This window comes from Mesocricetus auratus, unplaced genomic scaffold (genome assembly GCF_017639785.1).
Source record: "Mesocricetus auratus isolate SY011 unplaced genomic scaffold, BCM_Maur_2.0 Super-Scaffold_100025, whole genome shotgun sequence".
NCBI classification, from domain to species: Eukaryota; Metazoa; Chordata; class Mammalia; order Rodentia; family Cricetidae; genus Mesocricetus; species Mesocricetus auratus.
In genome coordinates, this window is record NW_024429206.1 from 1,374,879 (window position 1) to 1,435,826 (window position 60,948).

General features: G+C 40.6%; 1 protein-coding gene and 1 long non-coding RNA gene across 2 annotated transcripts; one reads left to right on the top strand and one right to left on the bottom strand.

Annotated features, from left to right (window-relative positions):
• Positions 1–12,977: 12,977 nt before the first annotated feature.
• LOC121134021 lies at positions 12,978–45,806 on the bottom strand. The gene is made up of 15 exons (XM_040731586.1): positions 45,424–45,806; positions 42,290–42,404; positions 41,384–41,557; positions 39,946–40,052; positions 35,256–35,317; positions 32,966–33,002; positions 31,590–31,651; positions 28,738–28,771; positions 27,045–27,106; positions 24,614–24,656; positions 20,891–20,957; positions 19,409–19,534; positions 14,104–14,284; positions 13,658–13,803; positions 12,978–13,096 (listed from the first exon to the last, which is right to left on the bottom strand). The coding sequence occupies exons 1-15, from the start codon at positions 45,675–45,677 to the stop codon at positions 13,058–13,060; spliced, it is 1,509 nt and encodes a 502-aa protein (XP_040587520.1). The 5' UTR covers positions 45,678–45,806; the 3' UTR covers positions 12,978–13,057.
• Positions 45,807–45,961: 155 nt separating this feature from the next.
• On the top strand, positions 45,962–58,589 carry LOC121133923. Its single transcript, XR_005870934.1, has 6 exons — positions 45,962–46,063; positions 49,342–49,394; positions 55,119–55,161; positions 56,939–57,005; positions 57,575–57,607; positions 58,344–58,589. It is a non-coding gene; the product is annotated as an uncharacterized LOC121133923 (long non-coding RNA).
• The last annotated feature ends 2,359 nt before the right edge of the window (positions 58,590–60,948 follow it).

Below are 60,948 nucleotides of genomic sequence, written 5' to 3' on the forward strand. Positions count from 1 at the left end.
ATCCCACTGTGCTGGACTAGAAAAAAAACAGCATATTTCTACAACAGTCCAAAAACATAATTTTGGAGAAATATTATTATAGCAACACCTGAGTCACAGCTCAGGATAGATACCCATGGCCTTGCTTAGATACCAGGTAAATGTGAGTAACCTGGGGAACTCTATGCCTGCCCTCTAGATGAGGCTATGCAACACTTCATGGGAGTAATTTGTCAACCCCTAATCTGCTTATAACCAGAGAAATCTTCTCACAGGAAACTGATGAGCACCACAGAAAACTGTAATCATCATGTGCTGCATGATGATCTGCTGAACGGTGGGAACTTATCTCTAAAGCTGATGTTCCTGAAGGGAAGTAAAGTGGTGGAGGACACACTGTCCTTCACAATTGACCTCCCCCTTAGAGTTTGGGGATACCATGGGAATATTTGTGGGGAGAGTATCCTAAGACCATGCTAGAGATCTTAGAATGGAAGAAGGGGACATGATCCCCATAGGAGTAAGTATCAAGCAAGAGAGAACTTCCTGTTGACTTAGCCAGCGTGATGCTCCGAGGTATTATTTCTGTGGCTGTGACTAGGAACCTTGCCAAATGAACAGAAACCCAAAGAGGACAGAGATCCAGGTACATGGGACCCTCTTGGCTCCACCTACTTCTGCAAGCATGGTTTACTACCTCATCTGGGACACAGTGAAGTGATGTTGCACCTTTACTGCCAAGTCCTTTTGCTGGATAACCAGTTCGTTCTGCTTCAGCAGGGACTGAAGATTTTCCTCCAGTCTTTAAGGTTCCTGTTCATTACAAGATTGTGTTCTTAGGACAGGGTTGTCTGCACCCATTTACCCATGTGTGCATGCATGTGCATGCACATTTACATACGCACACACTCCTGAATGTTGGGTCCCAGCCCCCTTCGGGTCTCTAGGATTCACTGGTCAGCCAACAAGTGCATCCTGTTTTCCACTCTAAGTGCATCCTGTTTTCTAGTCCTGAGTTAGGTAACCCAGATACAAAGAGTCAAACATGGTATGTACTCACTCATATATGGATTTTAGACATGGATCAGGGTAGTGTCAACCTACAGTCCAAGTGCCAATGAGTCTGGGAAACAGGGAGGTTCCCAAGATAGATGCATTATACCCCAGAGAAGTGGAATGAGGCAAGATCTCCTGAGCAGACTTGGAACATCAGGGGAGGGGAGAGGGAACCAGGAAAAAGAGAGGGGGATAAGAGGACTGGAGAAGAAGGCATGGGGGAGCAGGAAGGTTGAGTCGAGGTAAGAATAGAGGAGAGCAGGAAGAGAGATTGAGTCATTATAGGCTTGAGGAGAGAGCTGACACTAGTGAGATCTCCAGAGATCTACAAGGATAACACCAACTGGCAAACTAAGCAATAGTGGAGAGACTATATTAATAACCCCTCCTTGATGGTAAGGTTGATGACTACCTTATATGCCATCCTAGAACCTTCATCCAGTGACTGATGGAAGCAGAGACAGATACCCACAGCTAAACACTGAACTTCACTCCTGGAACCTAGTGACAGAGATGGAGGAATGATGAGCAAAGGGTCAAGACCATGATGGTGAAACCCACAAAGACAGCTGACCGGATATGGGGAGCTCTTGTGTCCCAGACAGATGCCTGAGAGGCCAACAGGGGACTGATCCAGACTCCATGAATGTAGTCTCAGTGAGGAGGCCACAGAAATCACTGGGGCCTTGGGTAGTAGGTCAGTGTTTACCATGGCTTGAATGATCTTTGGGAGCCCATTCCAAATAGAGGGATGCTCTCTCAGCCTGGACACATGGGGAAGGGCCTAGGTCTTGCCCTGGATGAAATGACAGACTTTAGAGATCCCCTTCAAGGAGGTCCTCACCCTCCCTGGAGAATAATGTGGGGATTGGGTGGAGGGCTGTGGGGCTGGTAGAGGGACTAGGGAGGAGGTGTGGGAGAGGGAGCTGGGATTGACATGTGAAGCATTCAATTTCTAATTTAAATAAAAAAATGTTTTAAAAACTTTAAAAAAGATATACTTTCTGTGCCTTTCAGGTGGGCTTCTCCTTTTGAAAGACCCTTACCCAGGGCCCCCTAGGAAAAGAAAAACAAGGCCAAACCATTACCTAATGGAAAAACCCAGACCAGGTGCCTCGCCCAGCTGGCGCCTCAAACAGGATGCCAAACAGGATGTCTGTGGTCACCAGAGCAGTCATGGGACCCGGATACTTGTGTCTGTGATTACCAGAGCAGTCATGGGACCCGGATAATTGCTGAAGCATGTGGGGTCTTTCATGTGATAATACCAGGAAACCTAGTCCTTGGCAACTACCCCTGTCCCCAAGATGACCTTGGCCAGAGCTTAAGTAGCCAATGAAATGCCTGTTGCTATGCTGATACTTATGTAACAAATAAAACTCTATATTGTGCTCCCTGCAAGCCCGGTATGCTCTGCACCCGTGTTTCAGTAGCATCCGCAGGCGCCTGTGTACTCAATAAACCACCTCTTGCTTTTGCATCCAGTGATCTGTCACTGGTTTTTGGGCAGAGGGTTCGGTTCGGTGCCCAGCGCTTCGGTGCCAGCGTCTTTTACTTCTGTAAATATTTTTCTTAGGTTTGATGTTTTCACTGTGTCCCATATTTCCTGGACATCTTGTGTTAAGGATTAGTTGGAATTAACATTTTCTTCAACTGAGGAATCTATTTCCCATATCATATCTTCAACATATGAGACTCTGTCTTCCATCTCTTGTATTCTGTTGGATATGCTTGCATCCATAGTTCCTGGTAATTTAACCAGATTTTTCATTTCCAGAATTACCTCAACTTGTGTTTACTTCATTGCTCCTATTTAAAGTCTTGGACCATTTGATTTTTTCCCCTTGGATTTCTACACTCTTTAAGGACTTTATTGATTTCTTCAAATTTTTTATAGATTTTATTTAAATTAGAAACAACCATATTTTACATATCAATCCCAGTGCCCTCTCTGTCCCATCCTCCCATGCCACCACCCCCCCACAAACCCATCCACCCTATCACCCATCCACTCCCCAGGGAGGGTGAAGTCTTCCATGAGAGATCATCAAAATCAAGTCATTTGGGGCAGGGCCTAGGTGCTCCCCTGTGTATCCAGGCTAAGAGAGAATCTCTCCATGGGGAATGGGCTCCCTAAGTGCGTTCATGCACTAGGGATACATCCTGGTTCTACTGCCAGAACCTCATAGACTGCCCAGTGCTCCTATCTGACACCCATGTTCAAGGGGACTGGTTTGGTCCTATGTTGGTTCCCCAGCTGTCAGACTGGAGTCCTTGAGTTGCCACTTGCTCAGGTCACCTGTTTCTCTGGTTTTTCACAGCGTGGTCTTGACCCCTTGGTTCCTCACTGTTCTGTCTCTGAAACTGGATACCAGGAGATTGAATCAGTGCTTGCCTGTGAATCTCTGCTTCAGCTTTCATGAGCTACTGGATGAAGGTTCTAGGATGGCATGTAAGGTAGCTGTCATTTTCATTATAGGGGAAGGGCGTTTAAGGTAGCCTCTCCATTATTGCTTAGGGTCCTAATTGGAGTCATCCTTGTAGATCTCTGTACAGTTCCCTAGTGCCAGATTTCTCTTTAAACCTATAGTGGCGCTCCAAGACCCCAACCCAGCGAGCCCAGCTTCAGGTAAGATTGGGTCCCCGGCTGGGACCACCCGCCCATCACCCATCCCCCTCCATCTTCGGGGCCGCTCCCGGCTTCCAGAAGAACCGCCCACACAGGCCCCTCCAAGACCCCAACCCAGCGAGCCCAGCTTCAGGTGAGATTGGGTCCCCGGCTGGGACCACCCGCCCATCACCCATCCCCCTCCATCTTCGGGGCCGCTCCCGGCTTCCAGAAGAGCCGCCCACACAGGAAAGAGATCAGCCCCTCCAAGACCCCAACCCAGCGAGCCCAGCTTCAGGTGAGATTGGGTCTCTGGCTGGGACCACCCGCCCATCACCCATCCCCCTCCATCTTCGGGGCCGCTCCCGGCTTCCAGAAGAACCGCCCACACAGGCCCCTCCAAGACCCCAACCCAGCGAGCCCAGCTTCAGGTGAGATTGGGTCCCCGGCTGGGACCACCCGCCCATCACCCATCCCCCTCCATCTTCGGGGCCGCTCCCGGCTTCCAGAAGAGCCGCCCACACAAGAAAGAGATCAGCCCCTCCAAGACCCCAACCCAGCGAGCCCAGCTTCAGAAGAGCCACCCACACAGGAAAGAGATCAGCCCCTCCAAGACTCCAACCCAGCGAGCCCAGCTTCAGAAGAGCCGCCCACACAGGAAAGAGATCAGCCCCTCCAAGACTCCAACCCAGCGAGCCCAGCTTCAGAAAAGAGATCAGCCCCTCCAAGACCCCAACCCCAGCGAGGCCAGCTTCAGCTTCAGCTGCAGTAAGGAAGGAGACCAGTGGAGACAGAAAGCCCCCACCAGCACCCACTGGAAGAAGAGATGGGAAGAAGACAGAATAAGAGATCACTCAGCAATAGAAACACCAACATGACCCCACCAGAATCCAGGGATCCAACACCAGCAAGACCTGAAAAGCACTACATAGATGAAGAAGAGGAGACAGACCTTAAAAATTATTTCATGAAGATGATGGAGAGCCTCAAAGAAGAAACGAGGAAATCCCTTAAAGAAATAGAAGAAAAAACAAACAAAAAAATCCATGAAATGGGGGAAAAATTCAAGAAATAAACAAATCTCTCAAAGAATCTAAAGAGCACCAAGAAAAAACAACCAAGAAAATTAAGGAAACAGCTCAAACAGTTGAAGGATTGAAAGCTGAAATAGAAACGATAAAGAAAACACAGAATGAAGGGATGCTGGAAATAGAAAAGCTCGGTAAACGGTCTGGAATTACAGATGCAAGCATCACCAATAGAATACAAGAGATAGAAGAGAGAATCTCAGGTGTTGAAGACTCATTAGAGGACATAGCATCGTCAACCAAAGAAAATCTCAAAACCAACAAATCCTTAACACAAAATATTCAGGAAATATGGGACACCGTGAAGAAGCCAAACCTGAGAATAATAGGTATAGAAGAAGGTGAAGAACTTCAACTTAAAGGTACAGAAAACATATTCAACAAAATCATAGAAGAAAACTTCCCTAACCTAAAGAAAGATATGCCTATGAAAGTACAAGAATCTTACAGAACACCAAATAGGCTTGACCAGAAAAAGAAGTCACCTCGCCATATAATAATCAAAACATCAAACCTACAGAGCAAAGAGAAAATATTAAGAGCAGCTAAAGAAAAAGGCCAAGTAACATATAAAGGCAGACCTATCCGAATTACACCTGACTTCTCAATGGAAACGATGAAAGCCAGAAGATCCTGGTCAGATGTCCTACAAATGCTAAGGGAACAAGGATGCCAGCCCAGACTACTATATCCAGCAAAGCTCTCAATTACCATAGATGGAGAAAACAAAATATTCCATGACAAAGCCAGATTTAAACAATACGTATCCATGAATCCAGCTCTACAGAAAATGCTAGAAGGAAAACCTAGAGCCAAGGAAGATAACTACATTCACAAAGACACAGGCAATATAGAATCATACTTTACAAAACACTAAAAGAAAAAGGGAGGAGAAACTACACAAAATAACTTCACTAACAATAAATCAAGCGCAAACAAGGATCACCAATCAATGGTCATTAATATCCCTCAATGTCAATGGCCTCAACTTACCTATAAAAAGACACAGACTAGCAGAATGGATACGAAGACAGAACCCTTCCTTCTGCTGCATACAAGAAACACATCTCAACACCAAAGACAGACGTTATCTCAGAGTAAAGGGCTGGGAAAAGATCTTCCAATCAAACGGCCCCAAGAAACAAGCGGGCGTAGCAATCCTAATATCTAACAAATTAGGCTTCAAATTAAAATCAATCAAAAGAGATGAAGAAGGGCACTTCATATTCATCAAAGGAAAAATACATCAAGACGAAGTCTCGATTTTAAACATCTACGCCCCAAATACAAAGGCACCTACATTCGTGAAAGAAACATTACTAAAGCTCAAAATGCACATAAAATCTCACACACTAATAGTAGGAGACTTCAACACTCCGCTCTCACCGCTAGATAGGACCTCCAGACAGAAACTTAACAAAGAAACAAAAGAATTAATAGAAGTTATGACCCAACTGGGTTTAACAGACATCTATAGAACATTCCACCCAAATACAAAGGGATATACCTTCTTCTTGGCACCACATGGAACCTTCTCTAAAATTGACCACATAATAGGAAACATAGCAAATCTCCACAGATACAAAAAAATTGGAATAACCCCCTGCATCTTATCAGACCACCATGCATTAACATTAGAATTCAACAATAACACAAATCGCAGAAACCCTACAAACTCATGGAGATTGAACAATGCACAATTGCACCATCCCTGGGTAAAGGAACAAATAAAAAAAGAAATTAAAGACTTCCTCGATTTCAATGAGAATGAAGACACAACATACACAAACTTATGGGACACTTTGAAAGCAGTGCTGAGAGGAAAGTTTATAGCACTAAGTGCCCACATGAAAAAACTGGAGAACAGTCATACTAGAGAATTAATAGCACAGCTGAATGTTCTAGAACAAAAAGAAGCAAACTCCCCCAGGAGGAGCAGACGCCAGGAAATAATCAAATTGAGGGCTGAAATCAATCAAGTAGAAACCAGGAAAACATTGAGAAGAATCAATGAAACAAAGAGTTGGTTCTTTGAGAAAATCAACAAAATAGACAAACCTCTGTCCAAACTAACCAAAAGACAGAGAGAGAACATGCTAATTAACAAAATCAGGGATGAGAAAGGGGACATAACAACGGACTCTGAGGAAATCAAGAGAATCATCAGGGCATACTTTGAAAATCTGTACTCCACAAAATTTGAAAATTTAAAGGAAATGGACAATTTCCTGGATAGATATCACTTGCCAAAACTAAATCAAGAACAGATAAATAATCTAAACAGACCTATAACCACTAATGAAATAGAAGCAGTCATCAAAAGTCTCCCAAACAAAAAAAGCCCATGCCCAGATGGCTTCAGTGCAGAATTCTACCAGAAATTCAAAGAAGAGCTCATTCCAATACTCGTCAAAGTATTCCACACTATAGAAGCAGGAGGCTCACTGCCAAACTCTTTCTACGAGGCTACAATTACCTTGATACCCAAGCCACACAAAGGCACAACTAAGAAAGAGAACTATAGACCAGTTTCCCTCATGAACATTGATGCAAAAATACTCAATAAAATACTTGCAAACCGGATTCAAGAACACATCAGAAAAATCATCCACCATGATCAAGTAGGCTTCATTCCAGGAATGCAGGGATGGTTCAACATTAGAAAATCTATCAATGTAATCCACCATATTAACAATCTGCGAAAGAAAAACCACATGATCATCTCACTAGATGCTGAAAAAGCCTTTGACAAAATCCAGCTCCCCTTCATGATAAAGGTCCTAGAGAGATCAGGGATAACAGGAACGTACCTGAATATAATAAAAGCAATATACAGTAAACCAACAGCTAACATCAAACTAAATGGAGAGAAACTCAAAGCAATTCCTCTAAAATCAGGAACAAGACAAGGCTGTCCACTCTCTCCATATCTCTTCAATATTGTACTTGAAGTTCTAGCTACAGCAATAAGACAACAAAAGGAGATAAAGGGGATACAAATAGGAAAAGAAGAAGTCAAACTTTCATTATTTGCAGATGATATGATAGTTTACATAAGTGACCCAAAAAACTCCGCAAGGTTACTCCTAGAGCTGATAAACACCTTCAGCAATGTGGCAGGATACAAGGTAAACTCAAAAAAATCAGTGGCCCTATTATATACAGATGATGAAGTGACTGAGAAAGAAATCAGAGAAACATCACCTTTTACAATAGCCAAAAACAGCATCAAATATCTGGGGATAATGTTAACCAAGGAAGTGAAAGACCTGTATATCAAGAACTTTGTGTCTTTGAAGAAAGAAATCAAAGAAGATACCAGAAAATGGAAAGATCTCCCATGCTCTTGGATTGGTAGGATCAACATAATAAAAATGGCAATCTTGCCAAAAGCAGTCTATAGATTCAATGCAATCCCTATCAAAATTCCATCACAATTCTTCAAGGAGCTGGAAAGAACATTAATCAACTTTATATTGAAAAACAAAAGGCCCAGGATAGCCAAAACATCCCTATACAATAAAGGAACTTCAGGAGGCATCACCATACCTGACTTCAAGCTCTATTATAGAGCTATAGTCCTGAAAACAGCTTGGTATTGGCACAAAAATAGGCAGGTAGACCAATGGAACCGAATCGAAAGCCCTAATTTTAACCCACACACCTATGAACACCTGATTTTTGACAAAGAAGCTAAAACTGTACAGTGGAAAAAAGAAAACATCTTCAACAAATGGTGCTGGCATAACTGGGTAGTGGTATGCAGAAGACTGCAGATAGATCCATGTTTATCGCCTTGTACAAAACTTAAGTCCAAATGGATCAAAGATCTCAACATACATCCAGCCACACTGAAACTTTTAGAAGAGAAAGTGGGAGATACTCTTCAACGAGTTGGTACAGGAGACCACTTCCTAAACATAACTCCAGTGGCACAGGCACTGAGATCAACAATTAACAAATGGGACCTTCTGAAACTAAAAAGCTTCTGTAAGGCAAAGGACACAATCAAAAAGACAAAAAGGCAGGCCACAGAATGGGAAAAGATATTCACTAACCCTACATCTGACAGAGGGCTAATCTCCAAAATTTACAAAGAACTCAAGAAACAAGTCTCCAAAACACCAAAGGATCCACTTGAAAGGTGGGGTACAGAGCTAAATAGAGAATTCTCAGTAGAGGAGGCTAAAATGGCCAAGAGACACTTAAGAAAGTGCTCAACATCCTTAGCCATCAGGGAAATGCAAATCAAAAAAACTCTGAGATACCAACTTACTCCTGTCAGAATGGCTAGAATCAAAAACACCGAAGACAATTTATGCTGGAGGGGATGTGGAGAGAGAGGAACACTCCTCCACTGCTGGTGGGAATGCCGACTCATACAGCCTCTTTGGAAATCAGTATGGAGATTCCTCAGGAAAATGGGAATTAATCTACCACTAGACCCAGCAATTCCACTCTTAGGCATTTATCCAAATGAGGCAGGTTCATACAACAAGGGCATCTGCTCCACTATGTTCATAGCAGCATTGTTTGTAATAGCCAGAACCTGGAAGCAACCTAGATGCCCCTCAACTGAAGAGTGGATAGAGAAAATGTGGTACATTTACAGAATGGAGTATTACTCAGCAGAAAAAAACAATGGAATCTTGAATTTCGCAGGGAAATGGATAGCACTGGAAGAAACCATCCTGAGTGAGGTAACCCAGTCGCAAAAAGACAAACATGGTATGTACTCACTCATATATGGATTTTAGATATGGATCAGGATAGTGCCAGTCTGCACTTCCACAGATAGAGAGTCTGGGAAACAGGAAAGAACCTAAAAGATATGCATATATGCATAGTACCCAAGAGAAGAGGATGGAGACAAGATCCTCTGAATGGATGGGGAACAGGGCGACGGGGGGGGGGTAGTGGGACCTGGGAAGAATAGAGGGGGTAAAGAGGGAGTTGGTCATGGGGGAACAGGAAGTTGAGGGGGTGGGGGTAGAATAGGGGGAAGAGGGAATCATAGGATCGAAGACAGATCAGGCACCAGAGTGACCTCGAGTGATCTAAAGGTATAACATCAATTGGCAAGCTAAGCAATAGTGGAAGGACCACCTCGAATGCCCATTCCTGATAATGAACTTGATGTCTATAACTATCCGGGAGCCTACATCCTGGGACTGATGGAAGCAGAGGCAAACACACAACTAAGCACTGAACTGAACCCAAGGAACCCAGTGACAGAGAGAGAGGAATGATGAGCAAATTGGCAAAGAATGGGCTGGCAAAACCAGCAGAGACAGCTGATCTGAACAGGGGAGTGCTCTTGGACCCCAGACCGACAGTGGGGAGGCCAGAATGGGACTGATCTGGACCCCCCAAATGTGAGTGTCAGTGAGAAGGCCTGGACAACCTATGGGGCTCTGAGCTGTGGTTCAGTGTCTATCCCTGGTATACAATCTGTCTTCATGTGCCTATAGCACAAAGAGAGATGCTCTCTCAGCCTGGACTCTTAGGGGAGTGCCTTGACCCTACCAAGAGTAAAATGATAGACTCTAGACATCCCCTATGTGGAAGGATTTGGCAATAGGGTGGGAGGGAGGGTGGAAGGGGAGTGCGGGAGGAGGGGAGGGAGAGGGAACTGGGATTGACATGTAAAACAAGCTATTTAAAATTAAAATAAAAAAAATAATGTAAAAAAAAAGAAAGAAAAAAAAACCTATAGTGGCTCCGTCTATTGATATGTCTCTTTTCTTGCTCTCCTCTATTCCTTTCCCCACTCAATCTTCCTGATGGATTTCTTTCAATTTATTGTTTGTCTCTTCCTCCACTTCTTTAATGGAATTTTTCATTTCCTCTTTAAGGGCCTATATCATCTTCATGAAGTTATTTTTAAGGACGTTTTCTTCTGCTTCATCTGTGTTGAGCTGTGCAGGTCCTGCTGTTGTAGAGCCACTAGTTTCTGGTGGTTCTATATTGCTCTTTATATTGTGACTGCATTCTTACACTGATGTCTACACATTTCTTCCTCCCAATGGTGCAGGCGGGGCCTGTGCTTCAGAGAGTCCCTCCTCCTCCACTTGATCCTGGTGCGGCCCATGGCTCAGGTGGTTGCTCTTCCTCCAGGAACAGCTGAGACCTGTGTCTCAGTGACTGCTCCTCTGGGTGCAAGTGGGACAGTCCTTCTCGTGGCCACTGATGTGGTGGGGGATGATTGGGATGGGCAGGATGGTGCCAGATTCTGGGAATTCAGCCAGTAAGAGCAGAGCTTGGGATGTTCCAAAGTGGGTAGGACCTAGACAGCAGGACCATCCTACTGGGAGCACAAACATTACCTTCTCCAGGTTCAGGCAGGGTCAAGGCTCCCAAATCTGCCAATAATGTCAGTGAACTGTGAAGCATAGCACCTGTGAGCAGAGAAGACAGGTGGTGTACAGCCTGGCTGAGGACAGCTGCAGCTGGTAGCTGGGAGTGTCAGCCCAAGAAGAGAGTGTCTAATTCTTAGCCAAAAGGACCCCCTTTCCTGTCTAATTGTTAATTTGAAAATCCTGTGATTTTTGGCTAATTTGGGTAAGGGTTTAACATTCTTATCAATATCCTTTACGAACCAAATCCCTGTTTCATTTATTAAAAATTAAAAATCAATGCACAAAGTACACTCACCTTCCTAAATAAAAATATGGAACACACTAAGAAAATAAGAAAACAGGACCCTGTTCTAAAGGGAAACAGATCACACAAAGGTGATCTCAGCACTTGGGGTCATATACCTTTAATCCCAGGATCTGAGAGGTATAAAGGAAGAAGCAAAGTCGACTTTGAGGATTTAGTCTCCAGCCACACTGAAGAGAGGAAGCAGTCTAGGATTGCAGTCTGAGGATTTGTGGAGCTAGTTGGATCCCCCTTTCAGTCTGATGTAGAGAGGACCCAGGTTCCATTTCCAATCTACATGGTGGCTCACAACTCCCTGTAACTCAAGTTCCGAGGAATCCATTACAGTCTTCTGACTTCCATGGCAGGCCTGGAAGTTGGAAGCCTGTGTTCCAATGATGGTCCTGACATTGGCCCTGCTGTGCTTCTCTGGGTCTCATTCTGCTCATCTGTATAACAGGATATGGACGGTGAAAGTGGATGCAACTGTCTTAAAGGATTCTGGATCCTAGCAGCTCAGGCCACAAAGGATTCGTTTTTGTTTTTGGAACTGAGTGTTTGGCTTTTTATAGGTTTTTGTTTGTTTGCAATCCTGGGGATTGAACCCAGGGACTCATACATGCAAGATCTGTCCTTGCCATATACCCTCAGAACTTATCCCTACAGAGGCCTGACTGGTGCTGTTCACAGGCAATATTAACAGCTGAGTCTTCTCTCTCTAGCTCTTTTTATCCCCAGTACCTTCTACATACCTGTGAACACACCCAAATGGGGATGGTCATTCCTATGGGTACATAAACCTCTCGCCACACTTTAACTCTATGAATGTAAAGGACAATATGGCAGGTTTTTTGGGGGGTGTTTTTACACATGTTTGAGCAGTTTGAGTATGGAAACTTCAAAAGTCTGGTTTGTGGCTTTGAAAACCCCCTAAAGTTCACTGATGCCTGCTATGTTCAAGGGAAACTCCAGTTCCCAAAACTCTAAGGGCAGGCCCAGATGTCCTGAAATGGGCTCAGCCTGGCATTTTGGAGGGTTTCTGGAGGGCAGATGAAAGGCAACATTGCTCAGAACCTTATGGGCTTGTTCCAATCTTCCCAGAGTTGTCAATTCTCTCATCACTGGCAGTGTGAAAATGGCTTCTGTGGGGCACATCACCGTGATATCCTCCAGGATCCTCAGTATCACAGGTACCTCCTGCACATTTCAACCTCCATCCCCACCTCCCTACCCTAAACTCATTCTAGGTCACAGCACCCCACCTCCAGCTTCTCTTTCTCTTTCTCTTTCTAAACACATCTTGTTGTCTCCTCCTCTCTCCCTCCTGTCTCTCCTCTGCCTCTCTGATCTGGTTCTGCTTCTTTCATAGCCATGTCCTATTAGCTGACTATTTTCAGGGGACATCTCCTTCTGCTGTGGACATCCCAGATGCCTCTAACTGTTCTACTCTCATAGCTGTCCTCAAATCCTTCCTCTTAAACATATCACCAAGAAGTCATGTTTCAGTTTGTACCAGAAAAAGAAACAGCATAAAATAATTGCATAGCGCATTTTAATATGAAAGCATTACAAACTTGTATACAGAATGCAATATATACTGTCAACTTTTAGAGAAACATTTAACTTTAAAATGTGTATATAGAATAAAATCTTTCTGATGGATTTGTCAGTTGAGTTAAGCAGATCACGATAGGTCTTCTTTTAAAGAACTAATCATCTGCAACTAAAAAGAGAGGCAGGAGTCAGGAGTAGCATCATCAATAATATTACTGGTGACAGTGTCTGGATCAGCAATAGCAGTGGCACCATCAGTAGTTATCATTGTGTCTGAGAAGGTGTGAGAATTACAGTCTTATTTTGTGTGTCTTATTCTGGGATGTTGCTGCTTTAGGAGTTTTGTTTCCAAGATGAGTCACAATATATGAGCAGAGAACAATAGAAACTAATTTTTTAACAGTCATATTTTTCTGCTTAGTCATTCAGAAAACACAAGGTCCACATTAGGAGTGAAATAATCCCCTCATCCAGAATAGGACACAACTGTGGACCTACCAACATTACTTTGTCAGTTTCCTAGGACTAAATTGAATTTGTCATTTTCATGTTATATATTTCAATATGATTAGAAAAATCATTTTTCTGGTTCTAACTAGTGCCTAAATATTCTAATATAAAGCATTCATTTCATTCATTTATTAATAATAATTTATTAATCATATATTTAGTGTCAAAATGAAGTAAAATTCTATTTTCTATTATAAATCATTGCTGTGGTGTAAATTACCTCTATCACCCTTTTGCTTCCTGGTAGCTCCTGGGTAATCTTCTTTTTCCAGCACCTGTTGAATTGTTGTAGTATCCATGTCACCACTGAGATGATGAATATCAGAAGCCACACCAATGTTGTTAGGAGGAGCAGTGGCATGTATGCTAAGAGAAGAGGAAGAGATTCGGTGTGGGTGTTATTTGAAGAGTGGGTGTGGTCAGCCTGATTTGCATAATCAAATATTATGTCAGCATCCTGAGTATGGTTCAGAGCATCCCCTGGGACATGACCATGATCAGATGCTTCTTCACCAGTAGTGAAACTAACACTTGTGCTCTGCTCTAAGGTAAGCTTTGAGAACTGGGTCAGCCTTTTGAAAAGGATCATGGGGCCACTAGTGTAGTGGCGAGGAGTGGGTTCAGGGTCAGCGTGTTGTCCTCCCCTTAAAAGCCCAGCATAAATACCTAAAGGAAGCTTGCGATCATGAACGGCACCAAAGTCCTTTTTTTTAGGTGCCTCAAAAATTTCACCACTATCACCGGTGCCTAAAGAAAATGTTGGCCCAATGTGGGCAGTAGGCTGGGGCACAGCAATGCCGTGATCATCAGGTGTGTTAGGAAAAGGTTCTGCCTTCTTTTCTTCATCCTTTAAGGAAATTTTAAGATGTTAGTTTCACTAAACATTGCACTCATTTGATTCACTTTAGGTGTTAATGATGGGGTGTAAATGGAGTTCTTAATTGGTCTAAATTATAAAAACCCAGAGTCAGATTCAGAGGAAAATGCTGAGAGATCAGAGAGAAGAACAAGCCACCACCACACTATACCTCCTTCACATCTCAGCAGACAAGAGAACAAGTTCCCGTTTCTCCCTGCTTCTCTCCTGTTTCTGCCCTGCTTCCTTTCTGAGTGAGCAAAAGGCCCCGAGTGTTGAGGCATGTTTAAAAAGGGACCTGCTCAGCTTTGTGCCTTCTTTTCTGCTCTTTCCTATTTGACGTTGTCATTCTCTCTATAATGGGGAGATGTAAAAAGAAAAGGACAAAATGTGTCCTCTCCTGTCTCTGTGATCAGGATTTTACTTTCCTCAAGCTTTAGAGAAAGTGACAATGAGGGGCTTTGGGAATAAGAGGAATCTCTCTCTTCTGCATTGCACTAATACTTTCCCCATGGACTTTCACAATTGCCCATTAGGTTCCTGGGATAACAGAGCAGTGAGGGTGACCTCTGAATTGCATGAATACAGTGTTCCAATACCCACAGCAGAGGGGAACAGTGTAGCTGACAAAAGGATTCTGAGAGATGTCTTCCAAGTTCTGACACCTTAACCATGACTATTGTTAGACATGGAGGATGGATGTAATGTTGGCTTGAATTCGGTATTTGAGTGCTTGGTATCTTGGTGGAACTATCTGGGGAGAGTTAGGAGGTTTGGTCTTTGGAGAAGCTGTGTCATTGGGTATGGGCCTTTAGGTTTCGGGGCCTGGTACCGTTTTCAGTGAACTCTGTTGTTTCTTGTGTGCATCAGTTGTAGATCTAGGCCGCTGCTCCAGGTAAATGCCTGCCTGTGTGATCCATGAAAGTGATGACACTCTATGCATCCCATTGGTACCATAACCCTACTCTAAACAAATCCTTCCCTTTCTAAGTTGCCTTGAGCATGGTGTTTTACTACATCAGTAAATGTTATGTATCCATCATTTAATCACAATATGAGCTACATGAACAAAGTGTGAAGGACTCGTTTTGGAGCTGAAAGGCTGTCATGCAGTGAATTATGCCAAAAACAGGGAAACGTTTCCAATGCTGGTTTAGATAGGACACATAGAACACCAAATGATTCAATCAGATACATTTAGGTAGTGTCAGTTTTGTAAATGCAGTTGATGCTGTTTTTCAGAAGGGAAGCCTCATCAACTTTAATCCAATTACAGATAATGACTCCAGGTCTTTGTCATTCATGACATCTCCGTGAAAATCCTAACTTAGCAGTCTATGTTTACATTTTAGTACCATGTTTGAGGAGGCTATGTACTACTTATGTGAAAAACTCACACATTCCAAAACTTACCCACATATGACACATTGTAACACAGAGATGATTTACGAAAATAGCTTAAGAAGCGTTGTTGATGAAAGAAAATAAGATGAGGAAGTATACATCTTACTTGTGGTTCCAAAGGGTTCAAATGGATCATGTAAAAACTTCGAGTTCTTTGCTTTTATTGAGAATGAGGAAGGAACACATCTAACCATGTGGTATTTGTCACACTTTAGACACATTTTCATATGCCACACGTTTCACTCATTGCTTCTTTGTCATTAACTAACTCAGTTACAAAAAAGGAATGAAAAGGTATAAGGTGAGTTTTCCAGGACACATATCACTTGGAAAACAAACAGAAACATGGAAGGTGAGTGAGAAGAATCTGAAGATATTTTCCTGAAGTGTTAGTTACACAATAGGAGTACTAGTTAATATATAGACACCATTTATTTATCAAATGCACAATTTCATTAGATTCTAAAAGGTATTTATTATTGGGGTATGTGTTCTTAATGTTCAAGCCTTTCTATGCTTGTTTTTGCTATGCTAAGACCAGGCATTTAAAACTAATAATAAGTCTCTGTGTGTGGTTTATTTAGGAGCTGGGTGGTGGCGCCCAAAAGAATTGAAGCTAGAGAGTAAAGAGTAAAAACCACCAACTACAATGCTTGTGTGTGTGTGTGTGTGTGTGTGTGTGTGTGTGTGTGTGTGTGTGTGTGTGTGTGGGTGGGTGGGTGGGTGTGGGTGTGGGTGTGTGTGTACGTCAAAGGATAACCTTCAGGAGCTGGCTCTCTGCTTCTGCTGGGTGACACAGGGTCTCTTATTGTTTCCGTTGCTCTGCATGTCAAAGTCTCGCTGGTTTGCAGGTTTCAGAGCTGTTGTATTCTCAGCCTTCAATCTGTTTCAAGGATGTTGGGATAACATATGAAAGATACTTGGTGCTTGTATTTTCCTTGATGAAACTCAGGTCATCAGGCTTGCAGTGTAGGGGCTCTGACCTCCTGAATCATCTTGCTGGCATATATGTGTGTGTGTTCTATCTTTTTAACAAAAAGATGAGAGAGGGAGAGAGTGCATTTTAGCAGTTCAGAATGAAATGATATGGAGAAAACTGTGAACTTCTTATTGCTATGTGAGTCATTTCTTTCTCCATTGCTAAGCACCATCTTTATGCCTGTGTCGTTTCTAAACGTGTGGCTGTACCTCTTCACGGAGAATTGTATTTAGTATTCTCTTAACATGTGGACCTGAGGTTACCTGTCTCAGGTCCGTGATTTTATTCTCATAACATCGCAATTACCAGGTTATGGATTCTGGGAAACTCGTGTATTTATTATGTTTCCTGTGAGTTAAACATTAGAATCTTGATGTCTATTTTTATTTTTATCACATAATTTATTTCTTTGAAGGGAGGAAACCACTGCCCTTTTGATTTAGTTGACTCAGGAACATGCTAAATTCTCATTGCTATTAATGATATTATAGATTGTATTCCAATCATTTGCATATGAAACTTGTTGGTTACCTTCATGCCAACAGTAGCTACACTAGGGACATCACATCCATCACATTATTATTTACATTCAGTGTCATCCTGAAAATTCTTTATTTGTCTAAAATTTCTATTCCCATTAATCATGTTATCTCAAATGTTAATGTATTTTCACTGAAATCTGAGAAGATGGCTGGAAAGGGAATTTTGCTTATTAAAATCAGATGAGATTTCTCTCCTTGCTAAGTCCTACCTCCACCAGTTACTGAATTTTATCTTACACAATAGTTAATACTAATCTGAAAATCAAATTGGTTAGGCTTTAAAGAAAGAACATTTGAGTTTGGTTACTGAGAACATTAAAATTACTGTTACTAATGGTTTCATTAGGCATAATAGTTTTGCAGCGTATTCCCCTTTCTGTCTTAACATTGAACTTAGATGCTTCAACGTGATTAGCTAGTTAACAGCTTGTAGTGGAGACTGGCAATTGGTGTAAGCGCATCTGCAGACAGAGCTAGCTCTTCTGCTTGCTTTACAACTTCTGAAGTAGGGTTAGTACACAGAAGTAGACTATTACATTTATAGTGACTGTGACAAAACATCTGACAGAGATTATTTAAGGGAGGAAGGCTCATGTCTCAAGGGCACTCCTGTTTGCCTCCCCACTGTAACTGACTGAAGTTCCCTGCCGCAGTTACAGTGAGGAAAGCAAACAGGGAGGCTTGCTCTGTGGTAGTGATCTATTGCTTCTCACATGCAGGGAGACCAGGAACAGACAACTCAGAACTGGTACCAGAAGTAGTGATGGCCACTAAGACCCACCACTGGCTACCTTGTGCTAGCTAGACCATTTTCCAAACAGTAACCAGTAACATGGGCCCCCTTCTCTCTGTCACTTTCTCTTGCTCTGTGGTGTGTGCCTGTGTGTTTGTGTGTGTGTGTGTGTGTGTGTGCATGTGTGTGTGTGTGTGTGTGTGTGAATGCTAAAATATTTTCAGTCAGAGTGTAAGTCAGAGAGCTAGTGAGACTGCTCAGTGGATAAGAGCACTGTCCAGGGTGGCTGACAACTGGAATTTAATCCCTGAGCCTGAAATTGCGGGTGGAGAGCACTGACTGTTGTAAACTATCCATTGACATCTACACTTCTTGCATGGCACGTGTGTGCCTTGCCTTCCCCAACCACCAAGTAAGTTGAGACCAGAGTGTCCTCGAACTGACAGAGACCAGCCTGCCTCTGCTTCATGATTGCTGGGATTAAAGTTGTGCACCAACATGCCCAGCCTCTTCTTCTGTTCTTCCTGCTTTCATGTTCTCTGGATTTCAAGGTGTCAAACTGGCAGGCTGATGAGGACTGGGGACCAGGAAGTAAGCAATCATCATGAGGCTGACTACTTTTTTCCACTTATCTTGGCTAATGCTCTATTTGAATATCAGACATATTCAATCCTGGGGATGGAAAAATGGCTCTGCTGTTTATAACCCTTGTTGCCAAAGAAGAGACTTGGGGTGGATTCTCAGCATCCACAATTTGGATGAAAATCATCTGGAACACATATCCCAGGGGATCAACTGCCATGTTGTATGTTTGTGGGCAGTACACACACGGAGGGACGGACAGACAGACGGACGGTGCACAAAGAGGATGCATGCGAATTTATACACATAAAATAATCCAATTTAAACCATACAAGTTTGTTGGTACATTGATGTTGACAGTACCTACTCCAGGAGTCTTAATTATTTATTCTCTTTATTTTTATGAGTTTTTCTCACTTGTGATAAAAGTTGCTCACTTTCTGAATTTTGTTTCCATAGTCAAATTTACTTTCACTTACCCCTTAGAACAGTGGTTCTCAACTTATGGGTTGAGAACCATTTGGGAATCATAGGACCCATTCACAGAAGTCACCAAAAACCTTCTGAATTGCAGATGACATTATGACACGTAACATTAGCAAAATTACAGTTATGAAGTAGCAAAAAATAATTTTATGGTTAGGGTCATCATAACATGAGGGATTGTATTAATCTGTCACATTAGGAAGGGTGAAACTGCTGCTTTAGAAGGTGACTAGCATGGGTGTTCCCAGGAGTTAGCGTCCAAAGGAGGAGAAGGACAAGTTCCAGGCTGCTTCCTCGTCTCTGACACTATTTGCAATAATGCAGACAAAGGAACACGGACACATCATTTCATTCAAGCAAATATTACTTTTCTAATTGGAGGGCATTACCATGAGAAACGTTTTCTTTTCAGGTCTGTCTCCCAAACCACACAGGTTCATTTCAGATTTGCAAACTGTCAGACCCTTCTTTTTTCTGTCCATCTTTTCAGTATGTGAATTTTGTTTCCGTCTTTCCTGCAATGGAATTGTGGAAAATTACTTTCCTGATTTGATTCTGAAATTAATTCTTTTGTGGTGAGGTGCACAATTTCAAAATTTCTTCAGTCCTTAGCAGTCACAGGGTATTGAAACATGAAACGTAGAAACTACCACTAAAAAGTGAAATATCTTCTAATATGTTTATCAATTTACAAATTACTATGGTACCATCTAGAAGTAAAAATATTCAGGCCAGCAAGATTAAGAGAAAACCATGAACTGAGAAATCTGGTCTTGCCTTGTGGCTGAGACTAAACTACATTCCCTGTATTTTAAATTAAGTGAAATTTTCATGAGAAGATTATTAATTTTAATTGGTATGCTTTCATCAGTGTTTCTCTTATATGGTTGGGAGGCAAAACATGTATTATTTTCCATTCATAAGTAAACTCTCATTCAATTCCTACTGTGGTAGAAACTTATTTGTCCTCTGATTCACATTCAAGTCATTAATATGCAAGCAATGATTCACATAAACCTTCACCCTAGGACTCCAGATTACAAACAACCAGATTTCCTAACCTCCAGCAGCTCTCAGGGATAAAATCGCTTTCATATGAGTATACAGATGACTATTTAAATCTCCAATATTGTAAGTGTTTGAATGTGAGACAAAGAATATAAGTGTATGCTATTTTAAAATACAGAACAAAGTCCAGAAGTTAACGTATTATTAAATGGTATTCGAATCTTCACTTTCAGACTGCTGACTAATTGGGGAAAAGATAGTTACTGTGTAACTAGAGGAAGGGTTTTCAATGTAATCCTAGTGGAATCAAATTGAAAACAGGCTGCAATCTCTTCATAATGAAACTTTTGAAGAATATGTTACAAATGGCCAAATTTCCAGAATTCCCTGTTAGTGTAAATACAGAAGCAAAGACAGAATCTGGGGAGATGCTGTCATGTGTGATCCTGAAACAGGAGTGTCCAAGGGAAGATAAAATCTTCCTGAACTTATGTGAAAGGTAAGAAAAGTCTTCCTGGTGGTTCCCAAAGCACCTAAACAAAGGGACCCATTAAAATATATTCAAGTGTATTACCACAGTCAGGTTTCAAAGTCACTCTACTGTGTGTTTGTTTCTGCAAAGCATCCTTGGCCAAACACCAAACATCTACTACGTGAGGACTGCACTAAATTGTACTCACTGTGTTTCCAGTCTGTTCTTGGGCCACTACTACCTGCAAGGACTTACTGCTCTTTTGGAAATTACAGAAAGGGTCATCCACACCTACAAAATGTTTTTTTCTGATCAAGTTTCCATATAAAACTGTGATAGGCACACTACTGATGCATTAAAAATTCATGATTTTCACAAAGAATCATTTTACCTTAGAAACAGAGGATCTATCCTTGTCCTCTCTTATAGATTCAGGAGCATTGGGTTCATGAGAGAGCCTTTAAAATAAAAATGTAACAATTGTTAGCTTTGGTTATTCTAGGATCTCTGTTTCAAGATTCTTTACCTGTGTATTAAAGGCATTTTGCATTTATGCAATTTAATATTGACCTGTGTTTTAAAGATTTTTGCTGCTTTTGTATGTTTCAACTTATATCAGTCTATAAGACATTCAATGAAGATTCACTCACAGTTGTATTGAAAAGTGGGGTACAGACCTAAATAGAGAATTCTCAATAAGGGAGTCTAAAATGGCTGAGAGACATTGAGAAAGTGCTCAACATCCTTAGCCATCAGGGAAATGCAAATCAAAACAATTCTGAGATACCATCTTTACTCCTGTCAGAATGGCTAAAATCAAAAACAACGAAAAATTTATGCTGGAGAGGATGTGGAGAGAGGGGAACACTCCTCCACTGCTGGTGGGAGTGCCAACTCGTACAGCCACTTTGGAAAGCAGTATGGAGATGCCTCAGGAAAATGGGAATCAATCTACCACAAACCCAGCAATTCCACTCTTAGGCATATATCCAAAGGAGGCAAATTCATACAACAAGGGCATCTGTTCCACTATGTTCATAGCATTATTTGTAATAGCCAGAACCTGGAAGCAACCTAGATGCCTCTTAACTGAAGAGTGGATAAAGAAAATGTGGAGTACTACTCAGTAGGAAAAAAACAACGGAATCTTGAAATTCCCAGGCAAATGGATGGCACTAGAGGAAACCATCTTGATTGAGGTAACCCAGTCACAAAAAGACAAACATGTTATGTAGTCACTCATATATGGATTTTAGACATGGAACAGGATACTGCCAGTCTGCAATTCCACTGACAAAGTATCTGGGAAACAGGAAAGAAACTAAGAAAGATATGCACGGTAACCCAGAGAAGAGGAATGAGGCAAGATCTCCTGTACAGATTGGGAACAGGGCTGGAGGTGGGGGGGAGTGGGAACTGAGAAGAAGAGAGGGGGAGAAGAGGAGGAGAGAGTAGGTCATGGGGGAACAGGAAGGTTTAGTGGGGTTAGAATAAGGAGACAACAGGATGAGAAATACCATAATAGATGGAGTCATAGGTTTGAAGAGAGATCTGGGACCAATGAGACCTCTAGCGATCTAAAAGTATGACACCAACTGGCAAGCTAAGCAATAGTGGAGAAACTCCATTAAATGCCCATTCCTGATAATGAACTTGATGTCTACCTTATATGTTATCCTGGAACTTTCATCCAGTGACTGTTGGAAGCAGAGGCAAACACCTACAGTTAAACACTGAACTGAACCCAAGGAACCCAGCGACAGAGAGAGAGGAGCAGTGAGCAAATTGGCAAAGAATGGGCTGGCAAAACCAGCAGAGACAGCTAATCTGAACAAGGGGGAGCTCTTGGACCCCAGATCGACAGCTGGGAGGCCAGCATGGGACTGATCCAGACCCCCTGAATGTGAGAGTCAGTGAGGAGGCCTGGGCAACCAAAAGGGCCCTAAGCAGTAGATAAGTATTCATCCCTGGTATATAAGCAGATGTTGTGTGTCTATAACACAAAGAGGGATGCTCTCTCAGCCTGGACTTTTAGGGGAGTGCCTGGACCCTGCCCTCAGCGAAATGACAGACTCTGGATATCCCCTATGTGGAAGGAAATGGGGATAGGGTGGGATGCTGGGGAGAATGGTGGGGGGTGTGGGAGGAGGGGAGGGAGAGGGAACTGTGATTGACATGTGAAGCAAGCTAGTTAAAATTAAAGTAATAAAAATAAAAAAATAAAAAATGACAGTCAGTGGCTTAGAAGATGACTCAGTCAATCAAAGTGCTTGTTGCCACACACACCAGCCTGAGTTTGAATCATACAACGCTGGAAATGAACACATATACTTGTCATCCAGTATTGTGTATAACAGAAGAGGGGTCATTTGTCACCCAGTATTGTGATGGACAGGACAGGGAATCATTCCAGCTTTTTGACGGCCAGAAATCTCCAGGTTCAGTCAGACAGCTTATGTAAAGTACATGAATTCGAAAATGATAGAAAACAGCAATATCCTCATCTTGTCTTCATGCCTGCACACACAACCACACACACACACACACACACACACACACACACACACACGTAGGAAGACACTAGTTCTTCCCTAGTCATTTTTAAGACTGCCATAACTGATGGTTTATATTCAAGTGCAAAATAAAATTAGTGCCTTGATTTCACAGCTCATATAATTCTGTACTCCTAGAGCACAAAGGAAAATGGGAATCAATCTACCACAAACCCAGCAATTCCACTCTTAGGCATATATCCAAAAGAAGCAAATTCATACAACAAGGGCATCTGTTCCACTATGTTCATAGCATTATTTGTAATAGCCAGAACCTGGAAGCAACCAGATGCTTCCAATCATTTCTACGACAGTCAGTGGCTTATAAGATGACTCAGTCAATCCAATCATTTCTATGAACTTAAGATAAAATCAGGAGCAAACAACAATAAAACTCAATGGACAATGTCAGGATTTTCCTTTGGAACCATTTAGAATTCCAAGTGGAAAGTAACTTTCTTTCTGCAAGGTGTGTCTGAGAACAGTTTTAGCGACTGGAAATTATGAATCTGCATTTTTGACAATAGCTGTGATGCTTTTGGATCCTTTATCTTGGAGTAAATAAGATATTTACTAATGTGTACGAAGTGTTTAATTGATACATAACCCACAAAAGGTTACACATGGAAGGGAGTAATCAAAAAGAGCACAGAACTATGAAAGTTGCTACCCTGACACAAAGGCCTCTGCATGTGGCGATGGTGTCAAAGGAGTAAGGTAATTTGTTGTTTCCTGTAATCCTGTCTGATGACTCAGAATGGTCCCTAATTCTATAGTGTGGAGGAGCACAGATCATGTCCCACCAGGACGGGGAGTGGCCCAAGGTGAAGATTGTCCTGTCAAAAGAAGGAGTGGCCCAAATCTGAGGACCAGCTTCATTACAAGTTGGCTCTGGGAGGAAGCTATGGAGGCAAGGCTTCATGTGTTTACAAGAAAAACAATTGGCTGCCCAAACTCATAACAGATGAGGTCATCACACTCGCAGACCATGCACAAGAGGGGATAGGACACTAAATACAAAATAGGAATACCTTTAAAATTATTTGGTAATACTTTGCACACCCTCTGGTTTATTACTTTAAGAGGACTTTGCTGTTAAACAATAAATGAGATCTTGCTGCCTTGACTCCCTGTTGAGTCTGATTTTCTTCAGGTTTTGGTGAGGCTGTGGGACTGTCAAACAGCAGACTCTACCCTCTCTCACCTCCACCCAGGGGCCCCCAAAAACCCCCAACACTGTAGGCTCTCAGAAGGATAAATGCCTTGGAGTTATAGTTCACAAGGGGATTTCAGAAGGTTTTGGAAAGCCGAGGACTATCAGAGAGTCATCAATGTGTGGTTAATATCAGGAGGCTCATTCTCTAAAACAGAGTTGATATTGTGGAGATGATGGTGGGGTATAGATGTTATGTCCATAGGAACTAAAAAGAAGAACTTTCTAGTTTAAAAATAAATTGATAATGCTATGGGAAATGTAAGACAAAGCAAAATTACATAGATAAACGGGTGTTTATCTGAGAGAGCAGGCAAAAATAAACTAATTGTATTTTGTTTTATCTTACCTGCAAAAAGGCATCAAGTCAGTGCAGTGACGTACTTGTAATACTAAAAGCAAAATGTGTTTTATTACAACTCTAATAAAACATAACATATAAAAATGATTAGACTCATTTTTAGTATCAATTTTTGAGACCAATCTAGAGATTATTCTAGAGTACATATTCATTTGGAGGCAATTACTTCATGTAGAATTTGTCCATTTTCAATATATTTCAAATCAAAGATGTCATAAATTTATCAATTATAATAACAAAAATAAACAACCATACACAATTGTGATGATCCTAAATAAACTCTGTCGGACATGGAGAGCAGCATCCTTTCCAGTATAAGTGTCATCAATTGACTGTCATAAAATAACTTAAGGTGCTTCTTGTTTGAATTGGGGTAATAATACTTGAAAAGAAATTCTAGATTAGGTGTGGTGGCACACAGTTTTAATCTGGATTCCTGTGATTTTTCAAGACAAGAAGATCTATGTAACAGACAGACTGTGTCTCAAACACAAAACAAAAACAACAGAGAAAAAAATGAAGAAAAAGTCCATGAGCCTATCTACACTTTATTGTTGTCCAGGAAAACAAAGCAACTTTTTTTAGATGAAGTTGTTCAATATGTGATGCAAATTCCTACCACTGGGATGTATGGCTGTCCCTGTATCATGATGAAACCTAGCAGAAACAATCAGAAGTGGACAAAGACATTTACAAACGGCTCAAGGGAAGACACCAAGCTTACTGTCCTTGTCCCCTTTGAGGGAAGAAGCTCCTTAGCTCCATATGTCTTCCCAGCCTTGTGTGCATCTTAAAGAATGCTCATGAAAGCATCTGTCATCATGCATGAATAGAATTATTGCAAAGGCCCGGCCCTTGGTAGTAATGCAGTCCAGCCCTATCTCAGGGGAGAGAGCAGCAGAGCAGCAGCTGTGAAATGGAGGCAGCAAGTTCCATGGGTCACCTCTGACATGGATCACTGTACACGTTTACATACACTAACTATGCACTCGCTCAAGCCTTCGCTGTGCACATGCAATAAGTGTTTAGAAATAAACATTCATTTTTTTCTCCTACTTAAAGTAAGAGAGACTTAGTGTACCTTCTTCGCATTCCCCATGACTAGAAGGACATTTGTCCCATCAACTGGTGGGCTGTGATTGTGGGATGCTGATCCTGCAGGAAGCCTTGGTCAGTCCTCACCACCACAAATGCCAAGAGCACAAAATTATAATAAAGTGATAGAAGAAAAGGTGCCTGCATCACAACACTGTCAACCCTCTTCACCTCACCTCTTGAGGGAAGAAGGTCATTGGATTCATTCCCTAATGTGTTTTCAATAGCAACTTAGGTTTAAAAGACATTGGGATGACGGTTGCTGAAAATGTAAACCCTGCAGTGTTCCTTCCACTGTCACAGAGTCTCTCCAGACTCAATGGAGAAGTAACTAATTCTTTAAAACCCAGACTGATGTTGTTTTGTTAACTTACTCCTTGTGTCCACATTTTTTGGAAACCATGCTTTGAGCATGGAAATGGTGTATCGTTTTATCCTGTTCTATTTAATAAAAACTAAAAGGAAAAGTACTAAAGGTAGAGTTGATAGGAAGGGTGTTTGCCTAGAATACCCACAATGCCCCATGTTCAACCTCGAGAAAGGGAGAAAACTAAAATACAAGAAAGAAAGAGGTAAACAAGGAAGGAAGAAAAGAATGGAAGACAGACAGACAAGGAAGTTACTAATGAAAACAGTTATAGACTAAACCAAAACTGTCTAAATATAGAAATCATAAAGAAACAGAAAAAGCCAGATGATTTTTTACATCATTGGGTAAAAAATTAAGTAATAAAAGTGGTTGTGTATGGTAGATTCATTTGTGACATAGTTATATTTTAGTGGCACTGAACTGTATAACATCATACAGTACAAAATATAAGGCATTTGTCATAAAACTCCGGGAACATCTATATTTCTATCAATGCAATTCACTACAATGTAGCTATGATGGACATATGCTGCATTAAGAAGTTTTCTTATGAACAGGAGAGATGACTTAGAGGATAAGAGCATTACTGCTCTTCCAGAAGTCCTGAGTTCAATTCCCATCTAAAATGATGTCTGATGCCCACTTTTGGTGTGCAGACAAATATATAGATAGAACACTATACATAATGAATACATAAATTGTTTAAAAAAGTTTTTCTCATTTATTCAAAGACATTTCAGGTATCAGCATTAAAATCAAATAAGCAATGTTTCAGCAATATATTTTAACACACAAAAGTACTTAGAAAACATTTCTGAAATAATTGTCACTTTCCAGAATACATAACTACATTTGTACTTGATTTCCTTAACACTTTGGTTAAAATCTTTAGTCTACCGTAGTTTCTTTAGGGAAGGTAGGATCAGATAGAGTATTTCAGTATAAAATTCTTACCATTGTTGAATCTTACATGCTTTTTCTTTCTCTGTTCTCGCTTTTTTGAAGATGTCCCTACACTGTGACATATATTTAAAAGTGACTATTTTAATATTCATAAAAAACCGAGTATTTTCTAAATTTGTTATTTTTGAGTGCCTAATACATGTTATATTAGATATTTACAAGTATTTTTGGCACAGGGTGTCATTATGTAGCCCAGCCATCTTTAAATCCACTCTATGGGACATGTTGGCCTTGAAATAACAGAGTTCTCTTGGCCTCCTGCCTCCCAACTTCTGGGACTAAAGTCACGGGCCAACAGACCTAACCAAATAACTCTGAATTCATTCATCAACAGATAATTAAGATTAATGACTGCTGTCCTTCCCACCTTTTCTCATGGAGAAGAAACAAAAATAATTTAGCTCCTGATTAAAACACACACACACACACACACACACACACACACACACACACACAGCAGAGCAGAGCAAGCAATAGTTCTTCCATAAGTTTTGTTATGATGGATCAAGTAATTTTCTGTTTTTGTGCTCATGGAGTTAGTTCTCCTGTTTACTCATGGGCCCCCATGTCCCAAATGCCCCACAGCCATATCCCGGCATGATTATTCAGAGGCATCATTTCGTTGAGGGCAATGCTGTCTACTAAGACGGAGGTTCAGTATATCATGAAATTTGTTTTTCCTTTTTGCTTCTAAGCATCACTCTTCCTGCATACTCAGAATCTATGACAATTGTGGTACCTTCAAGATAGTTTCAATATTTCATTCACAGTGAATGCTGAAACCACTATCTGGTACTTGCTTTTTTCAGGAAGCATTTCTATATAAGGCTGAGTCTTTGTAGGTCACTGGAGAGCAACACTGTTCCCCCAGCGCTATTTCACCCTAACTACAGCTAAGAGCTCCAGACTTCATATCTTCTTGTTGGTAAGCCTTGGACCAAACACTTTCTTTTCCTACCTTGGGTCACCTGAGGTGTGGAGCTCACTGGGGCCTATTGACCTGCGGTACAGAAGCATGTCTGTAAGGCCATTCTGAGGTGACAGTCAGCAAACGCGGGAGAGACTTCAACATTGCATTTTACTCACACTCTTCCCAGGAGACAACCTCCTCCAAACATATTAGTGAACAGGATTAATACCTGAAAACTAATATTTTTACACATATGTGCATGACATGTTATGCACAGTGTATTCATATGTATATGTCATTTCAGGTCCACACATGCCAGTGTGCACTTGGGTGACTGCAGTACAGATGTGGGGGTTGACCCCAGGCTTCAACCTTAGGTTTGTGGCTTTATCTATTATTCATGAATGCAAACCCCAGCCTAAATCTCCAGCAAACGTCAAGGGATTCTCTGTCTCCACCTCCAATCTCACCATAAGCTTCCAGGATTACAGATGCACTCAAGACCATCAGGCTTCATGTGGATTCTGGGCACCCATCTGCCATTCACACATGTGCAAAGCAGGCACTTTATCCATGAATCACCTCCCTATCTATGGCTTATTAACAGCATTTCACACTGTGCAATATTGTGTGCTCTACTAAGAATTATACTGCCCTGATTAACAGATACATAAAGAAGATGGAATTGTATTGCACAGAGGAAAACAGGGTGCCAGTTTCTGAACTTTATATTGTCTGCATACTTGTTGTATTTTACAATCCAAACACCCTTACCAGAATGACATCTTGTGTTGTATTCTTCCACTAGCTACAAAATAAAAAGCAAAAATACATTATAAGCCTCTGTAGAAAATATGAGCATTAAGTGCCAAGGCTAATATTTTTATTACATATACATTGACACAAATTCTGTATAGCCTTTTAAATGAATATTGATTTATGCACACTAAATACATGGCGAATTATTAATTTTCACTTCTTTGTTGTTTCAAACACAGAGACAAATTTATCAATATTTACTACTTATAATAAATTGGTGGGCAAAACACCTATGATCTTGAGCACTGTCAAACAGAGAACCTGCATCTTAAACAGAATCGCTATCACAGACTGAGTGTTAAAGTGAAGCACATTGATGCTGTTGCTGGTTTTGTCTCTGGAATAGCGGTGCTGGGAGAAATGCAGGAGAATATACTCACCTTGTACAGAAGTGAAAAGAGCTTCTACAAGGATTGAGCTGAGGATGGAAACTCCAGACACAGGAAGCTAAGTCTATGGTGACTGTCCTTTGTAGTATAGCAAAACATGGGTAAGACAAGGAGACCAAGGACAAAGACCTTTGCAAGGAATTTCCAGCTGCCAGTGTGGCAAAGCTCCAGAGAGTTCAGTGTGTGCTCTCCTGGACTGCTTCTGAGGAAGACGCCACTTCCCCTCAGTTCTAGATCTGTCTTCTCTCTCCTTTGCAGTGAAAACAAGTTCAGCATCAGCTGCGATCCCCTCCCATGGTAAGGGCTGTTGGAAACACCCTGCAATCCTTATGTACCCTGACCTGATTCTCCAGGGAGAGAAGCATGGAAGAAATGCGACAGAGCAGCAATTCCAAGGGAGGAATAACTCAAGGCAAACATTTTTGTTTCCACAAATAAACCATCCAGTGAGGTAAACTTTCACTGTATGCTGAGAGCCTGCCCTCTACTAAGGAACAAAAACAATTCTTGTTTATTTCATTTTCAGCATGTAAAACTGCATTGTAAACACATTGGCAGTGCCCTTGCTAGCACAGAGCATTTGCCCCTCTAAAAATGGAATGAGAATGTGATTTAGCATGTGGGAGTTCTCCATCACCCTCTTCACCACAAAGAAAAAATCAATGCAGGAATAGAAAATCACTCATATTACATTAATACTGACTCTTTAATCTCACCATTCATGTGAAGAAGGTCATTCAGATTCCTCTATACTATTTCCTTGCTGATGTGCTATCCTAAGGCAAGGTCAGTGTTAAAGTTGCTGTGATGACAGTTGTTGAAAGCCCTAACTCTGCAGTGTTCCCCCACTCATAGAATCTTAGCAGCACGCCATGGAACAGTCAGTGCCATCCACTACTGAATGATGTTCTTTTCTCATCCTTTCTCCTGCTGTGGCAAATTGTTCTGGAAATTATGTCTTGCAGCATGTAAACCAAGTATCACCATAGCCTACACTATGTAATAAAACTAAAGCAAAATGGTTCTGGCAGTGTAGCCAATAGGGAGAATGCTTGCCTAGAAGACAATGTTCACTCCCAAGCACTGCATACAGAACCCAAAATCAATTCTTTTTTTTTTTTTTTGGTTTTTCGAGACATGGTTTCTCTGTAGCTTTGGAGGCTGTCCTGGAACTCATTTTGTAGAGATCCGCCTGCCTCTGCCTCCTGAGTGCTGGGATTAAAGGCGTGTGCCACCAACGCCAGGCAATTTTTAAAAGGTTTTAGGAAGTATATTTCTTATATCAAGATATATGCCTAAGAGTGGAGTTGCTGGGTCTTGTGGTAGGCTTATTCACATTTTTCTGAGGAATCTCCATACTGATTTCCAAAGTGGCTGAACAAGTTGGCACTCCCATCAGCAATGGAGGAGTGTTCCTCTTTTACCACATCCTCTCCAGCATAAATTGTCATTGGTGTTTTTGATTTTAGCCATTCTGTCAAGAGTGAGATGATATCTCAGAGTTGTTTTGATTTGCATTTCCAGGATGGCTAAGGATGTTGAGCACTTTCTCAAGTGCCTCTCAATCATTTTAGACTCCTCTATTGAAAATTCTCTATTTAGTTCTGCAGCCCACTTTTTAATTGGATCCTTTGGTGTTTTGGAGACTTGCTTCTTGAGTTGTTTGTAAATTTTGGAGATCAACCCTCTGTCCAATGTGGCGTTAGTGAATATTTTTCCCTTTCTGTGGGCTGCCTTTTTGTCTTGCTGACTGTGTCCTTTGCCTTACAGAAGCTTCTCAGTTTCAGGAGGTCCCATTTATTAATTGTTGATCTCACTGTCTGTGCTACTGGTGTTATGTTCAGGAAGCTGACTCCTGTACCAATTCGTTCAAGGGCACCACCCACTTTCTCTTCTAAGAGGTTCAGTGTGGCTGGATTTATGTTGAGGTCTTTGATCTATTTGGACTTAAGTTTTGTGCATTAGTCTACCACATCTTAATGAAAGTAATTGAATATTGTACTTGTATCTTATTTTCATGATCACATTATACAACACTGATATATATATTATAATATGTAGTACAAATACAGTGCATTTATTATAAAATAAAAGAAAATCAACTTTGTAACAAACAAACTTGCGGTTAGGTGACTAAAGGAGCAAATTCTGTGGACCAGGTCAGAAATCTTTTTATTTAAAAAGATACTACATGCATCAGAGTTTTGTGTTAATAAAGAACCATGTTTCTGATGATATAATTTGAGATTGGAAATTCCTCAGAAAGCATTTATTAAATAGTTCTGAGTCCCACAGGTGTTATGAGACAAATTAAATAGAATATAACGTATATCTGATTTCCTTTTTTACTTTCTTTGAAGGGACAATACTCTTTTGAAATAAGGGAATTAGCTGTGGAGCACTAACCATCAATCTTACCTGTAGTAAGGTGATCAGACTTCTTGAGTATTGATTTTAGCTGTGTAGGTGGTGTTAATCCACTGTGACAAATTGTAAAAAGCAATATTTTATTATAAAATATTTACCAAATGAATTATTTTATATTTGATTTCCTAACGCACAGTCCATTGGTGATTTGCAGATACATTTAATTTGTCCTTCAACCAGTTGATTATGTTGGTGACACTTTCCTTATAACTTTTTTTCATGTGGAAGAAAGGGAGGCATTTAGTCCACAAATATTAGCCCAATGAAAGCATACACAGAAGCACAGAGACACAAAGACAGCAGACACACACACAATTTATGTGTTCAATGAAACTAACACCATAGTTCCAGTTGTCATGTGCTCCTAGAGAACCAAGCACCTCCTGTGTCTTGATTCTTTGTGGGTTTCTTACTGAATGTGATATGTCACAAGAGGTTGGTTTGTGAACCAAAAAATAGATACTAAAGAATGTTTTAGTAGCATTCTTAAACTACCATAACTTTGGGAACTTTCAAGCTATTCCTGAGTAGAGCATTCATGAGTGAATCTTGAAACCACAACCTGGCTGCTTTTATTCCAACCAGTCATTTCTATGATCTGAGATAAAAATATGAGCAAAGAACAATAAAACTCAGTGGACAATGTCAGGATTTTACTTTGGAACTCTTTAGAATTCCCAGTAGAAATTAATTGCTTTATGTGAGGTGTGTCTTTGAACAGTTGTAGTTACTGGAAATAATGGCTCTGCACTTTGGACATTAGCTTCTGGATGTTTTTGGATATTTATCTTGGAGTACATAAGCTATTTACTAACGTGTATCAAATGTTTCCTTGTACGTAGCCCCACAAAAGATTGCACACTTGTCCTCTATCCTGGAAGGGAGCAATCACAATGAGCACAGAGCTGTGAAGGTGGTACACCTGACACAGGCCTCTGCATGAGGCGATGGTGACAAAGAAGGAAGTCATTTGTTGTTCCCTGAAATCCTGTCTGGTAACTAAGAATGGCCCCTAATTCTGTGGGTTCTCAGAAGGATAAATGCCATGGAGGTCTTGTTCACAAGGTGATTCATAAAGCTCTGGAAAGCTGAGGACTGTCAGAGGGACATCAGTGTGTGGTCAACATCAGGAGGCTCATTTTCTAAAACACAGAGCTATACTGCGGAAATAATGAGTGAGTGTAAACGTCATCTCCATAGAAACTAAAAAGAACAAATTTTTAGTTTAAAAATAGATTGTTACTACTGTGGGGAATATAAGACAAAGGAAAAATTACATAGGTAAAAGGGTTTCAATCTGAGAGTCCAAGCAAGAAAAGCTTGTTCTCTTTGAATTTCCATAGGAGTAATATATTATTAAATCTTACCTGCAAAAAGGCATCATGCCTGTACTGTAATGTACTTCTAAAAATATAAGCAAAATGCATTTTATTACAATTCTACAAAAATAAACCATATAAAATGATTAAACACATTGTTAGTACCATTTCTTTGAGACCACTCTGGACACTATTCTAGAGTAAATATTCATTGTAAGCAATTATTTCATGTAGAATTTGTCATTTTACTTATATTTCAAATGAAAAAAGAAGTAAATTTATCAAGCATAAAGCCTAAAAATCAACACCAACACACAAGTGTGATAATCCTAAATGATTTCTGTCAGAAAGATGGAGAGCAGCATCCTTGCAAGCATAAATGTCATCCATTAACTGTTATAAAATAACTTCATGTGCTTCTTAGTTGATTTGGGGATAATGATACTAGAAAAAATTTCTAGATTGGCTATGGTGGCACACAATTTTAATCTGGATCCCTGTGATTTTCAAGACTGCCAGAACTATGTAACAGACAGACTGCGTCTCAAAAACAAACACAGAAGCAAACATCAGAGCCAAAATGGAAAAAAAGTACAAGACCCTATACACTTTATTATTGTCCAGAAAAAAAAGGAATTTGTTCAGCCTTTTAGTTGAATTGTTCAGTATATGATGCAAATTCCTACCACTAGGATGTATGGCTACTGCTCCTGTATCATGATTAAACCTAGCAAAAACAATCAGAAGTGGACAAAGACCTTTACAAACGGCTCAAGGGAGGACACCAAGCTCACTCTCCTTGTCCCCTTTGAGGGAGGAAGCTCCTTAGCTCCAGATGTCTTCCCAGCCTTGTGTGCATCTTAAAGGATGCTCATGAAAGCATCTGTCATCACACATGAACAGAATTATTGGAAAGGTCCCGCCCTTGGTAGTAATGCACCCCAGCCTTATCTCAGGGGAGAGAGCAGCAGAGAAGCAGCTGTGAAATGGGAGCAGCAAGTTCCATGGGTCACCTCTGACATGGATCACTGTACACGTTTACATACACTAGCTATGCACATGCAGTATGTGTTTAGAAATAAAACACTCATTTTTTGTCCTACTTAAAGTAATAGAGACTTAGTATGCCTTCTTAGCATTCCCCATGACCAGTAAGGACATTTGTCCCACCAACCGGTGGGCTGTGATTATGGCTCAGTAGGAAGGCTATGCTGATCAGGCAGAAATCTTCAGTCAGTCCTCACCACCACAAATGTCAAGAGCAACAAAATTATAATAAAGTGATAGAAGAAAAGGTGCCTGCATCACAAAACTATCAACCCTCTTCACCTCACCTCTTGAGGGAAGAAGGTCTTTTGGATTCACTTCCTGGTGTGTTTTCAATAGCAACTTACGTTTAATAGACACTGGTATATGACAGTTGCTTCACTGTCACAGAGTCTCTCCAGACTCAATGGAGAAGCAGATCATTCTTTAAAATACAGAATAATGTCCTTTTCTTAATTAACTTCTTGTGCCATTTTTTTCTTTTTTGGAAAGCATGCCTTGCAGCATGGAAATGGTGTCATCTTATTCTGTTATATTTAACAAAAAGTAAAGGAAAAAGTACTAAAGGTAGAGTTAATAAGTATGATGATTGCCTATTACACTCACAAAGCCTCTAGAACTTCAGAATATCAAAAACAAAAGAGAGAAGGAAAGAATGAAGAAAGCAAGAGAGAGAGAGAGAGAGAGAAGGAAATCATATATCAATTGAAGTCTTCCTAAATGAATTACATTCTCTAAGGCAAAACACTTCCATTCTTTTAAAATGGGAAGTTACTAATGAAACAGTTAAAGAATATGCCAAAACTGTCAGATTTAGAAATCACAAAGAAATTGAAAAACCCAGATGGTTTTATTTACATCATTAGGTAAGTAATTAAGTAATGAAAGTGATTGGGTACTGCAGTCTGGTTTGAAACATAATTACATTTTAGTGACACTGAACTGTATAACAGTATGCAATACAAAATGCAAGGCATTTGTCATAAAACTCAGGGAGAATCCTTATTTCTAACAATGCAATTGGCTACAATGTCATATGGAGGACACGCTACATTAAGTATTCTCATTAATTAAAAGACAATTAAGATATCAGTATTAAAATAAACAAGCAATGTATCGACAATACATTTTTGTGTGAATTGTCGTTTTCAGAATGTTAGAAAACTGCATAACTACACTTATACTTGATTTCCTTAACTCCTTTTGAGTCTTTAGTCTCAAATCTTTAGTCTTTCTTGTTTTCTTTAGGGAAGGTAGGACTAGATAGAGTAATTCACTAGAAAATTCTTACCATTTTTGAATCTTTCATGCTCTTTCTTTCCCTGCTCTTGGGCTTTTGGAGATGTTCCCACACTGTGACACATATTTAAAAGCAATTATTTTAATATTCATGTAAAAATAGGATGTTTGCTAAATTCTTTATTTTGAATGCCTAATATACATTAAATTAGATATTTACAAACATTTTCTGAAACAGGATCTCATTATGTAGCACGTGTGGCTGTAAACCCAATGTGCAAAATGTTGGCATTGAAATAACACAGCTTTCTTGACCTCCTGCATCTTATGTACCTGGATTAAATCTTGGTAAAGAGCCCTACTCAAATAATTCTAAATTCATTTTTCAGCTGCTAATTATGATTAATGCATGGTATCCTTTCCCCTTTTCTCATGGAAAAGACACAGACAGAAGTTAGCTCTTGATTATAACAACACACACACACACGTGCACACAAGCACGCACGCACGCACACACACAAGACCAGCGGTTTTTACATATGATTTGTTATGATGACTCCAGTAACTCTGTATTTTTGTGCTCATGGAGTTAGTGCTCTTGTTCACTGTCCCTAGGGCCTCCTAACTCCTTGGAGGCATTTCATTGATTGCTCTGCTCTCTACTTGAGGGATGTTCAGTATGTCATAAGTCATTTTTTTGCTTGTAAGCATCCCTCTGCCTGCATTCTTGGAAGCCATGGCATTTGTGGTACTTTCAATATGATTTAATAGTTCCTTCCTCGGGAATGCTGAGACCTCTACCTGGTTGTTTTGTTGTTCAGTTAGCTTCGTGTGTAATGCTGAGACCTTATAACTCACAACCAGCTTCAAAACTCACAGGAAGCAATGCTCTTTTGTCAGCTACAAATTCCCTGGACACAGGTAAGAGTGCTGTCTTTCAGGGCCTATTGCTAGTATACTCTGGGCCAACAGCTTTATTGTCCCAGGTTCTACATTGGGTATAACCACTGTCTTGCAACTTCTTGTAGGGACTTTCAACCAGCTGTGTGAACCTTGTCCAAAAGTCCTCTACTGCTGAAGTGATCTCCACAATTTGTGGGAAACCTTCAAACTTGATCATTACTTTCACTGTATTTCTTTTGCACAGATAATGATTCCCAGTTTGATTAAATCAAAATCTTAATTTACATTTGAGTCTCCATATTTGATGTGTGCTCCTGTTCACATGTGTGTATGCATTTGTTTCTGTTGAGCAGGTGCCCCTGCATGTGTTTTGAGGTAGAGGACATCCTTAACAGTCAGTCCTTTTCTCCTAACTCTGTTGTGAGACAGATTCTCTTGTTGTTAATAGCTGTATAAGCCAGGTTAACTAAGGCCTAGGTTTCCAGGCAGTCTTCTGTTTCTGTCTTCCATGTCCCTCCAGGCTCCCTGGGATTAAAGATGCACACTAGCATAGCTACCTTTTCTGGGTTCTGAGGAGCTGAACTCTCAATGCTTGGGCTTGTGTGGCAAGCATTTTACAACTGAGTTACAGCCACAGCCATGAATTATTAAAACTGTGCCACACAATGTCAAAGACTGAGACATATTTTCCTTGTATGATTCAAAAAGCATCAGTTGTACCAATTTCTGTTCATCTTGCACTAAATGAGGAATAAATACCTTTTAAAGATCCTCACTAGGACACTGAGATTGACAATTAACAAATGGTACCTCCTGAAACTAAAAAGCTTCTGTAAGGCAAAGGACACAGTCAACAAGACAAAAAGGCAGTCCACAGAATGGGAAAAGATATTCACTAACCCCACATTTGACAGAGGGCTAATATCCCTCTTTACAAAGAACTCAAGAAGCAAGTCTCCAAAAACAGCGGAGGATCCAATTAAAAGGTGGGATGCAGAACTAAATAGAGAATTCTCAATAGAGGAGTCTAAAATGACTGAGAGACACTTAAGAAAGTGCTCAACAATCTTAGCCATCAGGGAAATGCAAATCAAGACAACTGACTCCTGCCAGAATGGCTAAAATCAAAAACAACGAAGACAATTTATGCTGGAGAGGAGGTAGAGAGGGGAACACTCCTCCACTGTTGGTGGGAGGGCCAACTCGTACAGCCACTTTGGAAATCAGTATGCAGATTGCTCAGAAAAATGGGAATAAACCTACCACAAGACCCAGCAACTCCACTCTTAGGCATATATCCAAAAGATGCCCATTCATACAAGGATGTCTGTTCCACTATGTTCATAGCAGCATTATTTGTAATAGCCAGAACTTGGAAGCAACCTAGATGCCCCTCAACCGAAGAGTGGATAGAGAAAATGTGGTACATTTACACAATGGAGTACTATTCAGCAGAAAAAAACAATGGAATCCTGAGATTTGCAGGCAAATGGATGACACTAGAAGAAACCATCCTGAGTGAGGTAACCCAGTCACAAAAAGAGAAACATGGCATGTACTCTCTCATATGTGGATTTTAGACATAGATCGGGGGAGTGCCAGCCTACAATCCCATGACCAGAGAGTCTGGGAAACAGAACCTTCATTCAGTGGCTGATGAAAGAAGAGGCAGTCTCCCACGGTTAAGTACTGAGCTGAACTCAAGAAAGCCAGTAACAGAGAGGGAGGACTGATGACCAAAGGAATTAAGACTGGGCTGATTTAACCCCCAGAAACAGCTGACCTGACAAAGGTTAACTTTTGAATCCCAGGCATCAGCCTGGGAATCCAGCATGGGACTGATCAAGACCCCCTGAATGTGGGTGTCAGTGAGGAGGCCTAGGTAATCTATTGAGCCTTGGGCAGTAGATCAGTATCCATCCCGAGTATACACACGGACTTTGGACTCCCATCCAACAATGTGAGATGCACTCTCACTCTGAACTCTTGGGGGAGGGTCTAGGCCCTACCCTGGATGAAATGACAGACTATGGACACCCCCATGGAGGGCCTCACCCTCCCTGGGGAAATGAGGGGATATTGGGGGGGGATCGGGGAAGGGCACGGGAGGAGGGGAGGGAAAGGGAGAGGGACCTGGAACTGACTTGTGAAGCAACCTTGTTTCTAATCTAAATTTAAATTTAAAAAGAAAAAAATAAAAGAAATAAAAAAAGAAAGTGTTCTGCACTCAAATGCTCAGCTTCACAATTAACAGCAATATGCTCATACAAACTTCTTTAATTTAGGCTCAAAGTCTTCTTCTAAAAATTGTGGGTTTCAGGGCCAGAGAGATGACTCAGCAGGTATACATACTTGTCATATTTGCCCAGAATTTGAGTACCTGACAATCAAGAAACAGTCAGACACTGTGCAATGTGTCTATAATCCCAGCACTTTTACAATAAGTGGGAGGTAGAGATAGGAAAATCCCAAAGAGGTTCCACAGCCTGGTGGCCTGGAGTAAGTGGCCAAGTAGCATAGAAAACTACAAACTTTACCTCAAAAAATATAAAAGGAAAAACCACCCACACTGTTGCTCTGTGACTTGGATAGGAATATCATAACATTCATGTCCCCTGAGACAAAAACAAGTTCATGCTAATAAGGGATGGTAAAACCATGATCAGAGTTTAATGTTTTTACAAAAATTTATTTTTACTAAAAAGTACACACACACACACACACACACACACACACACTCACTCACACTCACACCCTCTCACACACAATTCTTTTAAATTAAGGGTTTCACTTTTTAGTTCACCTGACTGTAAACTGAAATAATGGACAAAAAAGAAATCATTTGCTTTTTAATGCTGAACTAACATTGAACACCAAATGTCCTATTTAGAGCTGCTATCACTGTGATGAAACACCATGCCTAAAATCAACTTGGGAACGAAAAGCTTCATTTGGTTTGTATGTACACATCACAGTCCATCATTGAAGGAAGTCAGGGCAGGAACTCAAATGGAGCAGGATCTGGAGGCAAGAGCTGATATAGAGGCCTCGGGAGGGAGTAGTTTACTGGCTTGTTCATTCTGCTTTCTTACAGAACTGAGGACCACCAGCCCAGGATTGGCACCATCTAGAGTTTATTGGACGGTCCCCCATCAATCACTTATTAAGAAAATTCCTGGCAGTTAGATCATATGGAGGCATTTTTTCCATTGAGTCTTAATTCTTTGTATTCATTGTGGATAACTGCCCCTAAAATTACTAGTTGTTTCAGGAGTTTGGGTGCACAATTCACATCTAACAAACACAGTGTCAAGACATTTCAGACAGGAGAGGGATAAAAAGAATAGTATCTAGTATTAGCATTTAATTGTCATGATGGATAACAATGTATTTGATTGTTCAAAGGCCATTTAAAACAGTGATAGAAGAGACAGCATAATTTTCAAAAACTGTGTTGAACATACTATAATACAGAAAAGCATATAAGAAACAGATTGAAATATTATTATGAATTTCACTGTCAAAAATAAAGTATGTTGACACTTTTAGAAGTAAACACGATTAATGTGAAGTTGTCTTAAGTACTAGAACATCACCACTAAAATCAGATTCTGAATGACAAAGTGTCCTTTTTAACTGGGAAGTTGAGCCCTGGTTCACAGTGTTCTTTTGTTTTGGTTGTGCCGTCATTTTCACGCTCACACTCCCTGTGTGCTAGGCTTTCCCAGCTTGTGCTTCTGAGTTGAAGCCAGTCTTCCTCCAGTCATTTTAGGAGTCCGTACTTAAGCAATTGTCACCCTCAAGAACAGCACTAAGACTGCAAAAAGAAGAAACAGTACCTCTTTGACTGAACCACCGAGTGTGCATTCGCACCATTCTGTATTAAAAACTCTGCCATCTGGTGTTGGTTTTCAAATAAGGCAAGTTTGTATGGTGTCAACCCATACTGCAAAGAAGAAAACTTCATTTAATAAATTGACATGCTTCTCAACAGAAATGTTGTCACAGATTTTATAAACAAAGGGATAGATTTTCCTTCTGTCCTTGCTGCAGTTTCACACCCACAGCTGCCCCCTTCCTTCTGACACAACTTTCCCCTGTTAAGTATTTCCTGTGAGCACCAGTCCCCTCCAGAGCTCTCCAAAATCACTCCCTGGTTCAGAGTTTCTGAGCTCCATGGAAATGGACCTCCATTGTCCCACCCTAAAACATGGAATGCAGAGGTTTGCTGTGCCTCTACTGAATAACAGAGCTCAAGTGACCTCTCTGGAACAGTTTCTCAATCTGTTTTCCAAAACTATTTCTTCCCTAGACTAAGAATTATTATTTCCCAAACTGAACATCACTTCCTATTGTAGTGTTCCAAGAAAATGCTGGAGGATGACCCCAGATTTAAGTAGTATGTCCACACAGAGAACCTTTATTCTGCAGAAATAGTCAGTGTTCAGGGGTCAATCACTCATCTAAAATAGCAATAAGGACCCAGATGAATGCATGCAGGCCATTTTAAAGAGACCTGGGGAATTCTAAGGATCTTCGTTCTAATTGGGAAGTCAGAAAACAGATATATGGGGCACATGTTAGCTGGACAGAGCTAGCAACAGTTTCATCCCTTGTGGGCATGCATTTTCACTTATGGTCAGTGGCAGCCAGATCCTGTCACTCTGGGTCTCCCAGCTTCATAATGCCAGGTTGGGAACTGTTCAGCTGATTGGCTAAACTTGGTGGGCAACTTCCTGGACTCAAGCTTAGGCCATTAATTACAATGGAGTTGCTCCTTGTTTAAGATGGAGTCACATTTTGACCACTTCACTATGTAAATGGGTAATCTGGAACAGTGAAATAAAAAATGTCTTTGTGGTATGTTTTCTTCAATGATCAAATTTGCCAATTTGCCTGTGTGCCTGTGACTTGTCTCATTTTCCATTCTAGCCTCAACTCTTAGAGACAAACCACATCAGTAATTTATTTTCAACAGATTTCTGGTTTTTTAACAGAGATATATCTTTAAATTAATTTATTTTTATTGACTGGGTGTATGTCAAGTGTGTATGGGCCCAAAATCTTAGTTGTTTAATTTTAAAATAAAATCCAATGCTGAAACAAAACATACTATGCTGTGTTCTTTTAAACTACTACAAGTGTATGAAAAGTATTATTTAAAGGAAATTTATACTCTGACAGATTCAGTGAGACTGCTTGAGCTTTGGAATGTGGAAGGTGGATCTGAACATCACCGCTGGAAACACACAGGGAGTGAAGTTGACTGATGTTTACCTCTGTTTTGCCTTCAATATCTGCATTGCATTCCAGCAGTTTGCTGGCAATTGTTGTGTTACCCCTGGAAACAGCATGGTGGAGGGCCGTATTCCCAATGAAATCCATCACATGGGGATCAGCATCCTGTGTTAATAATACAGAAACACACTCCACATTGTCCCGCTGGGTGGCCTATGGGTATTGTATAAAGAAAGAAATCTTCAATTCAAGAACATCAAGATAAACATTTCTACAATTGCATTGAATAGTTACCCTTAGATCAGACAAATTATTTAGGTTATGGATGTTATCCTCTTTCTGAGTCAGGTACTTTTTAAGTACCCCAGCTTGCCTAAATTCAAAACCTCTCCATGAAACTTTCCAAGAGGTAGAATTTCAGGGATATGCTACCACACCTAGATATTAAATCATTTCACCAGCACTGTTTGGTGGTGGTTGTAGGTGGGGTGGTTGTTCACTTGTTGGTTTTGATCACTTGAGTTAGGCTGAAGACACCTGGAAAGATGGATCCCGACTTGAAGACTTGGCTCTATCAGACTGGACTCTAGGCAAGTCTGTGGAGCATTCTCTTAATTGAGGTTTATATGGGAGGTCACAGCTTCCTAGCAGTGCTGGCAAGACTGGGCAGGTAGTGCAGAGTTGTATAGAAACTTGAGCATGCCTTGAAAAAGTCATGGAAAAGCAGCATCCCCACCCCATGAACTCTGCTTCAGTTCCTGCCTCTGGTTCCTGATTTGTGCTCCTGCCATGGATTCCCTCATGATGGACTGTGATATGGAATTGTAGACTAAATAAAGATTTCCTTTCCCGAGTTGGTTTTGGTCAGTATTTGATCATAGCTTCAAAACCAAACAAGGACAAGACCTAATCCATTACATACCAAAACTGTTGTCCAATAGCTACCTTAATCAAGGGCGTGCAGCCTTCATCATCAAGTATGTTAATATTGGCGTTGTAGAGTAATAACAGTCTTACAACATCTGGGTGATTGTGAGCACAGGCATAATGTAGGGAGGTCCTGCAAATTGAGAGGACATTTTAGGAAATTACAGATTGCTGTGTAAGGTACATTTAAGTGTGATACTAGATAGCAAAGCTCCTTTCCTTCTGATGTAAGAGAAGTAACTGGAATTTTCATATTTGCAAATTTCCCTACTCAAGTGTTCATTTACTGTGCTAGGGATATATTGCATGTCTGCACCATTCAAGGCAAGTACTCTGTCACAAGCTTCAAACTTCCTCAGAGCAGCCTGTCTGGAGAAAAGAAGACCACATAGATTGAACTTAGCTTTGGTTTGAAACATACTCTAGACACTTTTACTAGTTACTACTCAGGCTTTCTATGAGCTCCATAGTCAATGGGGATTCAACACTGTAGCTATTTTCCACAGTGCTACTGTTATGCTTAAATTCTCATCTTCAAGAGCATGGGAACAAATGTTCCCAGCACCTAAGAACACACTGTTTTGTGGGTACAATGATCATTAGTCTTCCTATTGATAACAAGCACACTATTTCAATGAACAGAATTCTACCTTTTGAGAAGATGAAAAAAAGTTTATTCAACCTATATTCCCTAAGCTGGCCTTGGATTTGATAATCCTCCCAGTAGGGAGGGTTGCAGGCCAGTTCTTCTGTGTGTACCTTACTCTTTACTTCACATTTTAGCATCACTGTCACATATAATTCATGATATTATATGAATATAATTGGCAATAATTTTAACTTTGCTACTATACAAAATAAAAGTCGGTTGTACCTTACATCCAATGAAATATGACACAATTCACAGGCCCTTGGCAATTCTACAGGTCACTTGCATCTATGTAAATTTAAACTCTTAAGATAATGAAAGGTATACAGTTTTAAAATAACAATAACAACAAACAAATTCTAAGTCCTCACTCAACAATATTTTGAGTGTTTTCATTTCTCAATACCAAGAAGTAATGTTTGTATATTTGCTATCCACTGAGACACAGCCCAGACAGTGTCCATGGTAATACAGACACCAAATCATAGCAAAGCAGGTTATCATGCTTTGGCTTATACTTCATTGTTTCTATGACCTCACACCAAATTGGAACAAATCTCTCTGTAAGGAGATAACCCATGACTTCATAGTTCCCTTGCTTTGATATTTAAAGGACTTTAAGTCAAAATCTTTCTCCTTTTACCAATGTTTAAATTCATAGTATGTAAGAAAGCTGACTAGACACAGAAACAGAAAGGCTTTAAGAATTACAGGATCTGGAGAGCTGGTAGAATGTGTATTGGTGTACAGTAGATACGTTAGTTGAGTGTGGGGAATAAATGGAGTTACATAATGGATTAATACAGTTGCAAAATTCAGTGTTTTTAAGATTGCAGGTATTAAGCAAAAGATTTTGTTTAAAAAATAATTTACTGTTATGTTATATTTTATGAATCTCTAATTTAGAAGGCTAAGTAAGCCCTTAGAACTACAGATAAGACCAAGAAGCTCGTGGGCTATAGAAAATCTACTGTTGATTGTCATTGGTTCCCCTTTATAACATAGTGTGAAATAAGAAATAAGGGATAGGAAGGAGGGGCTGTAGTGATTTGTAAAGCTCAGTTGGTAATGCACTTGGCCTGTAAGCCAGAGACCCTGAGTTCAGAGCCGCTAGCATCTTGAAAGATTGCTGCTGGAGAGATGATACAGGAGAACCCCCAAAGATTTCTGGCTGGCAAGTCTAGGTGAAATCAGAATACTCCAAGACACAAAAAATCGAACCCAGTGGGGATTTGGGTGAGAGAAGATTTCTCTAAACCACAGTGCTGTTCATCAGGTAGAGGGACCTGCCAGAAGATCCAAGGGTCTGAGTTCAACCCCCAGTACCCACAATGTGGCAGAACACAACCTCAAATATAGTTCTCTTCTGACCTTCACACATACACACACCTGCACATGTTTGGGGTATATGTGCACTTCACAGAGAGAGAGAGAGAGAGAGAGAGAGAGAGAGAGAGAGAGAGAGAGAGAGTTTTAATGGGATTTAAAGCAATTGAGGAAAAGAATGTCAACCTCTAGCCTTCACATATGTTGCAATGTACACACAGCATATACACAAGGTGGCAGGGGGCAGTGTCATAGTTCTAGTTGAAAATTTCCTTATTAGATCCTTCAGCTAACAAGGGTCACATTGATGCGAAATTTCTTTGAGATTCTTTTTGTGCCTTAATGTTGACATGTTGTGTGAAAATTTATCTCAAGATACAATCTTTCTGAGTGGTATATAACAGCTGGGTCTAACTCTAACTGTAAGGGTTAACACTAACCCTAAACCTGGGTCTAACCCGGAGTCTAACCATAACCCTAACCCAACCCCAATCCTAAGCCTTACACAGAGGTCTAACCCTAGCCTAGATTTAACCCTGGATCTGAAACTAACACTAAACCTAACCCCAACACTAACCCTAACCCTAACCATATCCCTAACCCTAAAAAACACATACATTAAGGGGTGGAGAGATGGCTTGGCATTTACTAGCACTAGTTTATCTTGCAAAAGACCTGGGTTTGATTCCCTGCACCCACACTGCAGCTCCAGGATGTTCAGGACCCTTTCTGATGAACGTGGTGCATTGAAAACGTATGCACAAAAAACACATCCATAAGTCTCAAGGTTTTAAGTAAACACACAAAAATCAAATGAGTGTAGTTTTACTAGACGAATCACTTTAAAGTGCCCAATAATGTGCTCAGAAAGGGACAATTTAATATTTGTAAACTACCTAAAATTCATCGTTATGCTTTTCTTATAGAAGCCCTAGAAGACGCCACTCCAAGGTGTGCAGGTTCCTGATGCTTAGGGGCCAAAATAATGGGGCTCTGTGAAATAAGACCCTTAAGTGTGACTTCTCCACTCCCTCAGGTTATGACCCTGAAGGGGGTGTTTCTACCTGGTTTGCCCAGGCTGTTCCCAACAGTTCCTGCCCCTTCTCTCCTCCTGCTCCACCTACTCCTCCTGCTCCTTCTTCCCCTCCTGCCCCTTGCATCCCCCGGTCCCCATTACCTGTGCCTCCGGTCACATTCGTCCACATGGCATCCATGGAAGTTGATGAGTCTCTCCACTGAAGCTACATCACCCACGCTGGCCGCCCTTTGCAGCTGTCCCACAGGGTCATACCCGATCAAGTAGAGAGGAAATTCCTGCCTGTTACTGGACAGGCACCCACGACCTAGGCATGCAGGCCACAGGCGGGTATACCAGCGAGCCCGCTTAGGGGCTTTAATAGTATGGGCATCGTAATCGAAGTCCTCTTGCATGTTGAGCCTCAAGGCTCTCCCCCTACATTCCCTGCTCTCCCCGCCTCCCAATTTAGCCACCCACACCCTAAAGAACCCCACACTAAATATTTGAAACACTGTTTCAGTCTCCCCACTGAGCCAAAAATGCTCGGGTCGCTGGTTCAGTGTGAGCTGAACACTGCCTCGTCCTTAGTTACACAGCAACAGTGGCATAGTTACAAGCTGTGAGCACACAATGAGGCTCAGCATCTGTCTACTGTGGCTGGAATCTGTGCATGTGCATGTCCATGTCTGACCCCAGTGACATGGGCCTACCATGTTCAGCACACGGGCAAAGCACTGTCAATTGGAATTTTGGAGTGAGCCTAACTTTATGGACTCCAAACAAAACAGAGGAGAGTTTGGTAATGGTTCAGGTCCTTGCAGCCATGCAGCCCTGAGAAAATGCTTCCCTAAGAATGCTCTGATGGAGTTAGAATATTTTCATCCTCACTGAGCAAACCCAGACACAAAAAGACAAATATTATATGTTTGCTCTTTGAAGTATGCTAGCTTTTAAGCTTCGTATATGGAAACTACAATTGGAATAACCATAGAGGTTTGGTACACAGTAAGAAATCAGGAGGGAAGGGGAAACAGTCTATAGTCTTATGAGGATATGAAGGAGAATTAGAATAGGAGGGATTAATGAGAGGGGGTGATACAGAAAGGTAAAGAAGTACTACAGTGAGGGTCAACCAATACTAAAGGCCCTTTAAAATCTATATGGAACCTGAACATCCTAGAGGCCTCCTATACCTATATGATAAAAACTGAAATGGGGCCAAAAAATAACAGGGGATACAAGGCTCCAACTAGACATCATGTGTTACCAAATTAATTCTCCAGTGCCAGGAACTGGTTACAGCCTGTTGGGCCACTAACCAAAGGGACCCATAGAAACCCCCAAATGACACAGGCTATTATTTATTGCCAAGCCTGTTATTTGCTCTAACAGTTCTGCCATGGAATGCAGAGAAGTTGAATTGGTGTCTTACTAGATTATTCAACTACTAACCAGAGTTCATGGAACTGGAAGGTACTCTAGGTGCTACTGGAGGAGAAAGGGAATCCTCAATATCTCTCAGCACAAACCCTGCAGTCTACAATGGAGCCCACATGAAAGCTCACAACCATCTGTAAATTCATTTCTAGGGGGACCAGCACCCACTTGGACCTTGGCAGACACCAGACACACACACAGTGCATGTACATACATGCAGGCAAGCACATATATACATGAAACATATGTGATCTTTAAATAATGATAGGCTTTTTGAGATGTAACACGCTTGTGTAGTAAGTTCACTCTTTTAAAGTATGCAATCCAGTAAGGTCTGAAAATTATGCAACCATCACCCTATTTGATTTAAAAATATCCTTGTTATTCAAGTAGAAACCCATTATTCATTAGTAGCTACTCTTCATTCCTCCAGAACCCGTGCCCTATCAGTTACCAATCTCACTTTCTGCTTTAAGGTTCTCATTCTGGATATTTAACAGAAATCAAACCTCCCAATATAGAAAAATCCCATTCTTCAGTCCTTTGGCTACTTTCAACTGAACTTAATGATTGTAATTTTCACTCACGTTATAGGATGTGTCAGTTCTCTTCCCCTTTCCATGGCTAGATACTACATCATTTTATTAACACACTGCCCTTTGTTTATCCATTCATCAGTCAATAGGTATTTGGGGTTTCTTCCCTTATCAACTGTTGTAAGAACTGTGAATACTCAAGTCCTAGTGGTTGCAACACTTTATATCTACAGCTCCAGCAGTAACACAGGAGGTTTCTGTTCCTCAGTTCTTTTACATGCCCACATGTGCCCCCGCACTTGTACATACTAGACAAGAATTCTTCCCCTGTCCTATATATATTCTAAGCATATAACATGAACTTTTCAGTTTTTAGACCAGACCTTGCTGTCCAGGCTCAACCTCAGATATGTGATATATAATCCTCTAACAAGTGCTGGAATAACAGAGCTGTACCACCAGGATTGACTTAGCTCTTATAATTTCATCATCTTAATCAAGTATCTTCTCATTGAACTTTGATTTGCATTGCTAGAGGGCTGATGCTGTTGGACACCTTTCAATGTGCTAATGGGACATTTGGAAATATGGAGAGATATCTGTTGAGATTCGTTGCCCAATATGTGTCACAGGCCTGTCATTTTGGTGTTGAGTTTAAGGAAATCTTTATTCATTCTGAGGATTCCTAAGAGTCTATGTTTGTTTATATACAACACATGGGAATCAAAGAGCAGTGAAAATATGGTTTCTTCTGGACCCAAATCAATAAGAAAATCAGGGACTTGATCATCTGGCCTTGTGTATTATACAATTACCAACTTAGGACAAATATTTAGTTATCTTAAAATGTTGTACTTCTTATCAGAATTAGAGAGGGAACCTGGAGCCTTCCATATATGAGGCAAGCTCACACTACCCCAGAGCTACAGGCACAGCCCTCTAAGTTCCTTTATAGTTAGCATTTTACAAAGGTTTATTTTATTTAGGCATGGAGAGGAATATAAGAAACACTTCTCTGTTTATGTTTTATGGAAAGAATGTTAAATGGAATAAAACTTGGTAAAGGGGTGAATGAAATGCCTCAGTAGCCACGATCACATTCCATACAAGCCTGATGGCCTGGATTCCATCCAGCTCCCAGATGCCCTCTGATCTCTACATATCTACCTAGGCATCACACACACACACACACACACACACACACTTACAGAGAGAGAGGGAGGGAGACAGAGAGAGAAAGAGAGAGAGAGAGAGAGAGAGAGAGAGAGAGAGAGAGAGAGAGAGGCCATGGAGAAACTCTGCTTATTGGCCTGTTCCCCATGGCTTTCTCAGCCTGCTCTTATGTGAGTGAGTAGCATCTGCACAGATTGACACTACACACAGTAAGCAAGGCCATCCTACACCAATAATTAATCAAGAAAATGTTCCCACTCACTTACCTACAAGCAGTGTAATGGAGACAATTGCTCCCTCTTTCCAAAGTACTTCTAGGTTTGTGTCAAGGTGGCCAAAATCACAGCAGCAAGCAGGGCTGAGGCACTGCTGTGGAAAAGGGAGTCAGAAAGGATGCAAGAGTCAATGATTGGGGGCATTGTATGACACTTGGTCTTCTGGACATGACAAAGTGACTGTACTCATGAATTCAATATAGCTGAATTTTCCTGAAGTAGACATACACAATATTGGAGCATCACCATTCCTCATGTATTGCGAAGGGCTCATAAGGCCCCACCTCTCCATGAGGAATTATGGGAAGTTGATGGAGAAGAGGTGAGGGAGCAGCATGAAATTTTTACAAAGGAGAAAAGTTCAGATAAGCAATCATTCGACTGCTTTTCCTCTCTACCAAAGTACTACAGACATCCTTGTTATATGGATAATGTTCAAGGAGGTAGCTCTTGGGCAGAAAGATTGACTTTTAATGGAAAAATCCACTAAAAAGCTTCTGATACCAAGAAGAGTTTAAAATTAATGACTTTTACTTAGTGCATTTTAACAGAAAACTCTTAACGTGAATATACATACAGATTCAATAAAAATTTCCATCATCTTTCAACAAATATTTTCTTTAAACTTTGTATATGTTTTTCCTACTTCCTGACAGGGAACAGTGAAGACAGAGTAAGGCAGAAAGACATCAGCAGCGCCTGTCAGCAGGTAGGGGTGAGAAAGCACGTGTGTGCTGGGCGGTGAAGATAGAGGAGTGTGTGGGGCAGTTGGTGAGTGATGAGGTTGAATAAGTGGACAGCAGCCTGATTGACAAGGCTGGGTCAGTGAAGGCTGAGGACACTTTTCCTGAACGAAGAGCACAGCACTGACATGGGCTTAAGTGGTGTTTGATTTTTGTGCACAGAGTGAAAAAACTACTATCTTGACAATGCAACTCTTTGTTGAAATTGTGGGCTTCTAGCTGGATTGTTTCACATCTGGGTTCTTTTTTCTTCACAAACAGTTTTCCTGGTGACGCTGTGCTGGCTTTGTTTACAACTTAAAAGTATATGCAGACCCCATGAGTCAAAATGTGGTGGTCTGTCCATAGGTCTATGTCTTTCTGGAGAGTTTTGATATTACATGCGAATGTAACACTGCTGTCCATTCATCTCTGGGAAACATTATTTGAATGTTACTAAAAATTAAATTAGAGAATATATATAGGCTTGTTACCTGCTCAATTTCTAAAAAGAAATATGGGTTAGTTTTCAAGTACTGTGGTTACAGAGAGACATGTATGCTTTTCATGTGTTCTCTTTGGTCATGTTCCAAGTCTCTGGCATTGTACCTGATGGTGAATACATGAGAAGTTACACTTTTCTTCACATCTAGAGAGTCTGTTCACCAAAACTCAGTGAGTACACAGTGCATCCTGCAGCTGTAAACTTGGCACAGCAAAATTATAGCAGATCCCGCAATTCACCTATTGTCAGTGTGAGCCAAATATCACATCTGTGTTGTTAAGCAGCTGATAATTTATATTCATTGAACTGCAGATATTACTGTAATGAAACACCTGAATTGAGACAAGCATATTGATTTTTGCTCACTATGAGTAAAGAGAAATACAGAGCAGTGCACTGGTGCTGGTCTTATGTGCTACTATCTCACCTCTGCCATAAAGTAGCTGAATGGACCATCTTCTATCATCTTTCATTATTTCCATCCTATGACACTTGCACCAATCTATTCCTGTTTCTAGGAGCTGCACAGTCGGCCATTTGCTAGAGTATTACTCATTTATGATGGAGGTGCTTCTACAGAATTCCTTGTGAAGACAACACTTGATGTATTCTTTTCATTCTAGAAAAAAGCATGATCATTTTCATGTATTTTCTGGAAATTTAACTTTGCAAGTTGATTCTTTGAGAAAATCAACAAGATAGACAAAACTTTGTCCAAACTTACCAAACAGCAGAGAGTGAACATGCAAATTAACAAAATCAGAAATGAAAAGGGGGACATAACAACGGACTCTGAGGAAATCCAGAGAATCATCAGGTCATACTTTGAAAACCTGTACTCCACAAAATTCGAAAATTTAAAAGAAATGGACGACTTCCTGGATAGCTATCACTTGCTAAAACTAAATCAAGAACAGATAAGCAATTTAAATAGACCTGTAACCCCTATGGAAATAGAAGCAGTCATCAAAAGTCTCCCAACCAAAAAAAGTCCAGGTCCAGATGGCCTCAGTGCAGAATTCTACCAGAAATTCAAAGAACAATTTATACTAATTCTTCTCAAAGTATTCCACACAATAGAAGCAAAGGGGTCTTTGCCAAACTCTTTCTATGAGGCTTCAATAACCTTGATCCCCAAGCCACACAAATATACAACTAAGAAAGAGAACTTCAGACCAATATCCCTTATGAACATTGATGCTAAAATACTGGCAAATCAGATCCAAGAACACATCAAAACAATCATTCACCACGATCAAGTAGGTTTCATCCCAGGGACGAAGGGATGGTTCAACATACGAAAATCCATCAACGTAATCCACCATATAAACAAGCTGAAAAACAAAAATCAAATGATCATCTCACTAGATGCTGAAAAAGCCTTTGACAAAATCCAACACCCCTTCATGATAAAGGTCTTGGAGAGATCTGGGATAACAGGGACATACTTAAACATAATAAAAGCTATATACAGTAAACCAACAGCCAACATCAAACTAAATGGACAGAAACTCAACGCAATTCCTCTAAAATCAGGAACAAAACAAGGCTGTCCACTCGCTCCATACCTTTTCAACATGGTACTTGAAGTTCTAGCCATTGCCATATGACAATAAAGGGGGATCAAGGGGATACAAATTGGGAAGGAAGAGGTCAAACTTTCACTGTTTGCAGACGATATGATAGTTTACATCAATGACCCAAAGAACTCTACCAGGGAACTCATACAGCTAATTAACACCTTCAGCAAAGTGGCAGGCTGCAAGATCAACTCAAGAAAATCAGTAGCGGCCGGGGCGGTGGTGGCGCACAGCTTTAATCCCAGCACTCCGGAGGCAGAGGCAGGCGGATCTCTGTGAGTTCGAGGCCAGGCTGGACCGACAGCCTCCAAAACAATACAGAGAAACCCTATCTGGTAAAAACCAAAAAAAAGAGAAAATCAGTAGCCCTACTATATACAGATGATAAAAGGGCTGAAAAAGAATCAGACAAACATCACCCTTTACAATTGCACAAACAACATAAAATACCTTGGGGTAACACTAACCAAACAAGTGAAAGACCTGTATCGCAAGAACTTTGAATCTTTAAAGAAAGAAATTAAAGAAGCCTTCAGAAAATGGAAAGACCTCCCATGCTCTTGGATAGGTAGGATCAATGTAGTAAAAATGGCAATCCTGCCAAAAGCAATCTACAGATTCAATGCAATCCCCATTAAAATCCCAGCACAATTCTTCACAGACCTTGAAAGAACAATAATCAATTTTGTATGGAAAAAGAAAAGACCCAGGATAGCCAAAACAACCCTGTTCAACAAGGCACACCAAAAGTGGGCACCAGATCTCATTTTAGATACCTGTGAGTTACCATGTGGTTGCTGAGAATTGAACTCGGAACCTCTGGAAGAGCAACTATTGCTCTTAACCTCTAAGCCATATCTCTAATCCTTGAGAAAACTATTTAATGTAGCATGTGTCTGCCATAGTCACATTGTAGCAAATTGCATTGTTAGAAATAATGATTTTCCTTGAGTTTAATGACAAATAGCTTGTATTTTGTACTGAATGCTGTTATACAGTTCAGTGCCACTAAAATATAACTATGTCATAAATGAAACTACTGTACACAATCCTTTTTGTTACTTAATTTCTTACCCAATGATGTAAACAAAATCACCTGGCTTTTTCAATTGCTTTATGATTTCTAAATTTAGAGTTTGGCAAATCCTATAACTGCTTTCTTGTGTAATTTCCTGTTTTAAGGGGAGGAAGTGTTTTGCCATAAGGAATGTAATACATTTTAGGAAGACTTCAATCCTTATATGACTTCCTTTTCTTTCTCTTGTCTTCTTTTTTCCTTCTTTTCCTCTTTCATTCTTGTTTATTGCTTTTCTAAAGTTCTCGAGGTTGAACACAGGGCATTGTGAGCATCTAGGCAAACACCCTTCCTATCAACTTTAATATTTTTCTTTTAGTTTTTTGTTAAATAGAACAGGGTGAGATGATACCATTTCCATGCTGTAAAACATGATTTCCAAAAGAGAATGGACACCAGAAGGAAGTTAAAAAAATGACATCATTATGTATTTTAAAGAATTAGCTGCTTCTCCATTGAGTCTGAAGAGACTCTGTGACAATGGAAGGAACACTGCAGAGTTTGTACTTTCAGCAACTGTCCCACAGTATCTTTTATACCTAAGCGCCCATTGAAAACCACACTAAGAGGTGAAGTGAAGATGGTTGATAGTGTTGTGATGCAGGCACCATTTCTTCTATCATTTTATTATGAATTTTGTTGCTCTTGGCATTTGTGGTGATGAGGACTGACCGAGTCTTCCTGCACCATCAGCATAGCAATTCTACTGAGCCACAATTTCAGCCAGTAGTTGGTGGGACAAATGTCCTTCCTGGTCATGGGGAATGCTGAGAAGGCACAATAAGTTTCTCTTATTTTGAACAGGAAAAACATGACTGTTTTATTTTTAACACTTACTGCATGTGCACAGGGAAGGCTTGAGTGAGTGCATAGCTAGTGTATGTAAGCGTGTACAGTGATCCATGTCAGAGGTGACCCATGGAACTTGCTGCTCCTGTCTCACAGGTGCTTCTCTGCTGCTCTATCCCCTGAGTTAGGGCTGGGGTGCATTACTACCAAGGGCGGGACTTTTCCAATAATTCTGCTCATGTGTGATGACAGATGCTTTCATGAGCATCCTTTAAGAGTCACACAAGGCTGGGAAGACATCTGGAGCTAAGGAGCTTCCTCCCTCAAAGGGGACAAAGAGGGTGAACTTGGTGTCCTCCTTTGAACTGTTGGTAAAGGTCTTTGTCCACTTCTGTTTGTTTCTGCTAGGTTTTGTCATGATGCAGGGACAGTAGCCATACATCCCTGTGGTAGGAATTTGCGTCACATACTGAACAAATTCAACTAAAAAGCTGAACAAGTTACTTTGTTTTCCTGGACAACAAAATGTATATAGGCTCATTTTTATTATTTTAATTTTAAATAGCTTGCTTCACATGTCAATCCCAGTTCACTCTCCCTCCCCTCCTTCCTCACCCCCCACCACCACCCCCAGCTTCCCACCCTATTGCCACTTCCTTCCACATAGGGAATATCTAGAGTCTGTCATTTCACTCAGAGCAGAATTCAGGCACTCCCCTAAGAGTCCAGGCTGAGAGAGCATCCCTCTTTGTGTTATGGACACACGAAGTCCGTTTGTATGCAAGGGATAAACACTGATCCACTGCCCAGGGCTCCATAAGTTGCCCAGGCCTCCTCACTGACTCTCATATTCGGGGGTCTGGATCAGTCCCATGCTGTCCTCCCAGCTGTCGGTCTGGGGTCCAAGAGCTCCCCCTTGATCAGATCAGCTGTCTCTGCTGGTTTTGCCAGCCCATTCTTTGCCAATTTGCTTATCGCTCCTCTCTCTGTGTCACTGGGTTCCTTGGGTTCAGTTCAGTGTTTAACTGTGGGTGTTTGCCTCTGCTTCCATCAGTCACAGGATGAAGGCTCCCGGATGGTTATAGACATCAAGTTCATTATTAGGAATGGGCATTCAAGGTGGTCTCTCCACTATTGCTTAGCTTGCCAGTTGGTGTCATCCCTTTAGATCACTACAGGTCTCACTGGTGCCAGATCTGTCTTACAACCTATGATTTCTTCTTCCCCCTATTCTACCTCCCACTCAACCTTCCTGTTCCCCCATGACCTACTTTCTCTTCCTCTTGCTTGTTTGTTTTGTTTTTGAGACACAGTCTCTTCATTACATAGTTCTGCCTGTCTTGAAAATCATAGGGATCCAGTTTAAAATTGTGTGTGCCACCACACCCAATGTAGAATTTTTTTCAAGTACAATTATCCCCAAATCAAACAAGGAGCACATGAAGCTACTTTATGACAGTCAATTGATGACACTCATGCTGGGAAGGATGCTGCTCTCCATGTGTCTGACAGAGTTCATTTAGGATCATCACAATTGTGTATGGGTGTTTTTTAGGTATTATTCTTGATAAATTTATGTCACCTTTTATTTTAAATACATAGAAAATGGACAAATTCTACATGAGGTAATCAACTCCAAATGAATATGTACTCTAGAAGAATCTCTATATTGGTCTCAAAAAATTGATAACTAAATACGAGTCTAATCATTTTTGTATGTTATGTTTTACTAGAATTGTAATAAAACAGATTTTGCTTTTAGTTTTAGAAGTACGTCACTGCACGGACCCGATGCCTTTTTGCAGGTAAGGTAAAAACAATATATTAATACTAGAAAAATCAAAACAGCTAGTTTATTCTTGCCTGTTCTCTCAGATAAACACCCTTTTATCTATTTAATTTTTGCTTTGTCTCATATTTACCACAGCATTATCAACTTATTTTTAAAATTTTAAAAATTTCTTTTTAGTTCCTATGGACATTTATACTCACCAATCATTTCCACAATATCAACTCTGTGTTTTAGAGAATGAGCCTCCTGCTGTCAGTCACACACTGATGTCTCTCTGACAGTCCTCAGCTTTCCAAAACCTTCTGAAACCACCTTATGAGCTATAACTCCAAGGCATTTTTCCTTCTGAGAGCACACAGTGTTGGGGATCTCTGGGGCCCCTGGGTCGAAGTCAGAGAGGGTAGAATGTGCTGTTTGACTGTCCCACAGCCTAACCTAATCCTGAAGAAAATCAAACACAAGAGGGAGTCGAGTCAGGAAGATCTCATTTATTGTTCAACAGGAGAGTCCTCTTTTGACACGACAGTCTTCATCGTGGGCCACTCCCCTTCCTGGTGGGACATGATCTGTGCTCCTCCGTACTACAGAATTAGGGACCATTCTGAGACAGGATTACAGGAAACATCAAATTACCTTCCTCCTTTCACACCATCCCCACATGCAGAGGCCTTTGTGTCAGGTGTAGCATAGTTCTGTGCTCATATCACTTCCATAATAGAGGACAACTGCATTACCTTTTATGGGGCTATGTATCAATTAAACAATTGATACACATTAGTATACAACATGTACCCCAAAATAAAAGATCCAAAAATATCATAGCTGATGTCTAAAGTACAGATTCATAATTTTCAGTCACTAAAACTGTTCTCAGACACACCTTGTAGACAGCAAGTTAATTTTCATTTGGAATTCTAAACGGTTCCAAAGTAAAATCCTGACATTGTCCACTGAGTTTTATTGTTGTTTGCTCCCATTTTTATCTTATTAAGTTCATATAAAGGATTGTTTGGAATAGAAACAGGCAGATTGTGGTATCAAGATTCACTCATGAATAAGCTACAAAGAAGAACTTGAACATACCCAAGTCCACGGTAGCCTGTAGGAGTGCTACCAAAAGCAAGAATCTATTCTCTGGTCCATAAACCAAGCTCTTGGGAGATAACATCACATTCATTGAGAAACCCACAAAGATCATGACAATGAAGGGACTTTGTGCTCTAGGAGTACAGAATAATATGAGCTGTGAAATCAGGGCACTAATTTTATTTTGCTCATGAATATAATTCATCATTTATGGCAACCTTAAAAGTGACTGGGGAGGAACTAGTGTCTTCCTTCATGAGGATATTGTTGTTTTATTTCTTTTTCTAATTCATGTACTTGAAACAAGGTGTCTGATTCTGGAGCTGTCTGACAGCCAAAAGCTCAAATGATCCCCTGTCCTAACATTAACAGTGCTGCGTGACAATTGTATGTGTTCATGTACAGCTTTTTATGTGGGTCCTGGGGATTCAAACTCAGACTGGTGTGTGTGGGCAGCAAGCGCTCTAATTAATTGAGCCCTCTCCCAAGCCACCAACTGTCATTTTTTATTTTTAAATACAACTATGAGTGAGTCTTCACTGAATGTCTTATAGATTGATATAAGTTGAAACGCACAAAAGGAGCAAAAATCTTATAAACACGGGTCAATATTGAATGACATAAATGCAAAGTGTCATTTAATATCTTTTAACAGAGATCCTAGAATAACCAAACCTTCCCATTGATACATTTTTATTCTAAAGGCTCTCTGATGAACCCAATACTCCTGAATCTATAAGAGAGGACAAGGACCGTCCCTCTGTTACAAAGGTAAAATGATCCATTTTGAAAATAATTTTTATGAAATTTTTAATGCAGCAGTAGTACCTACCACAGTTTTATATAGAAACTTGGTCAGAAAAAAAATTTGTAGGTATGGACAGTCCTTTCTATAAACTCCGAGTGATCAGTAAGTCCTTGCAGGTAGTAGTGGCCCAATAAGAGAACGAACTGGAAACAGTGAGTAGAATTTGAGTGCAGTCCTCACATAGTAGATGTTCTGTGTTTGCTCAAGGATGGTTTGCAGAAGCAAACACACAGTAGAGAGATTTTGAAACCTGACTATGGTAATACCCCCGAATACATTTTAATGGGTCCCGTTGTTTCAGTGCTTTGGGAATCACCAGGGAAACTTTCCTTACCTTTCGCATAAATCGGGAAGGCTTTATCTTCCCTTGGACACTCCTGTTTCAGGATCACACAGGACAGCATCTCCCCAGTTTGTCTTTGCTTCTGTATTACACTAGCAGGGAATTCTGGAAATTTGGCCATTTGTAACATATTCACAAAAATTTTCTTTATGAAAAGATTACAGCCTGTTTTCTAATTGATTCCACTAGGATTGCAATGAAAACCCTTCCTTGAGTTACACAGTAAGTATCTTTTCCCCAATTAGCCAGCAGTCTAAAAGTGAAGATTCGAATACCATTTAATAATACATTAACTTCTGGATATTGTTCTGTATTTTAAAATAGCATACACTTATATTCTTTGCGTCACATTCAAACACTTTAAATACTGGAGGTTTAACTAGTCATTTGTATACTCATATGAAAGTGATTTTTATCCCTGAGAGCTGCTGGAGGTTAGGAAATCTGGTTGTTTGTAATCTGGAGTCCTAGGATGAAGGTTTATGTGAATCATTGCTTGCATATTAATGACTTGAATGTGAATCAATGGACAAATATGTTCCTACCACACTAATAATTAAATGAGAGTTTACTTATGAATGGAAAGTAATATGTATTTTGACTCCCAACCATATATGAGAAAAACTGATGAAAGAGTGCCAATTAAACTTAATCTTTTCATAAAAGTTTCACAAAATTCAAAATATAGGGAATTCAGTTTAGTCTCAGCCACAGGGCAAAGCCAGACATCTCAGTTCATGGTTTTCTCATAATCTAGCTTACCTGACTAGTTTTACTTCTAGATGATACCATAGTAATTTGTAAATTGATTCCTTTTTAAGTAATAGTTTCTACTTTTCATGTTTCAATACCCTGTGACTGTTAAGGACTGAGTAATTTTGAACTTGTGCACTTCACCACAAAAGTCTTAATTTCAGAATCAAATAAGGAAAGTTAATTTTCTACAATTCCATTGCAGGAAACACAGAAACAAATTTCACATACTGACAAGATGGACAGAAAAAGGAAGGGGTGAGAGGTTGGACATGTGAAATGAACCTATGAACCTGTGTGGTTTGGGATACAGACCTGAAAAGAAAACGTTTCTCATGGTAATGCCCTCCAATTAGAAAAGTAATATTTGCTTGAGTGGAATGATGTGTCTACGTTCCTTGGTCTGCATTATTGCAAATAGTGTCAGAGAAGAGGAACCAGCATGGAACTTGTCGCCAGAGAAGAGGAACCAGCCTGGAACTTGTCCTTCTCCTCCTTCGTACCCTCACTCCTGGGAACAACAACGCTAGTCACCTTCAAAAGCAGCAGTTTCACCCTTCCTAATGTGACAGATTAATATAATTCCTCATATTATGGTGACCCTAACCATCAAATTATTTTTTGCTACTTCATAACTATAATTTTGCAAATGTTACAAACCATAATGTCATTATCTGTGTTTCTGAAGGTCATAGGTGACTTCTGTGAAAGGGTTCTATGATCCCATAATTGTTCTAGACCCATAGGTCGAGAACCACTATTCTAATGGGTAAGTGAAAGTAAATTAGACTATGGAAACAAAATTCAGAAATTGAGGAAACTTTAGCACAAGTGAAGAGAACTCATAAAAATACAGAGAATAAATAATAAAGACTCCTGAAGTAGGTACTGTCAACATCAATGTTTCAACATACTTGTATGTTTAACTCGGTTTATTTTATGTGTATACATTTGCTTGCATTATCTCTGTGCACCTTGTGTGTATGTGTGTTGCTCACAGACATCCAACATGGCATTTGATCCCCTGGAATATGTGTTCCTGATTATTTTCAGCCAGCAGGTGGATGCTGTGAATCCAACCCAGGTCTCTACAAGAGCATCAAGGGTTAAAAATACCTAAGCCATCTTTCCAGCCCCAGGATTGAATATGTTTGATATGCAAATAATTTGAACATAAGCTAAGATATAAGTGGAAATAAGTAGTCAATCTCATGATGATTGCCTACTTCCTGGTCCATGAAAGCAGGAAAAACAGAATAAGAGGCTGGGCATGTTGGTGCACAACTGTAATCCCAGCAATCATGAAGCAGAGGCAGGCTGGTCTCTGTCAGTTCGAGGACACTCTGGTCTCAACTTACTTGGTGGTTGGGGAAGGCAAGGCACACACGTGCCATGCAAGAAGTGTAGATGTCAACGAATAGTTTACAAGAGTCAGTGCTCTCCACTTGCAATTTCAGGCTCAGGGATCAAATTCCAGTTGTCAGCCACCCTGGACAGTGCTCTTATCCACTTAGCAGTCTCACTAGCTCTCTGACTTACACTCTGACTGAAAATATTTTAGTATTCATACACACATACACACACACACACACACACACACTCTAGCATTGTAGTTGTTGGTTTTTTCTCTTTACTCTTTAGCTTCGTCTTTTGTGTATCCACCATCTGGCTCCCAAATAAACCACACATGGAGACTTATTCTTACTTATAAATGCCCAGTCTTAACATAGCAAAAACAAGCATAGAAATGCATGAACAATAAGAACACACCTATCCTAATGGTAAATACCTTTTAGAATCAAATGAAATTGTGTGTTTATTAAATAAATGGTGTCTATATTTCCCTTAGTACTCCTATTGTGTAACTAACACTTCAGGAAATCTGTGTTTTACCTGGTACAAAGACCTCAGAAAATGTTGGAACCACCACATCTACCATCATTGAGGTTCTATAAATGACTGACTATTTGAAATTCAAGACAGTGTTCCATGCCATCTTCTCATTGAACCCATGCTACAAACTCCTGTGACCCAAATCAGGAGCACATCACAGTATTTTTGGGTCTGGCCACATAGCATCCAGAGACTGTTCCTGACACACATCTCTCTGCTCAAACCTCTTCTTATTAGTGTATCTTTGTCCTTGGTTGAAATCTTTGCCTTTACTCAGTACCTCCCAAAGAAAATGAAAACAGCCAGGTAGGTCTCACAGTGATACAATTTCTAAATTGGAATGCCTTCTAACAAGCACTTCCCAGTTTTAATCTGTTTAGTACTAATTTTAGAGAGTAACTGATGAAAATAGAAATGGAATGCAGAGGGAGAACAGACGTTCAGTGTGGTTGAAAGTGAGATTCCTCATGACAATTGAAGCTCTCACAGTAGTAATCCATGCATGGTTCTACATCAGAGGGAGGTAGCAGCTGATCTGAACAGGGGAGTGCTCTTGGACCCCAGACCGACAGTGGGGAGGCCAGCATGGGACTGATCTGGACCCCCCAAATGTGAGTGTCAGTGAGAAGGCCTGGGCAACCTATGGGGCCCTGAGCTGTGGATCAATGTCTATCCCTGGTATACAAACTGTCTTCATGTGCCTATAGCACAAAGAGAGATGCTCTCTCAGCCTGGACTCTTAGGGGAGTGCCTTGACCCTACCAAGAGTAAAATGACAGACTCTAGATATCCCCTATGTGGAAGGATTTGGCAATTGGGTGGGAGGGAGGGGGGGAAGGGGAGTGCGGGAGGAGGGGAGGGAGAGGGAACTGGGATTGACATGTAAAACAAGCTATTTAAAATTAAAATAAAAAAAA

Excerpts from the sequence above, each read along its gene's own strand:
- LOC121134021 (XM_040731586.1), bottom strand. The coding sequence starts at position 45,677 with ATGCAAGAGGACTTCGATTACGATGCCCATACTATTAAAGCCCCTAAG. Across the intron at positions 24,657-27,044 it reads GCATGTAAGATTCAACAATG|TATTACAAGTACGTCACTGC; the intron begins GTAAGAATTTTA and ends TTTTGCTTTTAG. Across the intron at positions 20,958-24,613 it reads GACTTGATGCCTTTTTGCAG|GCTCTCTCATGAACCCAATG; the intron begins GTAAGATAAAAC and ends TTTATTTTAAAG.